The sequence below is a fragment of the Brassica napus genome, chromosome C5 (assembly GCF_020379485.1).
Source record: "Brassica napus cultivar Da-Ae chromosome C5, Da-Ae, whole genome shotgun sequence".
NCBI lineage: Eukaryota > Viridiplantae > Streptophyta > Magnoliopsida > Brassicales > Brassicaceae > Brassica > Brassica napus.
The window spans coordinates 10,509,035-10,574,262 of NC_063448.1; the positions used below are offsets into that span (position 1 = coordinate 10,509,035).

The window sequence follows — 65,228 nt, forward strand, 5'->3', positions numbered from 1 at the left end:
CTTCTCGGAGGAGTTCGTCGATCCAAGATTCGACCGAACCAAGTGCAAGAGAACAGGACCAGTTGTTGATAAATTCTGGATAGATCTTGATGAGGCTTTTGTGAATGCGACACTTAGAGCTGTTAAAAAAGGAGGCTTTGGCGCAGCTTCGGTGAGTCCAGCTGGTGGGAGCCCCGGGGTTTACGCTTTGGCTCAGTGTTGGCAAAGACTTGATGGTAACTCGTGTAGAGATTGTTTGGTTAATGCTAGGTCGAGCTTGAGAGCTTGTGAAAGTAGTGAAGCTAGAGCTTTCTTTACAGGATGCTACTTGAAGTATTCTACACGCAAGTTTTTTGACGATGCTGCTGTACTTAAACTTGACGATGGTATGTAACGTTATTATGAATGTTGTTGAGATCATTACAGTTTTGGTTACTCATTAGACTTTGTGTTTTTTCTTTCTTGTCCAGATGAGGGAAGCTTTAGAAATTCATCGTACTTACCAGATTTGAGTGATCAAGATGTTATGAAACTAGCAGTTGCTGCGTTTTCGTTGTCGATTCTTACTTCTCTTGGTGCCTTCATCAGTTACAAACGGTTTTCAAGGGAGAGAAAAGGTACTTGAGCTAATGTATGAGGTTTTTTTTTTTTTTTTTTTGATTAACCTGGGGATATCTCCGACCTATAAGGTTTCTTGTTTCGTGAAAATGTTTCTGATTTGTGATATTTCTTTTGGTCTAGCTCAAATACCATCGTGTTCTAACTTCAAATATGAGGTGCTTGAGAAGGCGACGGAGTCTTTCCACGACTCGGTGAAACTAGGACAAGGAGGAGCAGGTTCTGTATACAAAGGGATTCTTCCTGATGGCAGAGTCGTTGCGGTTAAGAAGCTATTCTTCAACACTCGTGAATGGGCGGATCAGTTCTTCAACGAAGTGAATCTGATCAGTGGAGTTCAACACAAGAATCTTGTGAGACTACTTGGTTGCAGCATAGAAGGTCCAAAGAGTCTTCTTGTCTATGAATATGTTCAAAATAGAAGCCTCGACCAAATCCTCTTCAGTAAGTTGCAAAGATCTTTCACAAACAAACAATCAATCATGTGAATTAACTTCGTTTTAATATTGCAGTGAAGAACACAGTCCACATATTGAGCTGGAAGCAACGGTTTAACATCATTACAGGAATATCAGAAGGTTTAGAATACCTACACAGAGGATCTGAAGTGAAAATCATCCATAGAGACATCAAAACCAGCAACATTCTCCTTGATCAAAACCTGAGTCCCAAGATAGCTGACTTTGGACTCGCACGTTCATTAGGCACTGACAAAACGCAAACCAATACTGGTATCGCTGGAACACTGTGAGTGTGTGTATACCTCTCGACCAATGCACGTTTCAAAAACTAGTGTAGAATTTGATGTTGTTTTTATTTTGGAACTGTAGGGGTTATTTGGCTCCTGAGTATCTCATCAAAGGCCAACTAACTGAGAAAGCTGACGTCTACGCATATGGAGTTCTTATTATTGAGATAGCAACTGGCAAGAAAAACAATGCATTCTCGCAAGGAACTAGCTCAGCTTTACACTCTGTAAGTAAACTCTGTTTTTTTAAGTTGGATTGGAGATTTAAGAGATCATAAACATTTTTAAGTTAATTTGAATTTAAAAAAAATTGACAATTTGGGGGCTACCCGACGAATGTATAATAGCTCTTAAAAGTTTAGAGGTCAAAGACGAATGTTTCATCCGGTTGTACCAATAATCGGCCTTGATAAAAACACTCACAATCATATTTAAGCTTTGTATATGCTCTAATTGGATGTTGTGTGGGATAGGTATGGGAACATTTCAAAGCAGACACTCTAAAAAGCTCGGTAGATCCACGGTTAAAAGGGATGTTCACAGAGGAAGAGGCCTTGAAGGTTCTTGAAATCGGATTGCTGTGTGTTCAGTCTTCAGTAGAATTGAGACCGTCGATGTCTGAGATAGTCTACATGTTAAAGAACAATGATTGTAAGTTTGACTCTCCAAGACAGCCTCCATTCTTGAGTGCCAGTGTTCTCATGGCTGATGAGGAGACTAGAGACTAGAGTCTGGTAGTGTCATTTTCTTAGGATTTTAAATGTTCTTGTGTTGTGATTATAAAATGCTCAACAAACAGTGATACTGAAGATGAATAGCTCACCTTCTTCGTTACATAATTACGTATTTATAATCTCGTAATATTACACAAAACAAAGGCTCTGACTAATATCTCTTGTAAGGAGTGGTAACTGGTAAGGAACTAAGGATTGTGCTGCTTATTCTGTAACCAATCGTTAGGGTGGTACATGTAAATAATATAAAGCAACTCAAGAAACATAAAAAGCCAGTGAAATGGATGTATAACCGTATAATGTTAATGCAGTCAGGTCAGAGTGAATAAAGTGCATAAAGTAAAGTAGACACAAGTTTTTCTTTTCGAATTCACTAGAACAAGAAAGTCTTACACCAATCTTTTCTATTACAAGAATCCTTTAGGATTACTCTAATTCTAAGCTAAAACTCACCCTAGAGTCTAGACTTTTGTTTATCAGAATCACCCCGATCCTGAGCTAAACTCTCCCTGAATCTAGACTTCAATCTTCCAATACTCGGAAGTACTTCAACAACTACTCCAGCACCTAATACAGAGCAGTGACACTAAAGGCTTGCTCACACAAACCCCAAACAATGATCTCTCGACTTTTCTTCTTTTAGCAGAGACAAATCTCTTCATAGAGGCACGTCTTCCATGTATACATAACCAGAATTTGCTCCTCAAGTTCTTCCAAAAGCAACTTAAGCAACTTTCATTTTTCTCTTAAGGAATAACTGTCTTGCTTTTTTCTCTTCAAGTAATATTTTTTACACTTAATGTAAATCTCCCAATTAATATATTGCTTATTCTCCAATCTTAACAAGCCCACGGACATCACACAACACGAACTCCAACCAAGCTCATCTTCATGACACACGCATGTACTACCTCTTGTAGTACTTCACGAACCGATACGAAATATACATCATTAATCTCCCCCTTTTTGACTATGCATGTGAAGTCATCACCTCTGAATAGAAAATCACGTCTTCAATCTCCCCCTATGAGTCACATCATGGTCAAAAACTAATATGAAAATCCATATCCTCCAAAGTGAGAAGGAAATCCCATTCCACCATCTCCATAGTGATGAAATCTCCTAGACCACATATTCTTGAGCCCAAATCCTCCATGATTAGCTCCTTGAACAGACCTGAAACAGTCACGTTGCATATGCCCTTGAACTCCACAAGAATAACATATATGACCATGATACCTCATACCATAAGCTTGCTCCATCTGATTCTTCTCCCTCAATAACTTGAAACACCTTGGCCTAGTATGTCCAACAACACCATGGTGATGACAAACAGGCCTAAACTTTTGTTGAGATCCACTCTTCAATCCATAAACTTTCTCTGGAGCAGTCGCCGTACCAGTTGCCGTAGCAGTACTTGTAGCAATACGCGTAACAGTCACATTCTTCACATCAGTTGCATGCTTCATTGCAGTCTTTCCATTTGTTGCATTCCCAGCAAACTTCTTAACCTCTGGCTTTGTATCAGACGTAACTACATCCTTAGTTTTTTCCTGTTGATACAAACACACCTTCAACTTTAAAACATTCTCCTTGATATCCAAGGCCACATCTATCACTTTGCGCAAACTTGAGAAGATGATCTAGCTGATTCGTCCCATTATTCATCATCCTCAAATTCTTTTGAGTCTCTGCAAATTGAGCACCAGCCTGTCGTGCTATTTCTTCTTTCTCTGAAACATACTTAAGTGCTTCAGCAACTTGAGCTTCTAGCTTGGCTTTCTCCGTAGCCAAATCCGAGTTCGCCTCAACCAGCTTGAGCCAATGCTCATATAGCTTTTCATAATTTCCAGCAAGATCAAAGCTTCCACCAACATAATCATCACTTCCAGCATCATCATCACCTCCACATGAAGACCCTGACACAGCCGCTGAAGCAAATCCCGTCGCAGATTCTGTCTTAGAACCAGACACAAAAGTTGTGAACGCCACAAAGTTCTTTAGCTTCTCACCATCATCTGAATCATAATCAGAATCATTCTTGTCGTCCTTCTTTTTTTTTTTCCAGTAAATTCGCACACTCCTTCCGAACATGCCCAAATCCATTGCACTCAAAACCAGGGGCGAAGGCAGTAAGGGACTTATGTGTGCCCGTGCACCCACAGTTTTGTCAATATTTACAATTTTGCAGGTAAGTTACAAATCTTCCTGCTGGCTTAAATGCTTACATTCTTATTGTGCACCCCTAGACATTGAAGGTTCGACATCACATATGTCACATATTTTTTCCTTTATGAATTATGCACCATTAAAAAAAACTCCTAGCTTCGCCCCTGCTCAAAACATTGTACCTTTGATGATGATCTGCCCAAATCACTTCTTCTTCCATTCTTTATTTTGTTTTCTCTTTCCTTCAGATAGCTAGCAAAGTTTCTTGACAGCATCGACATATGATCTTCAGAAGTTGAACCCTTGAAAGCAATTCCGTGTGGATCTTCTTTCTTTTTCTCTTTTTTTCCATATGATTTGCTTAGCTCAAAAGCTTGAAGAATCCCAACAAACTCATCAAAAGCTATCTCATCTAGATTGTGAGCTTCTTCTACAGCAGAGATCTTTGACTCAAACTTGGATGGCAACAATCTCTTTAGCTTCTTCACCAGCTTCTTGTCCTTGTACTGCTTTCCAAGTGCAAAGCATTCATTCGAAATTTCACACAACTTAGCATTAAACTGAGCCACAGTTTCCTCTTCATCCATCCTCAGGTTTTCAAATCTTGATGCTAACATATCCAACTTGGTACGCTTGACACTTGTAGTACCTTCAAACATGTTCTCCAATGTCTTCCATGCCTTCTGAGCTGAAGCACATTGAGAAATCAACTTGAAGTAACTTGCATCAATAGAATTGTAGATCACAGTCTTGGCCTTAGAGTTGCAACTTGAAGCCTTATTCTCTGCAGCAGTCCACTGATCTCTTGGTTTAAGAACTTCAACCTTCTCCTTATCAAGCATCACATGATGAATCCAACCAGCTTCAATAGAACTCCAACAATCCTCATCAAAACCACTGATAAAAGCTTGCATACGCACCTTCCAATATCCATAATTGGATGAATCAAGACGCGTGGGTTTTGTCATAGGCATTCCCTCTTGATATGACGCCATCAAAAACTTTGTCCTTCTTCCTGAACCAGTTTCTGTCCTCACCCTTCAAAATCACACCAGTAACTTAGGTGCCCCGTTCTGATACCAATTGTTAATGCAGTGAGGTCAGAGTGAGTAAAGTGCAGAAAGTAAAAGACACAAGTTTTTCTTTTCGAATTCACTAGAACAAGAAAGTCTTACACCAATCTTTTCTATTACAAGAATCCTTTAGGATTACCCCAATCCTAAGCTAAAACTCACCCTAGAGTCTAGACTTTTGTTTATCATAATCACCCCGATCCCGAGCTAAACTCGGAAGTACTTCAACAACTACTTCAGCACTTAATGCAGAGCAGTGACACCAATGGCTTGATCACACAAGTAACTTAATCAACTTTCCTTTTTTACCAGAGACAACTCTCTTCATAGAGGCACGTCCTCTATGTATACATAACCAGAACTTGCTCCTCAAATTCTTCAGAAAGAAACTTAATCAACTTTCCTTTTTCTCCTAAGGAATAATTCTCTTGCTTTTTTCTCTTCAAATAATATCTTTTACACTTAATGTAAATCTCCCAATGTTTGATAAAAAAAAATCTAAATCTCTCAATTAATATATTGCTTCTTCTCCAAGCTTTAACAAACTCACAGACATCACACAACAGAAAATCCAACCAAGCTCATATTCATGACACACACATGTAGTACCTCTTATCTTCACGAACTGATACAAAATATACATCTTCGTACAAGTCGTCCCTCGACCTATAAAACTTGCATCATGGTGCATAAGCATTTATTTGCAAAAAAGAAGAAGAAAGATTATTGTATGTAAAAAGAAACATTCAAAATAATGTCAAATATAAACTACAAAGTTAGAATACATAATTTTCACAAAGCAAATTATTATATACTCACATATGTATTTCGTGTATGGATGATTTTGCACATAAAACTTAGGAGTATAAATTAAAACTTATGTATGAACTTAATTATCAAATATTGTTAGGTAACTAATGTATGAACTTGTGTATGAAATATATGAGCTAGGTTCATGTGATCACAATATATTGTGTATAAGAAAGATTTCACAATAATTTTAACTAACTACACAAAACACTCAATAGATTTTTCTAAACGAAGAAGTAATATTTCTACCCCAGCAAATCTATTATCATATTGCCACCTCAGTGGTATGAATCAAACGTGCTTTTGACTAAGATATATGCAACAAATGTATTTGTTGTGGCCAAATAAAAGACAAGTGTAGGAACATTGCTCTAAACATGCATCAAAACCTGCTCTTTTTCTTTAATTCCATGAAGATATTATTTGTTTACTTCTCTGCTTTTATTCAGGGGTTGTTCAACATTTTTAATAGGTTTTAGTACAGAAACAAATTTTAAATTTTAAAATTTACTCTGATTAAATAAATATTTCAGTTATATATGTAAATCAATAAATGAGATTACCCTACTCTGCTTAGTTTTCTTCCATTGTATAAACTAACAAACCATATGGTTAAACTTTTTATTTATATTTTCTTCAAATATATAAAATCTAGATTTATTAACTACCCACTCTGTTTCGAACAGATCTATATTTTATAAAAATTTATTTTTAAAAGGTATTTTTTATATTTTCAATGTATTGGCAAATTTTAAATTTCATAAAATATAATTGTGTTTATTAAAATTTATTGATTAAAATATATAAGGAATACTTAGTTACAAAAACTAATGCATTGGTAAGACAAATTATACTCTCTCCGTTTTATATTAATTGTTGTTTTAGATTTGTACACACAGATTAAGATATTTTTTTTTAAAAAAAAACATAATTATCCATACACCTAAGTTACCTAACAATATTTCAATCAATAGAAAAATAAATTAGAAAATAATATTGTTAATAAATTTTGCATTAAAATTCTAAAACGATACTTATTTTGTAACGTAAATTTTACCTACAATTACAACTAAACTGAAACAGAAGGAATGTTTTTTTAATATGTGTAAAAGAATAAAAAAAATCTATTTTTGAAACAGAGAAAGTATTAAATTTTTGTTATAAATGCATTAATTTTTATAATTAACTATTTCCCATAAATTTTAACCCGTAAAAGCTCAATAAACACAATTAGTTTTATTGTAATTTACAATTTACCATTATTTCATATTCTCTCTGTTTCATAATAAGTGTCATCCTAGCTTTTTTTCTTGTTACACAAAAAGTGTCACTTTACAATTTCAATGCAAATTATACTTATTTTCAGCTGAAAATTAACTGTAAACTGTATTGGTTTTATAAATAATTTTATTTATCTCAATTACTATTGGTCAGAAAGATGTAATTAATAATAACTTACATATATTTCCGCTACTTTATTAGTCTGTGTGAAAAATGTCATTATGACACTTATTCAGAAACGGAAAGAATAATTAAAATGTATTTATTTACAAAAAAAAAATTCTTGAACATAAATTTTTGTAGTATTAAATTACGGAGAACATGAATGTGAGCGTGGGATGCTCACATTGTTTGTCCCTCCTCTTGTTATCCATCAATATTTTTATTAATCTTATTTTTAATCACGAGAATATATAAAATTTAGTAATTTATATTTTAAAAGATATTTTTTATTAGTTTAATAACAATAAACAATAAATTTAGAATAAGTTAATTATGAATTTGATACTCTCTCCGTTTTATAATAGTTGATGTTTTAGAAGAAATTTGTTGTTTCAAAATAGATGAAGTTTTGATATATTTATATCATTTTTAATTTTACTGAAAACGGTGTAACCAATTAGATTTTACAGTCATTTTTTTAATTGGTTGAATGATTTTTAAATTATATTTGTAAAGTTATTTTTTAGAGAAAAATAGATTTTTTAATCTTTGTGCAATGAGTCAAACATCATCGTGAAACAAAAAGAGTATTAACTCAAGTGATTGGTAATTTTAATCAAAAATTATATTTTTGATTAATTTTATGTTTTTGGTCAACTTTATTTTAATTTTGTAGGTGTAGAGTTGGGTTAAACCCGGGTCTATTAAAGACACAGACCTAACCCCGGATGGGAGGTGCAGCCCACGGATAGACCCTCTCCCGGGTATTCAAATGAGCCGAAATGCAATAGACCATATCCGTGTAGGTGACCAGGAAAATATGACTTAGTTTCGCATGGTAGGTGGATCGAACTTGAAATGCGGTGACATCCCAAGCCCTTTCCCTTACCAGTTGACCGCAAGCTCCCGGTCTTGTAGGTGTAGAGTTGAAACAATAACAGAACGAAAAACATAATAGCTGGCTGGCTCTACATATTTTTCCCCGTCCAAGAGCAGCTTCCCTAGAAGTCTCAAACCCTGCCCTCCCCCCCCCCCCCCCCCCCCCCCCCCCAAATTCCCAGTCTCCCTTCTCAAGAAGCTTTCCTCCTCCGCGTCTGATTCGACTCCTTCTCTCTCTCTCTCGCTCAGTCGCAGATTTCAATTTATTTAATTCTCTCTCCGTATCGCGGCCTTGTTTTGACGGGAGCAATTTTCCGGGATAACTAACTCCTCAACTGTCTGGGTTTCATCGCCTTTCGTTCTCTCAACGCCGTGAAAATAAAATTCCTCAAGAAGTTCCTAGGTCAAAGCGACGCCGGAGTGGTATTCACTATACACCGGTTCGATTTCCATCGTTATTTGATTATCTTCTCTCCTGCTTTATACACGGTGTGGTCGCGAAGGAAAGTAACAGTCGATTTGTATGAGAATTATTGTCAGGTAAACTCAAATCCTTCTTAGCTAATATCATCTCTCTCTCACGCACACACAAAAGCCTTTGTGATTTGCTATTCCCCTAAATTTTAATTTTCTAGGTCATTCTTCTAATACATGAAGGAAAATAGAGAGTTTCTGAGTGATTTGTTAGGTCTCAGGCTCATGTCTATCATCTGTGATTGTGATATGACTGTCATACTATGAAATTCGTTTGTTGCAGTTAAAGGAGATGAGCAACAACACAAGCATAAACGTTTCTCATGATGCTCTGGTTGTTAAACCCGAGCACCCTTATGGTTCCAAAGGGAATCATGCTCTCCCTCAAGATTCAGAAGAGAACAGAGGATCACTAGGTGCGCAGAGTAGCACTAGTGTGGTTGATCAGGTCCGGACGCCACCTGATGATTCCGGTGTCACTTCTTCAGCGTCTACCATATGCCCTGCACCTGTTTGTAGGCAATTCTGGAAAGCTGGGAGCTATAATGATGAATTGAGTTCCAAGTCTCAGCAACCAAGTATGCAATACTTCTCAGTTTTCACTTACTTTGTCTTATTTGCTTTATTGTTTTGGTCTTTACTCTCTGGAGGTTACGTATAATGTTTTTGAGTGATACACGCTTGAGAAACATTGTTTCAGTTACCTTGAATCTAGCCTTTTTCTCTCTCTCTTTTTTGTGTGTGCAAGGCTTTTACATATTGTTCTTGATATATGTTTCACAGCTGGAAAAAATTATCTTCATGTGCACCCTATGTTCCTTCACTCCAATGCTACTTCACATAAATGGGCTTTTGGTGGTATGTAATCATGATTTCCCCCTTTTTTGGTATGTGGCAACCAAGCATTATTCAAACGTTTTAACAAGACTTATCTGGTTTTCTCTACCTGCAGCTGTTGCAGAACTGCTTGACAATGCTGTTGATGAGGTACGTCTTTTCTTTTGATGCGCTTCAAATGTTTGAATAAGATTCTCTGGAACGTTTGTTTACTATGCATCTTAATGTCTTGGCAAAATCGAAATTGTTGCGAAAATTAAAGTACTTGATATAGTCGTAGTATAAGAATATCCTCGATAGTGAAGCTGTCCTTCCGGAACCCGGGCGCTTCACTTTCTGACGATTGTTTCTTTTGTTTCATCGAGGTGGAAGCGTGCCCCTGAATATTAGTTAATAATTTTGAAAGTTCTGGATGACAATGTATTAATATGGTTTGTTCTCTGTATCTTTATCACCCTATAGATCCAAAATGGGGCCACTTTTGTCATTGTAGATAAAACCACAAATCCAAGGGATGGTACACCAGCATTGCTAGTTCAAGGTAATTGTTCATGTTTTTTTCTTGGTTAAGTTCAGCCCCATTTCGCAAAGAAGCATGTCTGATCATATTTGCATTAAATTTTCAGATGATGGTGGTGGGATGGATCCTCAGGCAATGCGGCAGTGCATGGGTTTCGGATTCTCAGATAAGAAATCGGATTCAGCCATTGGAAGATGTATGAATCTTTAGTTATGATTCTGCAGCACATCTCTCTATTTATGATTTTGTAGCAAAATCTTTAGATATGATTATATTTCTCATTCTTAGTTATGATTCTTTTTAGATGGTAATGGTTTCAAGACCAGCACAATGAGACTTGGAGCAGATGCCATTGTTTTCAGCCGCCATTTCAAGAACCAGTAAGTGGCAATTGTTTGTTAATATCTATTAATCGTTTATTTTTCAGTTTGCTGAAATGTTTTATTTTCCATCTGGCTAGAACATGGACACAAAGTATAGGGCTCCTTTCTTATACCTACCTGACACGTACTGGCCATGATAGAATAGTTGTTCCCATTGTGAGTCTTCTTCTCTCGCATATACAAAATTTACCTTGTTTTCTGTAATCTTAACTGCTTAGCCTTATGGATAATCAGTTGGATTTCGAGTATAAGGCATCAACTAGCGAATTTGTGACATTGCAAGACCGGGAACGTTATATATCCAGTCTCTCCATTCTACTAGAATGGTCTCCATTTTCAACCGAGGCAGAACTTTTGCAGCAGGCAAGTCTTCTTTTAAAAAGTTTTCCAACCCATGCTGTTTACAATCTGTACAGTAATGGGTGACTTGGTTAAAAGTTTGAGATTCGTGAGTCGGATATTTCACTGTTTTGATATTTACTCTTTAAGCTTTTCTTGAGCTTTAAGTTACACTTATAACTTCATGCCTTTAACTTTGAAGACATAAACGATTGTTCTCCATTTCCATACCATAACTCCATATTTCTTGGATATTAGTAGTATTTGAAATCTCCACCCACTCCTTGAAAATATGGATGAATGGTGCAGAGTTAAGTGGAGTGAGCTATTTAATGGGGATTTTAGTGTGCGGTCAAGTTAGGTTCCTTCGCGTTGGCCTATTCTCTGTTTGTGCCCTGCAGCGATGAAAGACTTTTCTTTTATCTGATATGTTTATACGTTTCCCTTCTCGGTGATAATTTGCTTCTTTTTTTTTTTCCTTCTGGCAGTTTGACGACATTGGATCACATGGAACAAAGGTTATTATCTATAATTTGTGGCTCAACAGTGATGCTAAATTGGAATTAGACTTTGACTCGGCTGTAGAGGTTAATATTATTTATCTATCTTGTCTCTGATCTTCTTTTCGTTGCCAAGTGTTATCATTTAATTGAGAACTTGTTTTGTTCCTTGCTTATTACAGGATATTCTCATTGAAGGAAACATTAAAAAAACTGGATGTAAGATTACAAATTATCATATTGCAACACGGTTTTCCTACTCTCTTCGTGTAAGGTTCTATTTCTTTTGGTCAGTAGTGTTGGGAACAGTTGATGCTTATGTTAATGTGCAAGGGTGCATACACTATAATATTGAACCACACCTGTATGCATGAATGTACTCATGAATACTCGTGAGAAATACGTAATACACATAGACATAGATTAAGGGAAACTGTGTTCATATATTCCGCTGCTGATACCTTTTTACAGGTTTACCTATCCATACTATACTTGCGGATTCCTGAGGCTTTCAAGATTGTGTTGCGTGGTAAGGTTGTCCAACAGCATAACGTTGCTGATGATCTCAAGCATCCGCAGTACATCTTGTATAAGCCTCATGTTGCTGGACATGAAGAGGTGCGGAAAATATCAGGACTTCTTTTAGTACTTCGTAATTGTTATTTCCCTTCACCATGATTCCAATCTCGGTGTTCAATGAGCAGGGTGAAGTTGTAACGACGATTGGATTTCTGAAAGAAGCTCCCAAAATAAACCTTAATGGGTTCTGCGTTTATCACAAAAACCGCCTAATAATGGTGAGTTTTGAAATGTTAAATATGCTAGCTCACATTCACTTGAAGAAAGAATTATCATATACCGGGATAATATTTTAATAATTTGTTGCATCCTTTTTTGCACGGCTGTGCCATATATAACCCAGGGAAGAAGTGTCTAAAAGTCGCTGGACCTCCCTATACTGATACTATCATGCATATATAATCTACTTAACATATTTAAATTCAAAATTGCTACACATTATCCTGTCAAGTTAATCACAAATCCTGCACACAATCTTGTATATTACTGTGACCTTGTGTGTTTTCTTTTGCTCCTTTCAGCCATTTTGGCAGGTCGTGAGCAACTCAAACAGCAGAGGAAGAGGAATTGTTGGTAAGAAGCTGCAAAACGGATCAATCAATAAAACAGTAGAGTTCCTACTTTGCTGTTGTTTTTGGCACAGTTCTCTCTGGTGGATGATTTTATGGTAAGTTTTATGTTTTTGCAGGTGCTCTAGAAGCTAATTTTGTTGAGCCAACCCACAACAAGCAGGATTTTGAGAAAACGGTCCTTCTTCAGAAGCTTGAAAACCGTTTAAAGGAGATGACAATGGAGTATTGGTAATTTCTTAAGCCTTATCTTTTTGGTGGCTGTTGTGTTACTACTTTTATCTGTTTCGTCCCAAAGTAGATAAGGAGAATATCATATAAGATATCTTGTTTTCTTTCTGAGCATGTGATGTTACTCCTCCGTTTTGCCTCTAAAAGTTTCCCAATTACTTCTGGCTTGTATAACTTGCCAGCGTTTCTTACTGTTTCAAATGTTTGGTAATCTTTAATAGGAATTGCCATTATGTGTTGATTGGATATCAAGATGTTAATAAGCCTCGACCTAAGGTGCCTCAAAATGTACAACCTGGCGGTAGGCCAAATGCCAACATGCTCCGGAAGAATTCTGCTGGATATAGTGGCAGACAAACAATGAGCCCTCCTCCAGGCTTCCCAGCAGTTTTTAATAACACAAACTTGGCATCTCTCCCTAGAGTTTCAGCTGAGCCAGGTAATGCTTAGAAGAGTTAAACTGTGAAGAAAGTGGATCGTACTCGGTCTTTGACTACACCAAAACTATAGCTCTAAATAATCGACTGCTCCAACCCCTGGATTGGTCCAGGATTATGCCATTTTAGGAAACGGCAAAGTGATAGTGCTGCATAGGCTCTATATAGACTTTGCAACAATTTCATTTCCCATACCAAAAAAAAAGAACAAAACAATTCAATACGCAATATCTTACTGGAAAACTTACTCTTTTTCTAAAGTTATTACAAATGCTTCTACTATTATTGTAAATTCGTAGTTTTGTACTGTATATTTCCTGTTCCATTATTCCTGAACTCCCGTTGATACTGACACGTTTACATATTGTTGCAGTGGTGTTAGAAAAGAGGAAAGAACATCCTGATCTTGTTGCAAGTGCTGCGTCAAGAAGAAAGGTGGGAAGTGATGGCTTCACTGTCCCGGGGCATATTCGTGTTGAACAGGTACCTAACATATGTTTCTCTTCCCTCTACTTTTACTTGATTGTATTGAAAATGTATACAAAAAGTGTGAATATTGGGTTTCATCTGATCACTTTTTATATTATAGTAGATATTGCATTTCCCATATGTGAATGATATATCCCATGCACTGATGCACACGTGCCCCACACAGAAACATGATAGTAAAATTAGGTTGTATCCACTTCTTCCCATTCCGTTTCTCTAATTTCATTGATTTTGCACATGCTCTGAAGTTCATTCAAGGATCTGCTAATCAGTCACAAGATAGTGAAATTGTCAAGTTGATGGAGAAAAACAAGAAGCTCCGAGCAAAGTAAGTTAATATGCAAACCATATATTTTGTCAATTTCTGCTATAAATTGATAAAATTTTATGATACTCAGATGGTTGGACCACAAGGTGCGAAGTCAAACTCTTGAAGTCAAGGTACGTTCTTAGGACATAAACAACCTTTTTCTTATTACTTGTCTCTTTTTGATTTACTTCAGTGGTTTTAATTTGCCCCTTTTCCTTCTAAATCCCAACCTCTAAAGGCATATCAAAATATATGGAGCTAATATAGCATCTCTCCTTGAGTCTTGTCCTCTGTTTTTTTAAATTAAACTATTTACTAATCAGTGATTGAGTTGGTTTAGTGGCAATTCCATCCATCGATGGACTATCTCGCCATGAGGTTCCTCCATATTTTGCAGAATAGGATATACGATAATGAGTTCGAATCAAATGATTGTAAAGGCGATCTGGATTTTCATCGTGATACAATTTGGGTCTTTTGTGTGTGCAGGCCATGAATCTAAGCAGTGAGCTGGAGAAGGTTAAAAGTGAGTATGAAAGGCTAATGGAAGAGCTACAAGCTTTGAGTGTGGTGAAAGAGGAGCGCAGTAGACATGTAAATACGTAGAAGGTTTTCTCTGACACACCTTTTGGCTCGCCATAACATATCCTTCTTCTTCTAGGTGGAAACTAAAAGTCCTTAGTTTTCTCTCTGCTACGCAAGGATAACTTGGGCCCTAGGGAAACACAAAACAAACTGTGAAGGGAAAAAAAGGATCCATGTTTATGAAACTAAGATATCATTTTATCTAACAGTCGGAAAAAGTTTTTGAACACAGTAATGTATAAATATTGCAAATTTCAAAATTTTAATCAGAGCATCAATCAGTCTTTAACTCCACCGACTATTTGTTATCGTTTTTGTAATGCCAGCAATTACTGATGAATCATAACTCCACAGTAGTATCCGTTAATCACAACATCTAATAATATAATCATGATTCCCCACAAAACGTATTGTGGTTATAAAGTTTTGATTTGTTTATAGACCATATCACCAAAAATACCATGCCAGGAGACAATCCAGCCAATTAAAAAAATACAACTAATAGTGTGATATACGTCACACGATCCCACCAACGCATTATACGCGCAATGGATAGCCCATGAGCCAACGACTAGGCCCCTCTGCACGTGAGTGCGCACAAGCATCCATGAGATGTTACCGTTGAAGAACGTTACTAAAGCCTAGAATCCGATGCTTCAGCAACATTTATACTTCCCTGTAGGTCCACCATATCCTCTTGAAGCGATTCCTTGACAAAAATAAATCCGGATATAGCTGATTCGCCCATCTTGTCGGCATACTTAACAGAGCTCTCAACCGTTGGATCTTCAAAAAAAGAAAGGACATTTCCGTTATAAACCGAAAAAGGCAAGGGTACTTTAGTAATACACATAATTCGTATAAATTAAATAAAATGTTAGTGAAAAAATATAATGCGCGGCTCAACTCAGAAGAAACAAAACCGAAACGATTCAACTCAACGATTCGATTCGTCTTCTCAAATTGTTAGTTATCTGGAAACGAAAGAGAGAAGCAACCAAAGCCTAAGACAGCGTCTCTCTCTTCGGTAAAAGATGGCGGAGGATTTCGCGAGGGCGGTGGAGGACGGTCTCAAACTCGCGAAACGGATTTATTTCGGAAACGACCGAGCCGTCGCGGCGCCGAGGCTAGCGTCCCCGATGGAGAGAGCCGCCTCCGCGGCGCATGCTCACCTCCCTACGGCGCCAATGGTTTACGCCGTGATACACGAGCCGGGAATCGTGGATAACCCGGACCTGCCTAGCTACCAGCCTCACGTGCACGGCAGGTGCGACCCTCCGGCTCTGATTCCTCTCCAGTTGAACGCGATTGAGCTCGACGTCGACTGCTATCTCGACACGGCTCTCGTCACCGTCACCGGATCGTGGCGTGTGCATTGCGTTATGGGAAGCAAGCGATGCGATTGCCGTATCGCTATTCCCATGGGTGAACAGGTTAGGGTTTTTCTTATTGGGATTTTCCCGGGAAAATGTGAGATCTTCCGTTGTGAAAATTAGCTCACTGTTAGGGTTTCATTAGTCCTTTAGCTCAAACTCTGAGCATTGATGGATCTCAAGCTAATATTTGTGTGGCTAACAGGGCTCAATTCTAGGTGTTGAGGTTGAGATTCCTAGAAAATCTTACACAACACAGTTGATCACTGCTGAAGATGGACATGAGTTGGAGAAGACGGCACAACCTCAAAGTGGAGGTTTCTTGAAACCAAACATATTCACCATCACAATACCACAGGTGATGTCGGAAGTGTCAGCTCAAAGGGGTTTTTTTTTTTTTAATCCTGTTTGCTTGTTCATCTTTCTGAATATTGGGTATTGTCTTGTTTTTCAGGTTGATGGAGGCACCAACCTCTCTATCAAGATGTCTTGGTCCCAGAAGTTGACGTATAACGAAGGAGAGTTTTTCCTCGATATTCCTTTTCACTTTCCTGAGTATGTGACTCCTGCTGTGAAGAAAATCTCCAAGAGAGAGAAGATTTACTTGAGTGTTAACGCCGGTACTGGAACGGAAGTTCTCTGCAAAGGATGCAGTCACCCGCTAAAGGTGTGGTTTCATATATCTTTCTGAACACGGTCCATGATATTTCAGGGGGTCTATTAACTTATCTTCTTCCTTCTTGTATTACAGGAAAAGATGAGGAACGCAGGGAAGTTGAGGTTTTCATATGAAGCTGATGTTTTGAAGTGGTCGAACACAGATTTTAGCTTTTCTTATACGGTATGAAGTCTCACTGGTGCTTTGAATAACCTCTGTTTGTGCTCCATTTTAGATTGCTTATCTCTTTATTTATTTTTCGTAGGCCTCTTCAAGTAGTATAGTTGGTGGACTTTTCCTTCAATCTGCGCCTGTTCAAGATGTTGATCAGAGAGAGATATTTTCTTTCTATCTTTTTCCAGGAAAGCAACAAAGAACTAAGGTTTGATGATTTTACACCTCTTTTTCTGTGTAGTAAATGCTATCTTAAGTACAATCTTTAAGTTTCCTTTTGTTTTACTTCAGGCGTTCAAGCGGGAGGTAGTATTTGTTGTTGATATAAGTAAAAGCATGACTGGAAAACCTCTCGAGAATGTAAACAATGCGATATCGGCAGCTCTATCTAAGCTTAATCCGGGAGATTCCTTCAATATTATGACTTTCAGCGATGATACTTCTCTGTTTTCGACATCAATGGAGCCGGCTACTCCAGATACTGTTGAAAGAGGCATTGAGTGGATGAACAAGAACTTTGTTGTCGCAGATGGTACAAACGTGCTTCCTCCCCTAGAGACGGTACTTACGCTGCTCACTTGTAGTTTAAAAAGCTTAACAGATTGGTGGTTATAGTCCCTCAGATCAAGTCCTGGCATTAATTTGGCCAACTTCTTTTAATACTTTCAGGCTGTGGAAATGCTATCGAATACTCGTGGCTCCCTTCCTATGATCTTCTTCGTAACAGATGGGTCTGTTGAAGATGAGAGACACATTTGTGATGCAATGAAGAAACGTCTTGCTAGTGCTGGATCAGTGTGTCCACGGATACACACTTTTGGGTTAGGTAATTATTCTCTCCAAGGTTTTAATGTGAGAGGACCAGGATTATCTTTTTACCTACCTTCTCATATGTGGACTCTTTAAAATATTGCAGGTATATTCTGTAACCACTACTTCGTGCAGATGCTTGCAAATCTATCCAGGGGACAGCACGAATCAGTTTATAATACTGGTAAAACTTTTGACTCCGTATTGTGAATTAAAGGGAAAAGGTTATATCTTATGTATATTTTCTTAAACATTTTTCATCTATCTGATGTACAGATCACATCGAGGAACGATTAGACAAATTGTTTACAAGGGCTTTGTCCACTGTTCTTTTGAATATAACAATTGAGCCCCTTCAGAATCTTGATGAAATTGAGGTGTGCCTCTCTATCCCAAGATTGCTTGCTTATCTTTTCTGGCAAATCGTTTTTGTTTCCTTCAACTATATGAAGTTAATGCCTGGAAACTGAAAGTGGAACCTGTGATTACTAATAGGTATACCCTTCAAATATTCCGGATCTGACGTCTGCAAGTCCATTGATGATATATGGGAGATACCGAGGAAAGTTCCCTGAGAATGTGAAAGCCAATGGTCTGCTAGGAGACATGAGCAGCTTTTCTGCAGACTTGACTGTACAAAGTGCAAAAGACATACCTCTTGATAAGGTAAGATCACCTTCCTTCTCATTATCATATTCTTAAGGCGCTTTCTTCTAAAGACACTCAGGTTTAACATAAACTGTCATTCCCTTAATATTTTCAGGTGTTTGCAAAGAATGTGATTGACTTGCTAACTGCTAAGGCATGGTTCTCGGAAGACAAACAGCTAATAGAAAAGGTTTGTTTGCAATTCAGTAACTCTAGTTTGTCTTCATGATTATCTTCTTCATTCTGCTTTATTGTTACTGCGTTTCAGATTACTAAACTAAGCATCCAAACCGGCGTACCATCTGAGTATACTCGAATGATCCAGTTGGAGAACACAGAAGAAGCACTGAAACCCAGTGACACTGGCGGAAAGAAACAGGTATTTTATCCATATCTAGAAGTTATGAACTAAGTCATTCGACCAAGTCAGACTTGTTTTTAACTCATATGTTCACCAAATACTTTAACAGACGGGACGCAATGGCGAGAAACAGAAGCTGATATCAAGAACAATCCCACTACAAAACTTTGGGATAGGCTTTGGTGATACAACAGTTACCAGAGAGAATGTTCCACCAGGATTTGGAGAACAGAGAGCGCCTGACGCTGCTGAGAAGTTCGTGAAGGCTGCCTCGAGCTGCTGTGTCTCCTTATGCAACAAATGTTGCTGCATGTGTTGTGTCCAGTGCTGCACTAAGCTCAATGATCAATGTGTCCTTGTCTTCACACAGCTCTTCACAGCGCTTGCTTGCATCGCCTGCTTTGAATGTTGCTCAAATGTCTGCTGTGCATGTGGTGGAGACGAATAGTTATTAAAAAAAAAAAGATTTTGAATTCTGAGTTTAAAAGCTTTTAAGCTTCAAAGTAAGTTTGTACATTTACCTTACACACTAAATGTAATTTCTGTACGGCCTGATCCAATATAAAAGCTTTACTTAAATTTTCTATAGTTGCTTCAGGTGAGGAAGTGTAAAGAACCGACAAATCCATGTGTACTAGTTACTCGATTTCGATATCATAAACCATGTTTTATATAGAATGTTATTAAGGTGAACCGACATTCAACAAATTCCACAAAGATGGGATCAAGTACTAGAGAGGTGGTGACTTGAAGTCATAAGAAACTGATTTCGAGGGTTTATAGCGACTTGAGCCCAATTTTCGATGTGCTGGCGTTTCGCTGGCTTCAGGAATTTGTGTTTACTGTGTCTTTAAAAACATGGGACCAATATGATCATCTTTATCTTCTAAAAGCTATTCAGGTAAATATCTCACTGCAGTTAATACAGATGTTACTATCGGAAAAAAGAAATCGCTCTCTTTTCTTCTCAAGAAGATGTTTGTTTGCACAAGTGGCTTCAAAACTCCACCTCCTCTTCTTGATTTGTCTAGAGGAGATTCATTCCCAAATACACGAATGGAAAAGGTATATTATGTCTACATATATATTATCAAATGATTCAGCCTATACTTTTAATTGTAAAGACGAGTGAATTCAAGTATATTTATGTAAAACTACAAACATCTTTCTTATGCTGTGTATGTGTGCAGATGCTAAGGACAATCCTCAACAAGAAGATACATCCACAAAGTTCAAATAATACTGCAAAAAAGTATTTGGAGAATCATAAAATTATAGATGAAGCATGTAAGTAAGTTCCACTCGTAGCGATTCATCCACGGCGGAAAGAGGGACGGCGCACGGAACAGACTTCTAAAACCCTTTCCCCTTGCGCAAGGTAGACTATCGACACTTCGTGACGGCGGGAGTAGGGTTTTAAGGAATATATATACGTACCATAGCATCTAGTACTCTACTAAGCCTCACGGAAACCCTAATACAAAGCTCTCGGTTTTTGGATCTCTTCTGTGTGAGCATCCCCTCTCTGATTCTCTCCAGCTAGTGCTAGGTACTGATACCAAAGCTTACTCCATCTCATCCCTGAAAGAATGGTTTCCCAGAGTAACCTAATCCAACAAGGCGGCCCGTCGTCGGTGACAAAACGTCGCTTGGATCTAGAAGCAGAAGATGAAATCATTCGAATTCCAGCCTGTGATCTGACCACAGTTGCTGAGCGTTTCAAGAGAACTTTGATTGGCAGAGTCCTTCACAAAGGGGGACGCAGCGTTGAAGCGATGATTGCCCTCCTCTCTAGGGCTCGAATCTGGAACGTGGAAGGCAGAGTCCGAGGTGTTAATTTGGGCAACGGACGCTTCCAGGTCGATTTCGATAAGGAGGAAGACCTAATCATGGTGCTCAATAAACGACCTTGCCACTTTAACCACTGGATCTTCGCCTTAGAACGTTGGGAGCCATCTACAAGTGATAACTTCCCCAATACGGTACCTTTCTGGGTAAAAGTTACGGGAGTCCCAGTACATTACTGGAATGACCAGACCTTCGACGAGATAGCAAAGGCTCTGGGAAAGCGTTTAACTCTTGATGCAACGAACGCACGTCTACAAGTCTCCATTGATGCGGAAAGACCACTACAGTTTGAGAGAAGAGTCGGCTTCCCAAACGGAGACATAGGGAAAGTCTCTCTGGAGTATGAAGGTCTGTCCCGTCACTGTTTTGGCTGCAGAAGAATCACTCATGATATTTACTCATGCCCGGAGTTGTCTACAGAGGAACGCGAACAGAAGATTAAGGAGTTCCGGGAACTCAACCAAAATGATACTTTACCTCTCCAGTTTAAAAACCGGGCTACGCTGAGCATCCGCAGTAACAACACAAGTAATAAAAGGCCCCGGTCCCCCTCTGATGATGATCTCAGGAGATCTTCGGGTCGTACACAGTATCCTGGAAATTCCAGAGATGAAAAGAGAAGGAAGGACATAGGAAGCTACTGGTCCTCCAGGAATCATGGAGACGACCGTGAAGACAGGAAACACACCGATCGGAGAAGAGATGACAAACTTGCTCGCCTCCCTGTGAGGAACGCAACAGTCTGGAATCGTCTGGAGAATCGACAGGAGGACATATTGAGGGAGGTATCTGCCTCTCAGAATAGAAGGTATGACAGACCAAGAGAGCTTTCAAAAGACAGATCAAATGACCGTTACCAAGCGCCTTATTCTCGACATTCCCAACAAGTTTGGAGACCTAGAAGTCAAGCGAATGACTCCAGAAGCAATAACCAGACAAGATCCATTGCGGTCTCCAGAAACCGGGCTCAGGATGTACGTGAAGTGACTGACTCCCAGAGGACAATCTCAGAAGTGTTCCCGAGACGTGGGACTAGAGAGATACAAGGAAATGGTGTCATGGTGGTCCACCGAGATGAAACCCCGGAGGAAAGAATGAGACGTTTAAAATGGAAAGGCCCAATGTTCGACGAGGCTGTGGAAAATACTCCAATATCAGCTGAGAAAAGACTACCAGCCGGTCTTCTCACAAGAGATAGAGGCGTCATCAGGATCAGAGACGAGGAGAACCCGGTGCAGACAGAAGAGACAAGGTATGTTTCACCATTAGATAGGTCTAGTTCGGATCATGAGGTAGACAATCTGGAGCTAGATCGGCTGATGGAATCAAAGAAAATAGATGATATGGTGATGACTAAGGAAGACGAGGCTGAGGTTGATAGATTAGTCGAGGATTTTGGTGATGTGGTTATGGATGATGATATGATGCAAAATGATGATCTCCTTGTGGATGAGCCTGGTTTTGATGCAGAGAAAATAGATGCAATCTCACAGCTATCTCCAGCTAATGCTGCGCGTAAGGATAAGGGGAGAGAAGAATTCCAAAGGGTTCAAGACAACACTGTCTCCACACAGGATCATGTTCGTGGAGCATCAAAATCAGTCACTGCAAAGGATGTTCTTATGACTGGTGCCCAAAGTCCGGAGGGGAATGAACCGAGCAAGCACAACAGCTTAGGAAGGACTGTGATCAAGAAGCGACAACCGCACAACAGCTTAGGAAGGACTGTGATCAAGAAGCGACAACCGCACAGCCCGCTGGTGAAAGGAGCTCGAGCATCCAAGAAACTGAATCTTCCAAGGGGCCGACCGTCCTCCAAACTACCCAAAGTTCAGGTTACTTCTAAGAAAACTCAAACACATGAGGTCCCTCGTACTGAGGCGTTTCTTTCTACTAAACGTATGAACTCTTCTGCTACTTCAGGTTCGGTGGTGTCCCAGAAACCACCCAGTAAGAAGATATGAACACCATCTCCTGGAATTGTCAAGGGGCCGGAGCCTACATGACCAAGAAGCATCTCCGGGAACTTTATCGTTTTTTTGCACCTTCTTTTCTTTTTTTATCTGAAACAAAAAACAATCGTTCTTTTCTGCAAGAGTTTCAAGTTTCTTTTGGTTATAATAAATTGTTCACCGTGGAACCGGAAGGCAAAAGCGGTGGACTAGCACTTTTTTATATGGATTCGTATGATGTGTCGATCCTTTACTTTGATAAGCACATGATTGATATAGAAGCCACCATGGAAGGACACAAAGTCTACATGACTTTTATATATGGTGATCCGGTCGTAGAGTACCGCGGATATGTCTGGGAGCGTTTGACGCGCATGAGTACAACTAGAGTGGGAGCATGGTTCATGAGCGGGGATTTTAATGAGATTGTTGGCAACCATGAAAAGAAAGGAGGAAGAAAGAGACCTGAGACTTCATTTCTACCCTTCCGCACGATGTTAGCAGATTGTGGTATGATAGAATTTCCCTATAAGGGTAACTGTTTGTCTTGGGTGGGATATCGTAGTTCCGGAAAAGTTCGATGTAGGTTGGATAGAGCTGTAGGCAATGAGGAGTGGCATCATCTTTTTTCCCACACTAATGTGGAGTATTTGAAGCTATGGGGCTCCGACCATCGACCGGTCTTAACACGCATTCAGTCTCGAGAGGTGAGATTACGCAATTCCTTCAAGTTTGATCGACGCTGGCTACTAAAAGATGGTTTGAAAGAAGCAATTGAAGAGGGCTGGGGAAGGCAGGATGACACAGATTCTCGACCTATATTTGTGAAACTTGGTGAGGTGCGTCGTACCATAGCCCGATGGAGACGAGAGAACCCTTCGAATTCGGAAAAAAAGATCGAGACTATCAAAGAGCAACTGGAAAAAACACAATCGGATCCAAGTATCCCGAGTGGAGAAATTTTAAATCTGAAATGGAACCTGTGTGCAGCCTTTCGGGAAGAGGAGTTATACTGGCGCCAAAAGAGCCGAGCTCTATGGCTAAAAGATAGAGATCGGAATACAAAGTTCTTTCATGCAATCACTAAACAGAGGAGAGCTAGGAATCGGATCGTTAAGCTTAAAACCCCAAACGGGGGGTGGGCGGAGAGCGAGACAGGGATTGAGCAAGTGGCTTCAAATTACTTCCAAGGCATTTTTACCACATCAAACCCGAGTGACTTTGAGGAAGCACTTCGATATGTAAATCCCAGAGTTACTCCGTCTATGAACGCGAACCTAGTGAGACCTCCATCGGACTTGGAAATCAAGAAAGCTGTTGAAGAGATAAATCCCGACAAAGCACCAGGACCGGATGGCATGACAGGACTTTTCTATCAGAGGTTCTGGGAGATCACAGCCCGTGACGTAATCTCGATGGTGAAAAGTTTCTTCAGATCAGATTCCTTTGACCCTAGGCTGAATCAAACAAACATATGTCTGATCCCTAAGACAGAGCGGCCCATGGAGATGACCGAGTTTCGCCCTATCAGCTTATGCAATGTTAGTTATAAGATCATTTCCAAAATCATATGCTCTCGTCTTAAGAAGGTCCTACCAAAACTAGTGTCAGAAACACAATCCGCTTTTGTGGCGAGGCGTCTTATATCTGATAATATACTTTTGGCACAAGAAGCTTTCCATGCCTTACGCACGAACCCGATGTGCAAAACTAAGTATATGGCGATCAAGACTGACATGAGTAAGGCATACGACAGAGTAGAGTGGAGCTTCTTAGAAGCTCTCCTCCGCAAGATGGGCTTTGAAGGAAAATGGGTATCATGGATACACCGGTGTATTTCTACGGTCTCATACCAAATCCTGCTCAACGGAGAACCCAAAGGCAATATTCAGCCAACAAGGGGACTTCGACAAGGCGATCCTCTATCCCCATTCCTCTTCATCCTGATGACGGAAGCTCTAATTTCTCAACTTAAAGGTGCAGAGGAGGAAGGTAGGCTGACAGGTTTAAAGATAGCACGAGCTAGTCCAGCAATTTCTCATCTCCTTTTTGCCGATGATAGCCTTTTCTTCTGTAAATCAGATGTCCAGCAGGGTGCTGAGTTGATAAGGATCATCAATCTATATGGGAGAGCTTCGGGACAGTTGCTAAACCCATCGAAATCATCTATTTTGTTTGGCAACAAAGTAGGACAGGAGGTCAAGATAGCGATGAAACAAATACTGGGTATCAATAGAGAGGGTGGAATGGGCATGTACTTAGGACTCCCGGAAAAAATCTGTGGCTCCAAAAGACAGGTTTTTGCCTTCATCAGAGAACGACTCAATGATCATATCAATTCATGGTCGGCCAAGCTCCTGTCTAAAGGAGGCAAGGAAGTACTGTTAAAGTCAGTAGCACAAGCGCTGCCCACCTATGTGATGTCCTGTTTCCTTTTACCGAAAGATATCATAAACAAACTACAAGGAGCAATAGCAAAATTCTGGTGGAGCACGAAAGGAAATAATCGGGGACTGCATTGGATTGCTTGGGAGAAAATCTGTGTTCCATTGGAGAAAGGAGGTTTAGGATTTAAAGATCTCCTAAACTTTAATCTTGCACTCTTAGCAAAGCAACTATGGAGGCTGCTTCATCATCCCAATTCTCTACTTGCCCGGGTACTTAAAGGTCGATACTACAGACATATTAGCCCAATGGAGGTTAAAACGTCTAACTCCCCGTCGTATGGGTGGAGAAGCATTCTAGCGGCTCAGAATTTACTCAGAGAGGGACTGCGGAAAACAATTGGATCAGGGTACAATACCCGTGTCTGGATTGACCCATGGATTCCGACCATACCCGCCCGTCCGGCAACGGACGCTGGTGTGTATCGAGATAGGGATATGTTTGTAAACCAGCTTATTGATCAAGCTACCAAGCAATGGAGGCTGGAGATGCTGGAGGCTTTGATAGACCCGAGAGACATCCCTCTGATCCAGAGCATTCGACCCAGCCATATATTTAGAGATGATGGGTACTGTTGGAGTTACACAAAGACCGGTTTGTACACTGTGAAGTCGGGATACAAGCTTGCATCCCAGATGAAGGAGGCGAATATCGAAAGTGCAGTCATGGAGCCGAGCATCAACCACTTAAAAGAGATGATCTGGAAGCTAAAAGCACCAAGGAAGATTCAACACTTCTTGTGGCAAGTTTTGTCGGATAGTATCGCGTCTTGCAGCCGGCTTGCTGATAGACATTGTGGGACCGACAAATCATGTCCCAGATGTGGACATGAAGAAGAATCACTTAATCATCTCTTGTTTCTTTGTCCCCCGGCGCTGCAAACGTGGGCACTCTCAGATATACCAACTCTTCCAGGGTTATTCCCGAGCGAATCCCTATACGAAAACTTTGACTACTTACTTCTTCGTGCAACAAAGAATGGAGCCCCGAGGAACGTTCTTGCTAGGTTTCCGTGGATCGCATGGTTCATATGGAAAGCGAGGAATGAAAAGATCTTCAACAACACACAAATCCTACCTCCGGAAACTGTACTTCACGCTACCCAAGAGGAGGAGAACTGGAGAGTGGCACAAATTTTAGCGAGTCAAGAAGTGACTGGAGGAAACCAACACACAACTAACGGGAATATGGAGAATGAGTCACCATATCCAAGATGCCAAGTGGATGCATCCTGGGTGACAAATTCGCCATTTTCTGGTGGAGGTTTTGTTCTCGAGCTGGCGCCTGGAACCGTTACGTATGGCTCCATTGGTATGGACCAGACCCTGTCTCCTATGCATGCGGAGTTCACCATCTTGCTTTACGCAATGAAAAATTTCCTACTGCTAGGAGTTACATCGATGTCCTTTGAATCGGACTGTCTTCAGCTTGTCAAGCTGATTAACGATGAAGAAGATTGGCCAGCTATGGCTTCGGAATGGAATGAATTCATTCATCTATTATCTCTTTTTACTGTGTTTTCAATTTCTTTTATCGCAAGAGAGCGGAATGTAAGAGCGGACCTTCTTGCAAAAGGAGCTCGTTCAAAAAACTCTATTTTCTCCCATGTAGACTCTGTAATTCCGGGATGGTTAGCCCACAAAACTAACATTTTCATTCTGAATTAATAAAGCATGGAGTTCGATGTCAAAAAAAAAAAAATTATAGATGAAGCTCGTTCAAGTGTAACGCCAACAAATGGAACAAGACTGATTCTGAATGTGAGATTTTCTAAACAGATATGTTTATTTATTTATGTCATAAATTTAAAAGTTTATCTCATCATATATTTTATAAATGTAAGTATGTAACAAAGTTTATATGGCTGGCTTTACTGCAATATTTAGTTAGATCAAATTCAAAAGCATATAATATATACATCATAAGGACAAATAAAAATACGAAAAGATGAAAAGTGTAAGAATTTTAAAAATAAATAAATAAATGAATGACAGAAGGATATAAACAAAAAATGGAATAGCAAATCTAAATTCAATTTCTTTGATGATTACAGATATTGTCTTGGAGATGTAGATATCAACCAATAATCTAAACAGACCTGATTGATTGTCATGGTAATAATAGAATGGAAACATCCTACCAAAAAAAAATAATAGAATGAAAACAAAACTCTTTTTTTATTATTATTAATAGATGATTCATTTCTATTATAGAATATGGAATTGGGTAAACATGGTTACAATTTTTGAAAACAACCAAATTTCTTGGGTTTCAGGTATCAAATGACCGGTGTAAACTTAACTATTCAAGATATAAAGAATAACACGAAGATGATGGGTTATGAAATATCTCTTTGATAATTACAGTTTACATATATATATTTATTTGTTTACTTCCAAATTTTTTTTTTTTTGTTCTTCATCTTTTATTTTTTTAGATTTTAATATGGCGAAGAAATCTGTTTGTTCTCGTGTGCTATTGTTGTATCTACAAATATTCATCTTATATACATAATCTGAGTGCTTACCATATCAGTATGCAAAAGGAAAAAAGAGTTCTATTCAACTTAAAATGATTGGATAATGACTGGATGTGATTTTGAGCTTAATGCAATTATTAATAACATATAATAATAATAATTTGTTTATGAAATTGATATGTGAAAGTGAAATGATCTAGTCCCAATACAAAGTAAATGAAAGAACCCCAAAATGCACTATTGATGTGCTTTTATGAAAGACTAGAGGTTGGCCCGCCCTACGGGCGGGTAAATTTATATTAAAATGTATTTAAATTTTATAAAATATTTGAATAATTACTTTTAATTGAATACAATAAATATTTTTTTTCCGATTAGATTATATACATTTATTTTGTTAAAATTTGAATTTTATGTTTATAATTCTTACATGTTTGGATTTTTATTTGCTATCAACTAAATTGTATGACATTGTATTATTTTATTTTCAGTATTCATTTCAGCTATATTTTTAATGAAAATACGTCCTTTTTTGTATTTGCATGAGATTATATGTATAGTATATTAATATATTTTTTTAATTGTGTGTTAAAGCTTTATGTTTGATTTTGGTAAATCTGAATGTATTCTCTCCATGATTATGAGTGTGTCTGACTTTAACAATGTTTTTATTCAAAAAAAATCCTTAACCAAATACTAAAATTACATTGTCTTTGGCTGCATTTTTTATCTTCTAAGTTTTTTTGTTTAGTGTTAATTGGAAAAAAGTATTCTTTTTTTTGCCAGCATAAGGGAAAAGGTATTGTAGAACATAATTTATTTTAATTCACTTAAATAATGAAAGTAAATTTTGTCATTTACTTATAGTAATAACATGTGTCACATCGATTATTTATGTTGGGTCTGTGGCATATTATTGTTGCTCTTGTGCATCTATAATTGGTAAAATAGCATTCTAGTCAGGTGACTCTCACTCCATGAATAAATTTTGTGCATCTATTATCTGACTCTCACTCCATGAATAAATTTTGTGCATCTATTATCGTTTATCTGTTTTCCATTCAAGTGCATCCAATATTTCAAGCATAGAAAGAACCAGAGAGGAGGAGACATTGTATTTTTTTTTTTTTTTGCAAAATTAGAACATGAATAGTACTTGATATCTTAAGTGCACTATGATAAAGTTATGCTTTTAGATGGGCTGATTTCTAGTGGTCTGTCCTCGCGGAATATTACCTATTTGTTATCTCTGTTAAACTATCTTTTCAAAGTGATTGACGTTTTTGGCGAGGGTATGCATTTGGAAGTATTGATTGTTAGAATATAGTTTACTTTCCAATTGATTTCAATGGTATGATGTAATGGGGAAGTTTTAGAAGCCAATTGTTTGGAATTTAATTCACTAAATTGTTGGTTAGTTTTCAATGTGTGAATTGGTGTTTAGTGTGCATTTTTGTTTGGTATTTGGTCGTGGTCGTTGCCAAAGTGAAAGCATATGTAACCTATTTATACATATATTATGTAGTTATTTGAGTAGTTAATATAATTTATTCAATTTGTTGGATATTAAGTGCGGTCGTTTGGATTAGTGTTCCCTATTTCATTTTTTTTTTACATTAAGAACTTATAATGCAGAGAATATGATGCTGTTTCTCGTTGTCAATAAAGAAAGGCCTATCTAGTATCTAGGTATTATTATTTTCACTTCTTTTTATTGGGAAAGTTGAACCATAGAGTAGTAAAAGATTAAGCATATATTTTTTTGAATATTAAAGTATATTACGGGGTATTGTGTATGAACCAAAAATATAAACTGTATAAAAGGGATGGGTAAAATGAGAACTCCGAGGGATTATACGAATAAGTAATCTCTTATCAAACAAATGTCAAGTGACTGACTGTTTAAGTCTGAAGCTGCAAAAGAGCTTGAAGAAATAGAAGTAAACACACGCAAGAAGAAGTACACACAAGCAAGAGTTTCAAGCCCTCAAAAAAAAAGAAACTCCAGTTTTGTTACTTTTGATTCATGCGCAAACCACCTCATCAGGTCAAACAATTTTTTTTAAAAAAAATCATATCTCAAATTCTCGAGACCAGTAAAATCCGAGTTTGTGTACTATAGCTCGTTATCACAGAGACAGGATCATTATTTCAGAGACTATTCTTCGCGCAAATGGAATATAACTGAGGTTGTACCTGCCATTATTACCATCGTTTAAATTAAGAAGGTGTTGGATCCGAAAAGGCTCTAAGAATAATCTTCAGAACATTGTAGAAACAAATAAGTGCGTGCAGTGAACTTACCACATAAGTGCACAAGTCTTGCATAGGATCGCAATCACTGTCAAAATCTTGCTGTGGATCTACATGAGACAAGAAATGATGAAGTTTCAAGCTGAGAAATATTTGGGGAAATAACAAAGTTGCAGACTTTGGAGATTTTACTAAGATTAGATCTAGCTTTGGATAATAAACATTGTATGAAAGAGATGGAGAGAAAGAAGCTACCAAGAGAGCGCAAAATGAGTGCAAGAAGGATGCATCTAACATAGATAGAGGTAGCGTAGATAGGAACATCATATTTATCTGTTGCTCAGGTCCCACGAGGAAGGCTGTGCTGCCAAAGAAAAAAACAACGTCAAGGTCATCTAACTGGTTATTGTGATCTCCCAGTGAACATGTAGTCGTAACTCATCCAAGAAAACACAATAAAGGAACGATTTTGAGAGAAATGACCACATGAACCATTCAAAACCTATTGAACTCAAGAACTAAATCTCAACAAAAATGTTTATAAGACAAAAAACAGCAAGTTCTTGTCGGCTACCAGGCAAAACATACCTTCTCATTTGCAAATGTGAAGAGCAGCGCAAACTTGATGGGGATGACAAATACGATCACAGACTGCAGAAGAAGAAAGGAACATGAATTACTTATTACAGATTGGCCACAGGATCATTCCAATTCAATTCATGGTAAGGCACTGGATATGTGAAATTGATCATTACCAGAAACATGAGCAGCAAACCAGCGGCCAAAGACGCGGCGAATCCGTACATTCTCTTAAAATGAAGTGCCATCAATGGCGAGGGGAGCATCAGACAATCGAAAATTGTTGTTACTGAAACGCTTCCTGAAGAAGCTGAGAGGGTTCACACTCACGGATCCCTACATAAGCGTTGACTGTTACAGACAAGCAAATGAAAAAAAAAATCAGATATTTAAAACTGGCATCGTGAAAGCTTTAACAAAAATTGGGAGTGATTAACTTCTCGTCGATGAGTAGCATATCAACACCCATCAAATCCTAAGAAGACAGAAACTTGGCTGTGGTTGAACATCGTCCGGCTTTCAAATCAGCAAGCACTGTGAAGGAATTCGCCATTGTTGGAGCTGATAATTAGAAGAGATGATACTTGTAGTTCTCGTAGATTTGGCGTTTTCATCTATGCAACGATGCCAATTTATATGAAAGTTTTGGCTGTTTCCATATGAAGAGTCCAAGCTTGATTTAATGCTGCGTAGTGGGGAGGATGGGAATTAATGGAAATCTAAGGCGTTTCAGATGTTTATCAGAGGCGGCTTCTACAAAGGCGATAATGAAAACCTCACTTTCTGGTATCACACATGATATATGGGCCTGGAAATTAAGAAGCCCCAATTAAAGAATGCAAAAGAAACAAAACAGAAGCCCAATTCAATAATGCAAAGGATACGACAAATTGGTTTCGTAGAGTGTTTGTTTAGGCGACAGGTGGCACGAAAAGCCCTTACCTCCTTGATGACGTGGCAGCAGGAGGTGAGAGAAAACTCCCCTTTATATAGATAGATAGCTTTAACCTTTTATGACACAAAGGTGGTACCATATTGTGCTATTGAAGAAGCTTATTTTCCTCGCCCTCCATCTGGAAAGTACTACTTAGTCGACTAAGGTTATCCAACCAGAGATGGTTGCTTAGGTTCTCATCGCAGAACTAGGTATCATATAGATCAGTTTAGTAGAGGAGATCCACCATCAAACAGTAGCAAATTGTTTAACTGTACGAATTCTGGTTTGAGATCAGTAATTGAGGACTTTTGGTGTATGGAAATCTAAATGGAGGATCCTAGACAGAAAACACCCCAAGTATGAGCTTAGGAAATGGGTTAAGATTGTGACAACAACAATGGCTTTCCATAACTTCATTCGAGATTCACAGCATGAAGTATGTGGCTTTTCACATTGGGAACCAATGAAATCATATGAACAACATGGTGATGAACAACATGGTGATGAACAACAGGATGAGCATATTCAATACATACCAGCAGGTGATAGAGTGATGAAGGGTACGCATGAGTTTATTATTCTACAGATGGCAAGAGGAACTAGACTTCCATATTAGCATCATACATATATACGTTGTTGCTTGTGCTTCCTTGTGCTAGTTCTCTTGAGTTTAATGGTCGATCTTCAGTTCAGTTCAACTGGTTCCTTCAAATTGATCTTCTCTTAGTGTTCATATTATGTGTTTATGAATTAAGACAATAGACAGTAGCACATTCTCTCTCTAGCACATTCTCTTTATGTTTCTTGCAAAGTCGTGATCAATTACTGTGATTTAGCTTTGTGGCACTAAGAAAAATCCAGCCTTAGATTGAGATTGGTGTTTAGTGGTTAGTCGGATAGTGAGTTCTTCTTGTTTAGTGGTAATAGTATCGAGCTTATAAGCTGAAAATGATGAAAGGAAATGTTTAATGGATGTTTTTTTTGTGATTTGGTGCACGGTTATATGGGATTAGCTTTTAAAAATTGAATTCGATTCTTTTTGACATCGAGTTTGATTTTCTTTAGGGAAAGTCTTTGCTCGAAAGCCATCTTATGATTCTGAATCTTCTTCCCTAGCTACCACTGCGTCTGATAAGCTCGTAGAACCTCCAGAACCTGTCTCTGAAGTTACTCAGGTTTGTTGTTTATGCCTGTTAACTCGGTTATGTAACTATGTATTAAAGCTATGTTGTGTGGTTTATGTGTAATTGTGCTATCCTTCTGTTTTTTATGAATAAACCATTTGTGATCGCTTGAAAGTTCTATTTCATGTTCCGGTTTATGGCATTTTAGTGAGAGAAATAAAACATTTCTCCTGGCTTTGTTGTGAATGTCTTTGATTGTCCCATTGTTGATTGACTGACCAAGACCTTTTTATATGGCAAGGTTGTTTCTCTTTTTGGGTTGTCTTGATAGTAATGGAGCAGATGAGTGAAGAGGGTGAAGATTCAAGATGATTATTTGTTGAAAACATTTTGATTTAGCAATGAAAACTTGTTTTAATATAGCAATGAGTACATGATTCTCTTACAATTGCCTTTTTTATCTTTTCAATTTCATTTTATAAAATTTAAGTTTCTACTTTGAGTTGTTTGGAAGTTTATTCAAATTTGAGTTTCTACTTTGAGTTTTATTAGAATCTATAGTTATAGTTAAGTTTTAATGCAATTTAAATAAAAAATTATAAATTTATATGAAATGAAAATTTATAAATGTCAAAATTTACATTTAGAATAATTTCAGTGTAAATATATTTTAGGCTAAATAATAAAAATTAGTATAGTTAAAATTAATATAAAACAGTAGTATATTTTTAATTTATTTATTAAATAGAAAAAAAAAAAAAAAACGAACATAAATCCACTATATACATGGAAAAAACGAATAGCCCCTTAAAATCTAGATGAATACATAGATGGAACAGCTAGAAAGAAATAACAGACGAGAAAACGAACGACCCGGTAATGTCTTTCAGCAGAAACCAAAACCATTAAGGCATCTCTTCTTGGTCCTTTCAGTCCCGGGTAAGAGAGCATAGTGATTCGCGACTCGTGTTGAATAAAAGTTTATACACTTCAAGTCATACATACTAATATCATTATTAGAGCACATCTCAAACTCAAAATACTAGATAATCATAAAAGGATAAAGCAAATTTATTGTGTGAAGGTGACATATTTCTTCAAAACGCAGAGCTACGACCACCCCTTGTGGACATGGTCTGCATAACTCCATTCATGAGTCCTTGAAACGATTTCCCAACTCCAGCTCCTATGTCTTGTGCAAAATACTTGGCCTGCCACACAATAAGTGAATTTAAATCCCTTTCAATTTCAAGCGTAGCGAGAAAGGTTTTATATTACCTCTTGTATGCTCTTCTTCAGATCAAAAGCATCTTTGACTCTGTCATCCAAGAATGCCCATGTATCACGATACTCTGCTCAACATGAAACGATGATTATGTTATATTTCTTCAAACACATAACAAGGTATCCAAAAGAGGACTTGAGGACCTGGGGAGTCATCTGTAAGCATGTAAATCTCGGTGGTCGAGTAAACTCCTCCAAGAACAGTGCGCTTGACATACCAATCCAAATCCGAGGCTCCATCACCAACAGTGTGCCATATCTCATCAACCAACATCGCCCGCTGCTTAAAACTCGTCGGAACATTCACCGGATGGGCCTGTTTTTTTTTTGCCAAATAAAATCCATTCAAACATCAGGACTTGCTTAAAAAAAGACTTTATCACAAAAAGAAACTTACTTGAATACTAAGAGCTTGAGGCCATTTGGACATGTAAGGAATCTGCATCTCTAAGCGAATACTGACGAGCTTCGAAACACGTTCACTTGGAATCAGGTTTTGCAAATCCAACCCAGAGTCTACTCTATCGATAAGGAGTTGCAAGCAATCATCCATGAAGTACTGAGCAAGAACGAAAGTCAACAACAAGAGTCAAAAAGTTTAAAACTTTTCATGATTCTCTAGAAAGTGAGATTTAACCTCAACAAGAGCAGCTTCTTTCCTGGAGAAAGAGCCAACAATGGAAGGAGACACACCAACGTCTCTGGAACCAGCAATCATGGCTTCCTCCGTCCAACCTAACCTCGGCTGCACCAAACTCACAAAAAAAAAAAAAAAAACACATTAAAGATTGAAAAAGAAGAATTTGGAGAAGAATACCACACACACCACGTGGCGAAGAGACGCGGCGAGGACACGAGCCTGCTCTTCCTCAAACTCAGCTCTCGGTTTCCTGCTGCTCTCATCTCGACGATGCCCTTCCTCTCTAGCCGTATCCGATTGATTAGGGTTTACGGATTGATTACCAATCGGCGATTCGGTGGAGGAAGTGCAGTAAGAGTAAGGGATGATGGTGGTGGGCCTGGGCTTGGGTAATCGGAGGAGGCGGCTGGTTGTGAAACCAGCTCCGAGAAGACGTCTCGCCGCCGTTCGGAACATTGCCGGAGTGAGGGGTTTGAGTTTTGGTGACACGTGGATGAGATCGTTGCCACGCAGAAACTAAAAGAGCTTCTTCCTTTGATTGATCCCTGCTTGTCAGTAGTGATCGATGCTGATTGAATAAATCGAATTGGGCCTTTATTTAATTTATTATTGATATTTTTGCCAACTATTTATGCTTATTTGCGTAAACGATGAAATCAATATGGAAATATACTAAATAACCCATTTCGAGGATTTACAATTAGCATGTTTAATGTTATTGTTGGTTATAGTCCAACAAAGGAAGTGAATACCGAGAATCTGAGATCATTGATCATTCATACAGCTTTGAATGGTTTCCATTTATCATGTTATAATTTCATTTAGAATTTCTCATGGTACGACGCAGTGTCTCGCGAGTGTTTTACGGATTCCACTACACTGTTCTTGGCTCAATTATTTTTAATGGGCTGGGCTGAAGGTACACGTTGGGCTGACTTTATTAAACCGGGGTCGGGACATACACGTTGGGCTCTTTACCTAAACCGGATGTTTGTTACCCAGGAGGGGTATGGTTCTATCCGATGATGTGGGGGGAGAAGTTCTCTTGAACCGGTTAGGTTATGAGGACTAAAGAGATTAAAAAACGGACGGTTCGCGATGCTTTCTTTCGTAGGGTTATGTTACCAAGCTAACTACTAAAGTGCTAGTCAAGATCCAGTTGGGAATCTCATGGCTTATATATCATCTTCCTGATCCTGGTCATTGCAACGTCTTCTAGGTAAGCCCATGTTTTGATCAGATGATTATGATGATAATATGTGTATTATTATTAATCGACTTTCATTGCTACTTCTTTTGTAAGCATTTTACATCACGTTTATGGGGATTAGTTTGCATGCAGCGAATATAATATATATGTTGATGTTGAACTTTTGTATATTGCATTTTATTGTAATGGAAGATTAGTTATTTTCCCGTTTAACCAAAACGAAACTGCAGAAATTGTTCGATAATTTCTAGAAATTTCATGTGCGTATACTGTTTTCTAATCATTTTTTTTAAAAAGTTATTCGTATCATTGTATATTACGTATGAATCTACGATTAGGTAAGTCAACCATGTAAAGTTTTTAAAGTGATAATTCACATACTTATCAAAAAAAAAAAAAAGAAGTTTTTAAAGTGTTCTCTTGCTCTTAGAAAACAAAACCCTAAACGAATATACAGGCTTGCATTTATTTTTATATAGATGATATTAAGTTTATAAAATTTCGTTTTTTTTTTTGATAATCCGGTATCCGGACCTTATTCCGACTATCCCACCGCGTCCAACCGGAACTGGAGAGTCCTGGCGGCCAAACGGAAACCATGTTAAATCCGCTGTGGCCGGGACTCGAACTCGTGATGGCGGGCACCTCAGCTGAGGTTTCTATACCACCAGACCACGAGGCCCGGTTATAAAATTTCGTTTTTTTATCAACAAGTACTGCAAGTCTACGACCCTATATATACAACGACAGAATACAAATAAATAAGAGTCGCAAATTAAAGGTAAGCAGATGTTTTTTTTTTCTTTTTTAAAAAAGAGCATTCAAATAAAAGACAGAGAAGCATACAATGTATGGTTTTGAAACTATAAAATTTGCATGGATAAATGTTAAAAACAAATATAATTGGACATGTTACTCAACTTGCCTTTGCAGATCTGTATTCCTTCCCCAACGACTACACGCATTTCCCACGAGTTTTTTTTTTTTTTAACTGGCTTTCATATTTAAAACAAAGAAACAGAGTTTACAGAGAAAGAACAAAGCAACAAACTAAACAGAAACAGAGCAAGGGAATTTAAAGAGAAAGTAAAGAGATGGTCACAATGTCGTTGAAGACCATGAAAGTGAAAGGAAAAAGCACAGCAGTAGAGATGCTGCACTTTTTAAAACGTAGACCAGAACGCCACCAAACTAAAGCCAAGATCAGATCCACAGTTTCTCATAGCTGAAGACTTGTCCTTTGCATGTTTGATGACATCTTGAGATAACATCCAATGAGATTTCGTAAGACCGTTATGGTATCGAGCATTGCGCTCTTGCCATATAACATATATAGAACCGTGCCAGAGTTGAAGCACCGCAGCAAGTTGAATCCGATTAAAAGAAGCAGAAACAAACCACTCAAAAACATAATCCCACTGCAGTGGAGGGTTAGTGAAACCAAGCACCCCAATAACAGCTTTCCAAATAAAAGAGGAATAGGGGCAGACAAAAAACAAGTGATCCCTAGATTCAGGGGCGCTTCCACAAAGCAAACAACAATTCTCCAAATCAAGTCCCCAAGAGATCATACGATCCATAGTCGGATTACGATTGAGGGTGAACAACCAAGAGGTAATCCTATACTTTGGTATAATTGCCTGATTCCATATGAATCTCGCCCAAGAAACAGAAGGCTTAGCCATCCTAATAGACTTCCAAACATCCTTAGTAGAGAATTTAGTACAAATTCTGTCTCCAACTTTCCAAATAGCAGCATCTGATCCAGGAGAAGGAGAGAATTGATGATCTTTTTCGTTCAATCTAATCATATCTACTTGTTTATAGTCTCATATATAGCCCACGTTTCATTTCCTTAATAAACTCAAAATTATATGAGTTTTATATTAGTGAAAAAAATCTTGAGTTTTATATTAGTGAAAAAATATCATGAGTTTTATATCAGTGAACAATAAATTGAATTTTCTATCTAATCTTAAAATAAAGTTTCCATCAATTATGTAAAAGAAAGACTATTGCATTGGACGACTTTTCATACTCATACTTTTACATACCATTATAATATTAATTTGTCGCGTAATCAGCAAACTTGGATCTAATCCGTGATCAATTCGTTTTTAGATGATTAATTTAATATGCTGAGTATGTGATTTGTGATTTCAATTTGGTTCGACTTAGATCAGCTCGGTTGATAGAACTCAGATATTACATACATGCATATCAACAAATCAAAAACTAAGGTTGATGAGTGGGAAAGGCTTCTGGATTTTAACACAGCTGATACACCGTTTGTATTTGCCGAGAATATATAAGCATCTTCGTGCGTAGTTTAAGAGCATGATTAATGAGAGTTTTTAGGGATGGAGTTCTTACCGTAGTTTAAAAAAATGTTCTTAACTTTAACAAAAAAAATAATTAAGAGCATATACAAGCATCTTCACGCATAGTTTAAGAGTATGATAAATGAAAGTTCTTAGGGGTGGAGCTCACTGTAATTTAAGAAACAGTTTTTAATTTTAATAAAAAAAAAGATTAAGAACTGATTCTTAAATTACGGTAAGAAACCCGTCTCTCGAAACCACATTAATCATGGTCCGACCAACAACAGTTGGATACTCTTCACGTTAGATTGGCACAGAGAACGTGCAAGCCCCCTTCTTTCTGGTTTCCTCCTTGTTTTGTAATAAGTATTTCTTTGCTTTTCTTTTTGAGTTCTTTATTTTCCATTTTTAACTTTATTAGTACTGTTTTTTTTCTTTACTTTAAAACGCATAACAACAAAAACGTGGTCGACGGAACAGTGTGGATTGTGGAGCTGTCTTTGACTGAGACCCACTCACAGTTTATTAACGCCGTGAAGATTTCCTTCGTTCTATTCAAAAAAAGAGATTTCATTCATTAACGTTTTTCTCAGTTGGACGATAGTATCCTTGGACATATGCATATACAATAAGGTCATTTTTGTTTGTTGGATGAGGATCTGATTAGGTCTCAAATCAACCTGTAATATTGATTTTATGGACGACAACGCCAAATTCATTTTCGCTTCCTTCATTGTATTGTTATTCTTCGTTACGTTCTGTTATATTTTTGTTCTTGTCAAGATTGTTGAATTCAATTATAATATGATTCATGGCAATTATCAATTCTGACGGTCGACATGTGAATTGACTTCAACCTTCAGCTTCTGCCGCATTTAATTACTAACCGACGGCTTACAGACCTTAATAGACAAACATTTAGTAGCATCTCTGCATGAATCACGAGTTAATAACAATTATAATAATTAGTTTAAAAATGTTTCGAGTATTATTCAAATTCTAAGACTATGTCATTTACTATCAAGAGCACTTACAAACTGCCAAAGAGGCTTGACTCTGACTTGTAACGCGTTTTGCTTGATTCTATCTTATTTCACCTGATTTGTTTTCAATTTATATAAATATATATATTTTCCCCACATTTGAGAAAAAAAAATATATTTTTTGAATTCATTCAAAAAAAAAGAATATATATTTTGGACGTATGGTCGATTTCTTGTTAGCATAAGATACCAAAGAAATTTCACCACCGGAACCATGAGGAAAAAAATACTTCATTACAACTTTGATTACTTGATACGTACTTATATCACACTATGATTCAACTTGCAGAGGAGGATTCGAGTTTTAGTCTTAACCAACATGAAATATATATCATAATTTAATTATGAAACTCACTGTAATTTTTGTATATGGACTTCATTTGTTTTTAACGAATTTTAAACTGTTTCTACTGATGTCGTATACATTATAAAGGGTTTCTTCAAATGTATATAGAATACATACCAACCATATATGTTTTATATTATTTTAGTTTTATTTTTCTATGTTTTATATTATTAGAAAAAAAAAGAATGTTATTATTTGAGTTTGAACAAAATATTTGTTACAAAATGTCTACTTACAGGATGTCATATTTTGCAACGGCTAGTTCAAGCTGCTAGGAATGTTCCTTCTCCATACTTATCAAAAAGTTACATTGTTTGATAACAATGACTTCGAGAAGAAAAAAAACAATTGTAAACAGACTGTCTAATTAATCCATTTTAAAAGGACAACTACATACAATTTAATCTGCAATAAAACTGAACTTAAAAAGAAAACGTACATAATACCATCTGTTAAAGAAACAAAACCTACCCTTTATTTTTGAGTAAACACCGGTTCATGCAAACACCAAAATAGAACAACTGGTATCTTTTTGACTTGCAAGTTACCATACTACGTAGGGCAAAACGGTAAATTCACGATGGCTGGTGTTTTGTTTGAATTCGTCTTCCTAACCAGCGCACAACCAATAACTAACTAGCATCGTGAAGAGGGGATAAGAGCATCTTTATCCAAGGATATTAGATGGTTTCTTAGCGCGTGGATCCCGCGTATGACCCACTTTTTTTTTAAGAAATCGGTTACAAAAACTATTAAATAGTAGTCGATTCTTAAGGGTTTCTTACACTGTTTGCGGACCCCACTAATACGTGACGGCTTATAATTGATTCGTTTTTTTTTTTTCTAAATTCGAAAAAGTAAAAAAAAAAAAAAAAAAATTAAGAAGCGATAATGTTGCTCTAAAATCACAATTTGACTAAAAAGCGTTGAACGTGAAGAACAGTGAACCGAGACGCATTTCCCGACTTTGATTAAAAGAAACAATAAATAGAACACGTGGGTTATTAAAGGACGCATAATTAGATAAAAATTATAATTTATTTTATTTTTGTGATTGGAGGAAAAGAAAGTTTTATTTAAGAGGCCACCCCATTTCTCCCTCGTGACAAACTCGAATTTGCAAGAAGAAGAAGAAGAAGAAGAGAGAAACTGAAACTCAGAGAAATAAAGATAAAGCAAACTGAAGAAGAAGAAGATTATAAACGTTTTCTAGTGGTTTTGATTCGTTTCTTCCAAGTCGCTTAACGATGTCGAGTTCTATGGAGTGCTCTGCTACTCGGAGATCTTCCTCAGGGAAGCCGAGCTTCTCGCTGACGTGTAGTCGATTGAGTCAGTATCTGAAGGAGAACGGTAGCTTTGGAGATCTCAGCTTAGGGATGTCATGCAAGCCTGAAACCAACGGTAAGGAGCCTTCTCTTTCTTCTGCATCCAGATTTTTTTTATTTCATTTTTTTAGTTCCCTGAAATCATACTAAAAAGTTAATCCATTGACCCGAACTAGTAACACAAACCGGTTCTTAGAGTTATTTCATCTGGAATTAATAGCTATAATTTTAGGTAGGAATTAGACACGTTTGTTGACTTACATCTCTATGCGTATGAGTGTGTAAGTTAGGCTTGCGTGTCTGATTCGTTTGATAGTGGTTAGCCTTTTGTTTTCTACCTAAAGTTTGCTAAAAGTGTCAATGAAAGCTATGGAACAGAGAGAGATCTAACTTGTTTGGATCATACTTGCAGGCATGTCACGTAAGCCTACAACAACCATGAGTTTATTCCCTTGTGAAGCTACCAACGTGGGTTCCATGGCCGCTGCTCAAGATGTTAAACCCAAGAATCTGTTTCCTAGGCAGCCAAGCTTTTCTTCCTCATCTTCCTCTATCCCCAAGGATGATGTCCTCAAAATGACACATGCTACTAGTAGTAGTAGGTATGTTTGGTTGTTAAAACATAATCTCTTGTACTAAAGCTAAGATTTTTTTTCCTGATCACTTGACTAAATTATGGTGCTTTATTGGAGCAGATCTGTGAAACCAGAGCCTCAAACTGCACCGTTGACTATATTCTACGGCGGGCAAGTGATTGTGTTCAATGACTTCTCTGCTGAGAAAGCCAAAGAAGTTATGAACTTGGCTAACAAAGGAACCGCTAACACCTTCACCGGTTTCACATCTACTCTTAACAACAGCATCGCTCCTACCCCAAACCAAGTTCCTCATCTCATGAAAGCAGCAACTCAAGACCCAAAGCAAACCTCCTCAGCTGCAATGGCATGTGGTAATCTTTCTCACCCTCTTTTTGGTTTCCATCTACTTTTAGCTACTTTTTTTTGTTGTCATACAGCTTCTAACAAAGAATTATTCATTTTTATATTACAGAACTTCCGATTGCTAGAAGAGCTTCACTTCATCGGTTCTTGGCGAAGAGAAAGGATAGGGTTACGTCAAAGGCACCATACCAGTTGAGCGATCCAGCCAAAGCGTATTCAAAGCCTCAAACCGGAAACACCACCACCTCTTGGCTTGGTTTAGCAGCTGATATGTGACGTGATATCGCAAAATAACCACAAACCGCACCGGGCTATTCTTTTGACGTTGCATCAATAAAACAAGAAGAACAAAACTCCTTTGTCCATGGTTCTTAATTATATTTTTTTCACAACTATTCAATTAGTAGGAAACTTCATATATTTGTATGTATTTGATTATGATTAGCGATCAATTCTTGTTAGCGTCTGTCTTTTCTAGGTATTGTATCATGGTGTCTAAACCCCATCTCTGGGTTATTTCAAAAATAGTCTCGTATGTTACTGAATTTGTAAGAACAACAAATTTTGTTGACGACTACTATACTTTAGTTTCGTTTAAATATTTCTTTATTAATCTATTTACAAAGAACTGCTCTTATAGCTCAAATGAAGATAAAATCATATTCCGATGAAAATAAAAAGACATGTATGTATGTCCTTAATTTCGTGTGTTCTTTACGTCCGTGGCGTGTCTTGATTGCTGAGGAAAAAAAACATTTAGTATTAAGAAAATCGTTAAATTGGTTCTCATTTGCTTAATTTTCCAACCTACTACGTACTCTAGTTCAATTTATTTAATCGCATTTTGTCATCTGCACCAATGAATCAGCACGAGTTTAGTAGGTGTAACAACAAGGAAAAAAAGAAACGTGGATCAATCAACCAAGCCTCTAGAAAGTAGACCATTTACATATAAATCAGCTAATCCATCTTCTTCTTCTTCTAGCACTGGTAACATTTTCATCCAACGACCGATGGATTCAGATTCCGAAATCGCATACGACTATCCGAGGTATAGAGTCTACAAGAATGGCCGTATCGAACGCCTCGTGGCCGACACCTTCGTCCCACCTTCGCTAAACCCTGAAAACGGTGTCGTTTCCAAAGACGCCCTCTATTCACCGGAGAAAAACCTCTCTCTCCGGCTTTACCTATCTCATAAAGCCGGTGAAGACAAGAATAAGAAGAAGCTCCCGCTCCTCGTCTACTTTCACGGCGGGGGTTTCATCATGGAAACCGCTTTCTCTCCTATTTACCACACTTTCCTCACGTCGGCTGTCTCAGCCGCGGACTGCATCGCCGTATCGGTGGATTACCGGCGTGCCCCTGAGCATCCGATCCCCATCCCGTACGAAGACTCGTGGGACGCGTTGAAATGGGTGTTCACTCATGTCTCCGGGTCTGGTCCGGAGCGCTGGGTGAACGACCACGCCGACTTCAGCAGAGTGTTCCTCGCCGGAGACAGCGCCGGAGCAAACATAGCTCATCACATGGCTATGAGAGCCGGAGAGGAGAAGGGAAGTTTCGAAATCTCGGGGATGGCTCTGTTTCACCCCTTCTTCTTTTCGAAAGCTCCGTTGGAGGAGGAGCACGAAGCTGCGGCGGCGATGAGATACATGCAAGGGATGTGGGAGATCGCGAGTCCGAACAGCGAGATGGGAGTGGAGGAGGATCCGTGGGTTAACGTGGTCGGGTCGGATATGTCCGGGTTGGGTTGCGGGCGTGTTTTGGTGATGGTGGCGGGGAACGATGTGCTGGCGAGGGAAGGTTGGGGTTACGCGGCAAAGCTTGAGAAGAGTAGTGGATGGGAAGGGAGAGTTGGAGTGATAGAGACTGAGGACGAAGATCACATCTTCCATATCAAGAATCCTGATTCTGTTAGTACTCGTCTTCTTGTACAGAGATTTGCAGAGTTTCTTAAAGATGACATAAGTTGTCGACTTTGAGCTTAGACTAAACACACACACTTGTTGTAAAATTTGAATAAACTTGTGATACAATGTGATTCCAATACGTTTTTGCTTTTATTTTCGTTTTATCCCCCTTTAAACCGGAAAATTTGGTATTATTCGTAAGGCATATTTTGTTTGATACTCTGAGGATTGTGTTCAATGACTTTTCTACCGAGAAAGCCAAAGAAGTTATGAACTTGGCAAGCAAAGGAACCGCTAGTATGTGACGGCATATCACGTCATATATCAGCTGCAAAGGCACCATACCAGTTTAGCGATCCAGCCAAAGCGTCTACAAAGCCTGAAACTGAAGATAACACCACCTCTTGGCTCGGTTTAGCAGCTGATATGTGACGTGATATCGCTAAATAACCACAAATCGTACCGGTTATTCCTTTGACGTTGCATCAATATTCAATAAGACAAGAAGAACAAAAGTCAAACCGAAAATAAAATCGAAATTACTAACTCATTTAGAGGTTTTTTCTCCCAGACACTTGTTTCGAGGAAGGTTGTTAGAGCAACATTATCGGTGGAACAAAGAGAGAGAGAAAGAGACTCCCTTGTTTTGTTTTGTTTTTGTTTTTTTTTTTTTTTCTGGTCGTTGGAGAGTAAGGGACATCTTTTAATTAGGGGCTTTTCCCTTCTCTTTCTTCCTCGGTTCTCACCCCCCCTCCTCTAAGGGATGTCTTAAGGGACTCCCAATAATGTTGCTCTTACCATGCGGTCCTAATGCTTCGTCCTCCTTTCTGGTGTCAGTTTTTTCACAGTTTTGTGGAACATCTCTGAAAATCCCTGCAAAACTTTCAAATTCCTTCCAACTTTACCAGTAGCCAAAGGATAATACAGAGCTTTGGTCTTTACCCACCGAGTTCTTGCCCCCGACTCGGGTCGGAGGGTCCGCCGGTCACCGTAAGCTCTGCTCCTCCTCCCCTCAATTCCCAAGTTTCTCATCAAGAAGATGACCACCTGCAAAATCTATTCCGACACACAAGAGGGAGACTTCCCTAGCTGAAACCGTAACTGTGTTTCTCTGGATAAGTATTGGGGAATCCTGGTACTATCCCTCTTCTTCCTCTGCATCGATTTGCTTCCTACATCACTAAGTTTCCTTCACAGTTCAAACACACTACTTCATAAGGCTCAGTTAACTTTCTGTATTGGCTACTTTGGTCTTGGTTTTTTAAGGGGAATCCGCTTAAGAAAGAAACCACAGATCCTCTGTTTTGCTACTGCAACACCATCTACAACTATTAACAAAAACCGAACCGGCAGTTGCAGTCACCACATGGAGCATCGAAGAATCTCCTCTGCAGAGAAAGGAAAGGGTCTTGACCTAGGACAACAACAACCGCTCAGAACTGCGCGAGTCAAGGTCCCACTTCTAGATAACTCAGACTTACTTCGCAAGCACTCGCTGACCCTTATTGGACGAGTCACTAATAAATTTGTGCAGAAGGTATGGTCACTGATTATGTTCTTTACGGAACAATGGAAGACAGGATTCAAACCAGTGGGATCCGATCTGGGGAATTACAGCAGCTAAGTAATAATGAGAGACTCCCGGCGACTCTGAGATTGGGACCTGTGTTAATTCCAGAAGCAAATTTGGAAACAGCAAATGAAACTAGAGAGATGAAGCGTAAACCAGGTCGACCCTCTCGAAAACGTAAGGCTCAAGATACTCAGAGCTCTGTTAGAACAAGAAAGGTCTCTCAAAAGCCTTCTCCTGTCTGTCGTAAATCAGCTCCTCAGACAGCTACTGATAAAGCAAGGACGACGACTGGTTCTTCCCGAGGCAGAAAACAAACTTCTTCTACTACAAGCTCTGATAATCACCCAATCTGCAACATGATCCCTGCAACGATAAGGAAGAGGATGGATTTTCGGATCCAATCCACTCCCGGTCCTTAAAGATAACAAGCTGGAACTGTCAGGGGTTAGGGAATCCCCAGACAGTTCGTCGTCTAAAGGAGATGAATAAGTCCATATCTCCAGACATCTTATTCCTCATGGAATCCAAAAATCCCGATCAATTTGTCATTGATAAAACTCAGGCTCTAGGATATGAGCATCATCATCTCATCTCGCCCACGAGACATGGCGCAGGAGGTTTAACTATTCTATGGAAACAATAGATCAAGCTTCATGTCCTTAGCTCAAACTCTAACTTCATTGATTCTTGTATTGAATTTGAAGGCAAAACTTTCTTCGCAGCCTTTGTGTATGGGGACACTGATTTTATAAAAAGAAGACTATTTTGGAATCAAATGGTTTCTCTAATGAACGGTAGGGACGCACCGTGGTTTATAACTGGTGACTTCAATGACATTCTTAGCAATGATGAAAAACACGGAGGACCGGTGCGGGTTGAAGGGTCTTTCTCTGACCTCCGATCTTTCTACTCCGAGGGAGACTTATATGACCTGCCTCATTCGGGTGATCTGCCCTCATGGAGAGGACAAAGGGGCAATCACTTAGTTCGATGTCGACTAGATAGAGCGGCGGCAACAAGCTCATGGGAAGAACCGTTTCCATCAGAACGCAGACAATACCTAGCCTTCGAAGTCTCAGACCACATGCATTTGGTCACAGTGCTGGAAACAGGGATAAAGAAGAGGAAAGGAATGTTCCGCTACGATAGGCGACTTAAAGATAATAAAGAGGTCAAGGATCTGGTTCAGGCAGTTTGGATAAACGTTGGTGACTGTCCCATTAGAGATAAAATCTCCCTGACTAAAAGTGCTATAGTGGAATGGAGCAAACAACAAAACTGCAATAGCCGCCTGACTATCGAGCTAAAGAAACAGGAACTCGAGGAAGCCCTCTCTAGCCGGGTAAATGACCTGACGCTCATTCATCAAATTAACTCAGACCTCAACGATGCTTACCAGGCTGAGGAAGAACATTGGAGACAACGAAGCCGACTGCTATGGTTGAGACTTGGAGATAGAAATACCGGATTCTTTCATGTTGTCTCTAGAAACAGAAAAAGAGCTAACGCTTTCTCGATCATCGAGGATCTAAATGGGAATGTTGTCTACAAGGAGGATGATATAGCTTGGGCTATAGTGCAGTATTATGATGCTCTCTTCACTTCTGTTGAATGAAACAAGACATAGACAGTTAATGCGGCTTTGCGCAGAATGGTGTCTGATGAAGATAATGTTGAGCTGATCAGGCGTCCATCAGCCCAAGAGATTAGAGATGCAGTCTTTTCCATCCACGCCGACAAAGCCCCCGGCCCATATGGTTTTTCAGCTAGTTTTTTCCAATCAAATTGGGAAACAGTTGGTCCGGATATGATTAAAGAAGTGCAGAAGTTCTTTGAAACGGGAGTCTTCCCGCCTCAGACTAATGAGACAAATGTACGGCTAATACCGAAGATCCTGAACCCGCAAGTGGTAGCTGACTACAGGCCAATCGCCTTGTGCAACGTCTTCTATAAGACAATATCCAAGCTTCTGTCCCGACGAATGCAGCTGCTGTTAGCTAGTATTATATCTGAAACGCAGTCTACGTTTGTACCGGGCCGAGCTATATCTAATAATGTGCTCATTACTCACGAAGTCCTCCACTTCCTCAAAACATCTAGAGCGGAAAAGCGATGCTCCATGGCGGTTAAAACTGACATGAGTAAAGCGTATGACAGATTGGAGTGGGAGTTTATTGAGCTAGTTTTTCAGCTAGGTTTTCATGAGACATGGATCAAAATGATCATGCAATGTGTATCCACTGTTACATATTCCTTCCTCATCAACGGTTCGCCTAGAGGAAGGGTTCAACCGAGTAGAGGCATCCGTCAAGGAGACCCTCTTTCACCATACATCTGTAGTGAAGTACTTTCGGGTTTATGTAACAGAGCCAGCGAGGAGGGTTCTCTAAAAGGAATACGGGTGGCAAGGGCCTGCCCCCGATTCAATCACTTACTCTTCGCCGATGACACTATGTTTTTCATTAGAGCCAACAAAGAAAGTACCCAGTGTCTCAGCAAAATCCTGAAACCATACGAAGAAGCCTCGGGTCAATCGATCAACACCATCAAATCTTCAATCTCGTTCTCTAGGAAAGCCCCTCTAGAACTAAGGGAAAAGATCAAAGACGACCTCAACATTCAGAGAGAAGGAGGAGTAGGGAAGTACTTGGGGTTACCGGAACATTTTGGAAGAAGGAAGAAAGATCTTTTAACCTCCATTGTTGATAGAATCGTTCAAAAGGGTCGTAGTTGGTCTAATAGGTTTTTATCCAAGGCGGGTAAACTGACAATGATTAAGAGTGTCCTCTCCCCTATACCCTCACATGATATGACTTGTTTTAAGTTTACCCTTATCTCTGTGTAAGAGGATTCAAGCAGCGGTAACGAGATTTTGGTGGGACGATAAAAAAGGTACTAAGAAGATGGCTTGGGTGTCTTGGGACAAAATGACTCTGCCTAAAGAAGTGGGGGGACTTGGTGTTAGAGATTTCCAAGCTTTTAATGATGCATTCTTAGGGAAATTGAGCTGGAGGATTCTTAATAATCCCGATATACTTCTCTCGCGGGTGCTCTTAAGGAAGTACAGCTTTACGAAAAGTTTTCTAGATGTCACGAAAAAATCAGCTATATCCCATGGCTGGCGCGGAGTTCTTATAGGCCGAGATTTACTTAAAGAAAACCTTGGATGGATAGTAGGGAATGGAACCTCCATTAGCATCTGGAATGAACCGTGGCTAAGTCTCTCGCAGCAACTATCCCCAACTGGCCCAGCCACGGAAGAAACAAGTAACTTCATTGTCTCTGATCTCTTCAATGAACATGAAAGAACGTGGAATGTGACTACGATCAAACGAGTCCTACCTCAGTGGGAGCAAAGCATTGTCAATATTAAGCCTAGTCTATCGGAGGCGCCAGACAAGCGAATATGGCTAGGTACAAATAATGGCATTTACATTACAAATTCTGGCTATCACATAGCGCTCAAGAGGAGAAGGGAATTGGATGGAATACAAACCAGGAGCGATCAGATTCAATGGTCTAAAGAAGTGTGGAATCTACAAATTGCCCCTAAGGTTAAATTTTTTCTGTGGAAGACTTTCCAACAAGTGTTACCTGTAGGAGAGGTGTTGTGCACTGCCACATCTTGAGTGATAATCTATGTAAGAGATGCGGCACACCAGAATCTATTAATCATCTTTTCCTCCACTGCAACTTCGCTCGTGAAGTATGGAGAGCAGCTCCGTTTGCGGGTGCTGTGGATATAAGCGGATTGATAGATTTAAAGGATGTGTGGCTGAATCTGTGCGGAAAAACTTGCTTACCTCCTACAGGTTTAACAGAAGGCTCGCTAGCCCCATGGATATTGTGGCAAATCTGGAGTGCACGAAACCAGATAATTTTCAACGGAAAGAACTGGACGGCTGAAGAATCACTAATGAATAATAATATTTGAAATCTCCATTTATAAATATTTGAAAGTCAACGTACACGCTGGAATTCCTGTAAATAAAATAAACGTCTGAAATATAAATAACATAAACGATATATAGAAGCCCAAAGGCCCAAAAACGATAAAACGATAAAAGTGATAGAAGTCCAAAGCCCGATAGTAGTAAAAACCCAAAAGCCCAAAAGCCCAAAAGCACCGGTCCGATATAATCACTCCTGCTCATCGGTCTCACCTGGGAAAGAAGGAGGGGTGAGCGATAGGGGAATCGCCCAGTGAGGTATGGGATGCTAAACCGCAAACCACAAACCACTGACTCAGTTCATAGCACTACAATTATGTAGGCCTAGCTCTAGCATGAGACAATCACGGTACCTATTACACCACACAGAACAATCAATATATGTCCAGTGGACTAGACATGCTACAACCAATGTGATGATAGCATACCGCATTTCCTCATAAGGATATAAATATATATAACTCTACAAGCGTCGTAAGTACAGTAGTCCACTCTGTACCCCCGCAATCTCCACAAACAAGTGGCCTAGTACAAACGTCTCTGTACCCCGCTAAACATACGGCCTAGTACAGATATCTCCGTACCCTGTGATCTCTCAAACAGGCGGCCTAGTACAAACGTCTATGTACCCCGCAAATCCCGCGGCTAGTGCAGACACCTCTGCACCCCGCAATCTCAACACATGGACTCACATATATACATATATATATATATATATATAACAGTTCTTAACATCAAATCATTTCAATCAATCGTTGAATCCTCTATTATCATATTTCCGGTTTAACAATCAATATCAATAATGAACAACTAAGACTCTCAAACAGACTCGATTCACAGAGACGGATCATGTTTCGAAACTAAACTTTCCATAATGGTAGTACTAAACTAGCTCGGGATTTAAACGAAGAAGCCCTCACTTTAGCAATGAAGAGAAGTGGTATCTATAAACTCCAACTGCTTAAATAGACTCCAAATCTGAAACCATGGCGAAAAATCGAGTGAGAACGCTCTTCAAACGGTTTAAAACGGGTCCGGTCGAAGTCTGCGGAAAAATCAACTCGCTGGTCAAATGTCAACCCTGTCAACCCGGTCAATCCTTGACCAGAAATCAATTTAACCTAACCGGCCGGTTAACCCTAACCGATTTTGAATTTAATTTAAACCGGTCAACGAGTTGACTCACCGAGTCACCGGCGAGTCACGGCGGCCGGCGGCGTTCCCGCGGCGAGTCACGGTCAGCGACGGCGAGTCACGGCGGTCCGCCGGTGGTCTGGCGGCGGAGGAAGGTGGCGAATGCGGTGGTGACGACTTCCGGCGGCGGCGCGTGAACTCACGCGCCCGCAGAGACGAAACTTCTGGAGGCTCTAGCGGCTTCGTCCGGACTCCAATTGTGGCGTGTTCGGTGGCTAAGGCTTCGTCTCGACGAGGGGAACACGATGGTGTCTTTGCATGCGCGAGATTCTCAACGGTTAGAGAGATATGCCCGATTTACTGAACGGGCGAAAACAAAGCTCAAGAAGGTGGCGGTTTCCGGCGATTCTCAAGCTTGGCGAAGTCTCGGCGTATGGTGGCTCCGACGATCTTTGGTGGCTCCACTTCAAAGGTTTCCCATCTTTTCTTGTTCTTGAACTCTCTCTCTTTTTCTCTTTTTTTTTTTTTTTTTTTTTTTTTTTTCTAACTTCTGATTTTTCTCTTGCAGGAGGATAAAACAATGAGGATGGAGTATTTATAGACAAAAAATTTTAGGCCTTGATGTATTGCTCGGATCTTAGCCGGCTAACGAGTTCCGAGACCGGAATCGGGTCGTTAGAGAAACATTTTTAATTTCCAGAACCTTAACGCAACAACAGCTACAGTGTTCGTAACAGACCGTGCGCATATACATGATCCAGACACTTTCTGGTGGATTTGATGGTTGGAGTGTCGGAATCAAAGAAGAAGGTCGTGTGGATGTCATTCGACGTGTAGGACGATTCTATCATTTCAAACCTCGCCAAGTGAACGTTGAGGGTATATCTCTTAACGACGGGACCAGAGATTCAGAAGGCTGTCGCGTGGCAGCTGGTTTGGCTCAGGAATCGCGGGTAGCTGGTTTCTGTCAGTCTGACTCGTGAAGGGTCATCGATGGCCAGCTTCGAGGATGGAAGAACTGCTCTTCAGTTCGGACAAGCGAAGCTACATTAATATCACCAAGTAGGTCAATTTCAGGGGAAGTTGTTCTCTGGTTCTCGGAGACAGAGAATGAGGAGGTTTGAGCTTTGTCATCTGGTCAACGTAGGAGTTCGTTTCTCAGCGATTCATGTGTTGAAGTGAAGCATTCGCAGTACCGGATAAGTGCCTTATCTGGTAGCTCATTTTGTCTTATCTTGGAGGAGGAGCTGGAGTTGGAGCGTTAACTGGAAGCTAAAATCTCAACTAGACTTTTCATGAGATGGTCGGAAGTTCAAGGATTCCTTTAACCTCTGGTTTCAGATCCTATTGAGTTGTGCATCAATCCCTTGCAAGGCTAAACAGCCTTAGTTCCTGGTAAGTTTGAATCTTCTGAGGTGGAAACGCACCCCTTTATATTATAGCGGTTGGTCTTGCACGAAACTCCAACCTGTCGGTACCAACGGCTCCACTCCAGACTGTTAATAGAATTTGAGGATTTTGAGCTGGTTATAGGATAGTTTTGTAGTCTTGTATTGTAATACAGTAATAGAACTAGGTGTTAAAAGGTCGGTTCATCATGTGTCTTAGGGTGAATTTGTCCCGAGTGAACAAAAGTACAATGGAGGTTTGATTAGTAGCATAAGATGATACTAGATCACTCCATTGTTTTGCTGTTGAATCTTGTTTGAAGTCTAATCACGTTAACAATTCTTTAGTGAATGATAAGTTTGAAGTTCAGCCAAAAAGAAATCTGGGAAATTTGGTATGTTCTTTAGGCATTTTTTGTTTGAGACTCGAGGAGCTTCCTTGTACTTGCTGTACTACACATGTACATCATCATGTACGCAACCCTTGAAGTTTCTTCTTACACAAGCAACATGAATCCTGAACAGACTACTTCCTAGGCCATACCCCATATATAATATCTTCTTTTACGACAAATTAAATTCATAATATCAAACAAACTGATAATATCATTTTTTTATTAGTGTTTCAAAACACTAACAAAATTATTGTTGTCTGTTTTATCAAGATTATCTATATTTTGTTTTGTCTACTTATAGAAAAACTCACAAGCCTACTAATATAATATGGCTTTATGAAAAAATAATACGAACAAACAAACAAGAAAAAAAAAAAGAAAAATTTGGGTTATAATCTAGGGTTGGGCATAAAATCCGTAACCCGAAATCCGAACTGAACCCGAACCGAAAAACCCGATCCGTACCCGATCCGAAATGTAAAAAATACCTCAATGGATCTTGTAAGGTGTTATAAAACATATCCGAACCCGAAGTGTTATTAACCGAACCCGAACGGATAACCCAAAAATTCGAAAAACCCGAAAAAATATCCGAAGAAACCGATCCGAATGTCTAAATTAATATACAATATAAATATTTGAAACATAAATATGTACTTCAAATATTCAATTTCATATTTATTTGGATATGATACCTAACAATAAGTATTTAAAATTTAAATAAATACCTTAAATACTCCATTATATACAAAGAAATATATATTTCTTATGTTTTATTTTTGAATTTTAGATTTTACTTTGGATATATCTGAACCGATCCGATATAACCCGAATCCGAATGATATATGGTTACTTTGGATATATCTGAACCGATCCGAAACAGTAGTGTTATATCCGAATCTGATCCGTACTTGTAAATTTATTAGAATGAGACCTAGAGAGTGTTACAAAATAGAACCGAAATCCGGAGGACCCGATCCGAACCCGAACGCGCAGGCCTAGTATAATCAATCAACCGCTGATCACAATTCTAAATTAGTAAATCCTTTATATTACGAATATTCCAGCTGGAGAAACTTGTCCTCCGGTACACCGAGAGCTCAAAACCTCAATGCTTGTCGATTTATGTTGCGCGTCTATATATTATCCTCCATTATTCTCACCGATCTACACTCTTTACTACAAAACCCTCTAACTCCTCTGCACATTCAATAACAGAAACATCAGTGAATCAATCCTCACTTTTTTTTTTTTTGACAAATCAATCCTCACTTAATATGGAGTACTAATGTAAAGTTGTGTCTCAAGTTTAACACAAGAAAAAAAGACACGTGGGTAGAGGAGCTTACTTGTACATGTAAATGTCTTTGCCTCGAAGTTTCTTCTTACACAAGCAACACAAACTCAGAAACTCTTGAGAATCTTTCATCAACACATCTCTCTTCTTCGCCGCTGATTCTTCAGCTGTTTCCGTCGATTTGTCCAATCTCCGCTCACGACGATCACCCTCCGATCGATCATCACGAAACTCAAACTTTTCGTCGTTGTAATAAACCTTGCTCACGCCATCACGACGACTCGTGACGCGAGTGTATTCCTCAGAGAGTTCAATCTCCGCCTGAAACTGATTTCTCCGGGGACAATGAACCGGGTTTGATCTGTTCGAACCGGAACCAGAGTAGTAAACCGGGTTTTGTCTCGACGACGAGATCTCTTGCCGGTTGAGCCTCATGATGCTTCCAGATTTCTCAAGCGCAGCGACGATGCCTAACCCCACTCCACCGTCATCGTACCGCTTTGTGCTACCAGGCGACGGCAGCTTCATATCTAAGGGACTTCTCGGACTCGTCGTGAAGTTTCCCGGCGAGATAATGGATCTGTATCCCGGGACAACCATGTGGGAATTGCTTAGAAGCATAATAAAAAGCTTTAAAAGGAGGAAGCTATATGGAGGAAGAAGGGCAATGGAAGAAAGAAAGGTTATAGGATGAGTTTTTGATTGTGAAGAAGGAAAGAAGATAACTTGGAGAACCTAAAGAGTAAAGACGTAAAGCCCCTTCGCATATCCGCATTTTTACGGGTCGGATATTCGCATTTTTCTTGAAAATCTCCTTAAACGGCATCTATGTACGCTTATTATTAAACTCTTATCATCCGTATGCTAATTTATTTTTATTACTGACTCTGTTTCATATTAGTTGGTGTTTAAGGTTTTTGCACAATTATTAAAAAAATTGTTAATTTTCATTCATTTTACATTAATTAAACTTAATCAAACCAATAAAATTGTTTGATAAAATATAATTGATCAAAAACACCAACAACATTACTCCAATTAAAATTTTACATAGAAATCCGAAAACATTATTTAAGCTAAAACTAAAACAAAACCTTAAAACACCAGTTAAAATGAAACATCTAAAGAATTATTTCCATCTATGTCTATATATTTACGACCAGGGTTTAATATTATTATTTTGGTAATTTGAGTTTTAATAGTGGCTACTATGTCCTACATAATCTGGTAACAATATTAGATTACGTGTGTTGAATCATTTTCCAATTCATGTTCGATTAGTCGTTTGTTTTAATTGGTTAATTTAGTATAGTTTTGTAATAGAACGTCTATGCCCAAGAGAAGAAATGTGAAAAGTACGTGATCTTGTTTTTATCTCGTCTCCAAGGGTAGCAACAAAGAAAGAAGTTTAGGATAATTAATTTTATTAGAAAACAAATACGTGTGGTTTTGCAACATTGACTTCATGATCAACAGTTCCAACTTCCAAGACAAAGACTTGTGGATAATTTTTATTTATTTATTTATGAGTTAATGATATTGGAATTCTAAGAACATCATTATCTCAAGCTCTTAAATAAGTCTCTTAGAATAATTGTGATTTAAAAAAAAAATTGTGATATATACAAGAAACGTCTCCTAATTAGATATCACAAGAAGCGTCTCTTCTCTTCATCTAACTCTTCCTCTCCATGTCTCTACCGTTTCCATCTCCTTTCTCTCTTCATATTCAATAGGTTTAATCTTTGAAAGGTTCTGAAACGAAACACAAAATGGCATCTTCTTCTAGATCCCAATCTGGGTTTTGTCCTCTCTCGTCGTGTTTATCTCTCGGTAACTTCGTCGAACGGTGTTGATTATATCTTCAATTGCATGATTAGATTTGATCTAGATTCTTATGTAACTCGATCGTTTGTTTGTGATTGCGAGATCAAGAATCGTAAACAGAGCACACAAGATTTGTTAACCCGGACTTCGTTTCCTACTGTCTGGGGAGAGATCGAAACTCTCAAGCAACTTCACTAGAATCAGTATAAAGTTCTGGTAACAACAATACAAGTCTCGATCTAAACACACCGGAGAAGACGCGCTGTTTGTTACCTCCGAAATACACCACCGGTAATCGGATCCTGTTACAGCGACGTCACCGGAGTTTCTTCTACTCCAGTTCTCCGATCAATCGCTCAGGTGAAACTCTTTCTCCTCGATTCTCTCTTTCTGTGAATCGCCTCTTCTCAGCTGATCTTAGTCTGTTACTGGTTCGCAGTCACACCGAAGAAGATAATGTCGTTAGGCCAATATAACCGTCAAAACGACGTAGCAGCAAGATTGGGCTTTAGTCAGTTTCGGCCCAAACGAAGAAGGCACTGTTGATGGACTTTACGGAAATGACCGGAGTCAAGCCCAAAACCCACAAATCTCCACCTCTTGACTTCGGGCAAGGTTCGTGAAAGCCCCTCAGAAGTCTTCTGTCTCTTCTCTCTCTTGCCGCCGCTTTGCCCCTCCATCTCTATAGACGAGCTCTGACATAAACCACTGAGAAAAACTCACCTTTCTCTGGTGAAACACTTCCCTGTTAACAAGGTAATAACCTCTGACTCTTCTTTCCTGATATTAACCTGAGAAGTCAAAACTGATGATCTATCGGTCTTCACTGAAGACGAAAGACACACCCTGAAAACCTTTTCTTTTACTTTTCATGTTTTCGATCTGGGTTTCCACAGCTTGAAGAACCCAGAAAAAAACACCACCACGTTTTCTTTCTAAGGTAACAACTTTCTCAGGCCCTTTTTATTATTATTCATAACACATTTGATAACTTCAAGGACGTATACTGACCACAGACTTTCCTTTCTCTGTTTCTGAGTTTGCAGACCTGACAAACCAAAACTCAAAACACCCACGACGGAAGAATCTCAGATACTCTACCTGAAGCCACAGAACACTGCTGAACAAAGAAACAATCGTTCACCGACGACTCCACCTCAACCCTCACCACCAGAGATCGATATTGATCTCTCCTTCTGTACGGGTAACTCCCTCTCTATAATCTGAAGTTTACAAATTCTTTTACAGATAGCTCAGATGTCTTACAGAACACGAACCATCTCTCCTCTGTTTCTGTATGTTGAGGCGCTTATAGAGTTACCCGGAGCCGATCATCATCCTTAGCAGATGTTGAGAAGTTCACAGCAGAGCTGTAACTTAGTACCAGGTTCACATTTCGTCAGAAAATCTGCAGTATTCTTAAATGTATGTATCTTCGCTAGGTTGACGATTCGCTTAGATACAATATCCATGATTAAATTGAACTGTGTATCCATGTGCTTAGTTCTCTCATGATGTACTGCATTTTTAGATAGGGCTATTGCACTTTGAGAATCACAGTGTATCCTTACACTGTCTTGTTGGTAACCTATCTCTGTAATGAAATTCCTTAGCCAAATAGCTTCTTTGACTGCCAATGTTAGAGCCATAAACTCTGCTTTGGTGGTGGATAAAGCCACCACTGACTGTAGTCCTGACTTCCAGGACACAATATTTCCCCCAACTTTAAACACAATTCCTGAGACTGATCTTTGCTTATCCAAATCCGCAGAATAGTCTGAGTCTGAATAACCCTCCACCTTGAACTCTGTAGACTTCTTAAATGTCAAACACTGATCGTAGGCTCCAGCTACATATCTTAAAACCCATTTAACTGCTTCCCAGTGTTCCCTGCTAGGATAAGACATAAAACGACTGATGAATCCCACTTCAAAACCCAAATCTGGCCTTGAACCAACCATTGCATACATCAAGCTTCCAACCGCACTTGCATATGGAACATCTTTCATATGCTCATACTCTGCAGCTCTTTCCATAGGATGTAGACTCCTTAGTTTGAAATGAGAAACCGTAGGTGTAACCACTGATCTAGCGTCAGACATTCCAAAAGTGTTTAGAACCTTCAGTAGATACTTCTCTTGTGATAACACTAGAATTCCCTTCTTCATATCTCGAGTGCTCCATTCCAAGAATTATAGAGGCTTTCCCTAAATCTTTCATTTCAAACTCTCCACTCAAACTGTCCTTCAGAGACTGAATCGCAGATTTGTTTCCAGAGGCTATGAGCGTGTCATCAACATAGAGTAGTAAATAAACTACCTTCTTTGTGTTGATGTCATTCATGTACACACATGAGTCAAACTCGCTTCTGATGAACATCTGCTTCTTCATAAAACTATCAAATTTCAGATTCCACTGTCTCGGTGACTGTTTCAGACCGTAGAGATACTTCCTTAGTAGACATACCTTGTCCTCATTTCCTTTTACAATAAATCCCTCAGGATGTTCCATTAGAATCATTTCTTCTAAGTCACCATGTAGAAAGGTTGTCTTAACATCCATCTGCTCTAGCTCCATATCGAAATTTACCACCAGTGATAAGAAGCTACGAATCGAAACATGTTTAACCACTGGTGAGAAAATTTCATTATAGTCTATTCCTTCCTTTTGAGAGTATCCTTTAGCTACAACCCTTCCTTTAAACCGCTTGTCTTCCACTCCTAGAATACCCGGTTTTAGCTTAAAGATCCATCTGCATCCAATCGTCTTTTGATCCTTAGGTCTCTCAATCAAGTCCCATGTTCTATTCTTTTCCAGAGAAACCATTTCTTCCTTAGCTGCATTATCCCAAAACTTCCTTTCTTTAGTCTTCATTGCTTCGGCATAGGACCTTGGCTCATCAATATCTAATTCTTCAGCAACACTGAAGGCATAAGTAACCAAACTCGCATCATCAAATCTCGATGGTGCTTTAACATTTTGTCTTCTTTCCTGGTCTCTGGCTAGAACATAGTTATCCAATGAGACATTTCCAGAGCTTACCACAATACCACCATCTGGTTCTGAATCTGAGTCTCCATCTGATTCTGACCCCTGTGAGCTTTCATTATCATATTCAATCATATTAGACGTCTCTCCAGTTTCAAAATTTCCAGATGAAGGTCCCTGAATCAAATCATCACTAAAACTGACTCGCTTTCCTTCTTTCTTTGACTCTGATCTAACCCTTTCAGTGTTGTTATCATTTGAGCTTTTAGATGTGTCTTTAAACAGTTCTTGCTCATGAAACACAACATTCCGACTGGTGGTACACTTTCCTTCTTCCTGAATCCAAACTCTGTAGCCTTTGACCCTAAACGGATAACCAACAAATACTCCCTTTATAGCTCTAGGACTTGTCTTTTCTTGAACCTTATGTACGTATGCAGAACATCCAAATCTTCTTAGATGAGACAAATCAACCTTGCCTCCTGACCATCTCTCTTCTGGTAATTCAAAATCAATACTTGAGCCTAGTGTTCGGTTGATTAGATAAACCGCTGTAGAAGTAGCCTCACCCCAAAATTCTGAACCCAAACCCGTCTCTGCTAACATGCTCCTAACCTTATCCATAATTGTTCGATTCATTCTTTCAGAAGCCCCATTCTGTTGAGATGTATAGGTGCAGGTGCGGTGTCTTTTAACCCATGTATCCTTGCAGAGTTGATCAAACTTGTGATTTCAGAATTCTAAACCATTGTCGGTTCTGAGACACTTGAGTTTATTTCCTGTTTGATTCTCTACCTCTATTTTCCACTCCTTGAACCTTTCAAAAGCTTCATCCTTGGTTCTTAGAAAATAAACCCAAACCTTCTTAGAGTAATCATCAATGAAACTCACGAAATACTTACAACCACCAAGTCTTTCTGGAGTTGAAGGGGAACCCCAAAGATCTGAATGAACATAGTCAAGAATCCCTTTGGTTGTATGCTTAACCTTCGGAAAACTTTGTTTGTGAGACTTTCCCAAAACACAGCTCTCGCAAAACTTTAAGTCTTCAACGTCCTTGATTTGAAAATAACCTTTGTTGACCAGAGCATTCATGTTTGCTAAACTCATGTGTCCAAGCCTTGAGTGCCACAGATCAGTAACGTTTGGCTCTGCTCTTCCAATATTGGCTTCGGCTTTGGACACATCACCAATCAGATAGTATAGTCCATCTTGATACCTTCCAGAGATAACCTTTTCTCCGTTCTTGTAGAAAATAATCTTATAGTCTTCACCCGTGTAGGAACATCCAGCTTTTTCAAGCATACCATAGGATATTAGGTTTCTGCTTATTCTTGGCATGTATCGAACATCCGTAAGTATAACCTCCCTTCCATCTGAGTTACAAATCTTAATCTTCGCAATACCTTTAACTTCGCAATGAGTGTTGTTAGCCATTAGGACCTTTCCACCATCATGCTCTTTGAAATCAAACAACTCCTCCTTCTGTGGAGTCATGTGAAATGAGCAGCCTGAGTCTAGAACCCACTCGTTCTTGGAGTCTTGAGTGCTCACAGTAAGCACTAGAGGTTGCTTGGGTTCTGACACAGAGTTAGCTGAATCACCATTTCCCTGTTGTTTGTTGTATCTTTGGGGACACTCACGCTTCCAATGGCCATCTTTGCCACATATAAAGCACCCAGTCTTCTGCTCCTTATTATACCTTGGTTTAGATTTGGATCTGTAATCTCTAGACTTTGATCTTCCTTTATTAGGACGGTTGTTGTTCCTATCACCCTTCTTGCTAGACCTCCCTCTTGATTCGACATATAAGCCTTCTGAACTAAACTTTCCTTTGTTCAATAGACCTCTCTGCCTTAACTCAATCTCCTTTGAGTAAGATGAAGCAGTTACTTCTCTAACTGTAAGAGTCTCCTTGCCAGTTCCATATTTTAGAGTATGCACAAGAGCTTCATACTGAGCTGGAAGACTCGTTAGAAGCTGTATAGCTTGGTCTTCATCACTCACATTTATGTTGAGACTGGCTAGATCTCCTACTAGCTTGAGAAACATATCCATATTCTCTTCCATACTTTTACTCTCCTCCATCTCAAAGCTAGCAAACTGTTGCTTTAGATCGATCATGTTAGGTAGAGACTTGGTCTGATAATCTCGTTCAAGAGCTTTCCACATGCCATAAGCAGTACGCTCATGCATGACTTTCCTTAGTATCATATCGCTAAGACACGTTCCAGTGAGATTCTTCACTCTAGTATCTTTAGCAACCTTAACTGGATCCAAGACTGGTTCAGCTCCTTCTTCAAGCTTCTCTGAGTCCTTGTAAAGAGTAGCATTTTCATCAAGAGCCGATGCTAGCCCCTGGATATCAAGCTGACCAAGAAGCTTATACTTCCACATCCCAAAGTCACCTTTTCCATCAAACTTATCCATCTCGAACCGACCTCGAGTAGGATCCAGCTCCGTAGTTATAGTCATCCTCCTTGATTAACCTCAATCAATCCAATCAAGCACCAAACCACAGCTCTGATACAACTTGTTGATTATAGCTTCGATTGCTTGATTAGATTTGATCTAGATTCTTATGTAACTCGATCGTTTGTTTGTGATTGCGAGACCAAGAATCGTAAACAGAGCACACAAGATTTGTTAACCCGGACTTCGTTTCCTACTGTCCAGGGAGAGATCGAAACTCTCAAGCAACTTCACTAGAATCGGTATAAAGTTCCGGTAACAACAATACAAGCCTCTTCTAAACACACCGGAGAAGACAAGCTGTTTGTTACCTCCGAAATACACCACCAGTAATCAGATCCTGTTACAGCGACGTCACCGAAGTTTCTTCTACTCCAGTTCTCCTTCTGTGAATCGCCTTTTCTCAGCTGATCTTAGTCTGTTACTGGTTCGCAGTCACACCAAAGAAGATAAAGCTGTTAGGCCAATATAACCGTCAAAACGACCTAGCAGCAAGATTGGGCTTTAGTCAGCTTTCAGCCCAAACGAAGAAGGCACTGTTGATGGACTTTATGGAAATGACCGGAGTCAAGCCCAAAACCCACAAACGGATCAAAGACGCATGTCGTTTCCTCGTCTCTGCTGTTCTTGGCACAATTCTCTCGGCGATCTTGACCTTCTTCTTCGCTCTAAGTCTGCCTCTCGTCTTCTATGCACATTTCAAAACTTGTTCTTTCCGTCATTGTATCCCAGTTTAGTCACTGTGGGGGTGAAAAGTATATTCCTTTTGGATTGATTTGATCAATTAAAGTCTTGGCTCTTGGGGTTTATGTAAAGCTGATAAAGTTGTTTCCTTTTTGATCTTCTTTTTCAGTGGGAACATTGCTTGGAGCAGAGAGTGGTTTCATCTGAGGAGCTGCGGTTGGAGCCATCTCAGGAGCTGTTTTCTCCATCGAAGTCTTTGAGTCGTCTCTTGTTCTCTGGAAATCTAATGAGTCACGTTTCGGTTGCCTCCTCTGCTTGGTGAGAGCTGAGATCCTTTCTTTAATTCTTTGAAACCACTCCTTTGCCAAATTGGAGTCTCACAAAGTTTGCTCCTTTTTTTATTTCTGCGATAACCCTTTTCAAGTGTCTTGCTTTGTAGCTGTAACTCGAGTATCCTACTGAATGAAGTCTTGTTTCTATTAAAGCTCCAATCTTTTTATACTTGTAGTACAAATTTCACATAATGGTTTCCATTGTCCTGCAGGTTTCACATAAATTGTTTTCCTTAAAGTCTTTGGACAAAAATCTCTTATAGACCAAATGGTCAAAAAAAAATCTAGAGCATCCAAAAATAATCTACATGGACCAATTAAAGGGAAATGACGATTTTGCCATTAATAAAAGAGTAATATGAGCCATTGGATCGTCACATCTATGTTTTAATCTTGGTCATACAACTTCATACATATCTAATTCTCCCTCCTTCTCTTTCTTTAATCTCAGCCACTCACATCCACACAATCTTCGTTATCTCATTCTCTCATTCGAGTTGGTAAAACTAGTATAACTCGTAAAACTAAACATTTTAAAAAATTATATAATTAGTATACAAATGTTATAATTTACACATGAAAAAAAAAAAAATTCTAATTGGTATATGATGACAAAAATGTCATCTAATTCATTTAAGATTTTTCAATTCTTTGTTAAATTATTGCATTACAAATTTAATTTTATATTATGTATTGTATACTTTTAAGGTTATTAACTATATTAGCCATATTTTTATGATAATCAAACATCGAACATATTTTATAAAGCTATGATGTGAAAATATTGGGACAACCCTTATAACTAGACATATAAACAATATATATATATATGTATATAACTTTTATTATATATTAGACGAGTATTACTAGTATAACTAGTACAACTTCGACGTTTCAGAAATTAACAAAACCAATTTGGTATTTCATATGAGAAAAACAATCATATATCCCAGTTGGTATGTACTCATAAAGTTTCTCTTAATTTAATTTGAAGTTTTAAAAAAAATATAAAAACTATTACACAATTCCATAAGTTTACATGATTTACCTTATACTTTTAATGTTTGTTAACTTATTTGTCCACATAATTTTTGGAAAACATACATGAAATGTAGTTTTACAAAATTGATGATTTCATTGTAACCGGGCAAAGACTTGTAAACATAAATAAGTGATACAACTGAGGTAAATGTATTTATTATGTGGTACAACTAATATTTTATGATTTCACTGCCAAAGTACAACTATGCACAAACTGGTACAACTCAAAAACTAGTACAACTATCTACAGTCGGTACAACTAGAAAACTGGTACAACTACTTGTTATTTTATTTAGTATTATTTTAAATATGCATCATGTTGTAACTTAAATATATCATCCCATTTAAATATGTAAAAATATAAATTATTTGCATCATTTCATTTTACACAAAATTAGTATCAATTTTAAGAAGTTATTCAAAAATATGAATCATTTACAACTGCTGATTTATATCATTTACTAATTAAATGCAATTTAAAAAAAATATTTGATTAAAATGATTTATTTTGGTAAGTAATTCTTAATTAATATTTTTACCGATTATTTGTATTATTTGTTGCAATTTTTTTCTTTCTAATAGCTATTATTATCTTGATAAACAAATTAAAATTGTACAATTGTCGATAACAATTGTATTAATACATCACGATTAAAACAATTATTTGCAAAAAAAACAAAAATCATACATCAAACCCAATCTTTTTCTTCTTTCCGGTGATTCGTGTCTTTAGAGCAATGGTTGAAGAATTTTCTGGCTCCGCATCTAGCTTTTTCACCTCGAAACTAAAAAAATAAAGATGATTTTTTTTCCGAAAATCATACAACTAGTATAACTTATAAACGTATCAATTCCAAATCAAATATTATTAAAAATATACTATTCATATATTTGACACATGCAAGCAGAAGAGATTAGACCAGTATGTCTTATTGGTTCTACATCATTCTCTTTTCTAGCATTTTCATATGCTAGAAACAATCAATAAAGGAAATTATACATCTCATAATTAAGTGATGCCATTTTCTTGATGGAGGTATATTACTATTGATAACATTAAAATATTCTCCAAATATGTGTAATGTCTATAGAAAATCATAGTTGATAAATTATTTTAATAAAACTAAAACTATAGTTGAAAGAAAGCAAAATAATAATCTTCTATAGAAATTTTAATAATTAAATAAGTTTTACGATTTTTAAAATAAATAATAAAATAACTTGATAAATTATTTTAGTAAAAACATGAAAATTAATTTAATTGAAGTTGAGAATAAGTTAAACATTTTAAATACATTTATATTATATGTTCATTTGTTTATTACGGGCGGGTCTACATGCATAAGCACCACTTGCACTTGCCCAAAGACGGGCCTGAACCTACTATAACTTTTTCTGGCTTTGCTAGGGTTGGGCAAAAAATCCGAGAACCCGAATAACCGAACCAAATACGATCCAAAAAGTAGTACCGTACCCGAACCGAAATTAGTTAAATATCCGAACGGGTTCAAAATTTTGGTATCTAAAGAACCATAACCGAACCCGATCCAAACTGAAATATTATAGATACCCGAATATATCCAAATTAGAATTATGTACCTGAATATGTTAGCTATTTTTAGATATAATATCCAAAAAAATATCTAAAATGTATAAGATATTTTGAAATTGTCTAAAATATTTAAAAATATATACAAATAGTCAAAAATAAATATCTAAAATAGCTAACTCAAAACACCAAAATACTTAAAATGTCTATTGATTGATTCTCCATCCAAATTTTCAAGCTAAACTAATTTTTAGGTTAAGTATAGGTATTTTAGCATACATTATTCAAAATTTTATGTTATATATTATTTTTATTTATAGATTTTGAGAAATTTAAATTATATATGAATTTAAAATTTATTTGAATAATTTAAACGGAGACAGAATCTTTAAACCCGAAAACACAAAATCCAAATAGATACGAACTGAATCCGAATGGGTACCCGAACGTCCACCCCTAAGCTTTGCAGCCGCCTTCTTTTGCTACTAGAACATAAAGAATGAAGATACATTTTTTTCCTAAATAGTACACTAGTATAACTAGTAAAACAAAGTCATTATCCAAATTAAATATTATCGAAAAAAAATTATTAACATATTTTGACACATATAAGCAGGAGGATTATACCAATATTTTTATTGATTCTGCATTATCATCTTCTATAGCACTGACAACAAAAACCAAATATCATCATATTAATTGCAAAGTTGTACTAGTTATATGCATTGTATTTGTACCAGTTATATTAGTTATACTCAATCTATTTGTACTAGTTATACTTGTTTTAGTTATACTAGTTGTACTAATTTGAGTTGTACTAGTTATACTAGTAATACTCTGCGTTTTTTTTATTTTGAATCTAGTACGTAAAAGATGAAATTTGATTCTGGGTAAGTTATAATTGATTGAATATGATTATGGGTTGATCGATTTGGTATAAGAAAGAGAAAATTAGCGGATAATTGAAATTTTTTTTTGATTTTATTTTTAAAAAATAAAAACTATCGATGGAGAAGAAAGGGGGAAGAAGAAGAAGAAGATTTAGGTTAGTTGGGTCGGGTTTCGGGTGGGTCGGATTCTGGATCGGATAATAATGGCATGGTTAAGTAAATATGTTTAAGTCTTTAGGTTTTTTAGTTATTTTACTTAAATTTCTATTTAAATTTAAATACAAAATGAAAAGAAAAAAGGACGGGTCTAAATGAGATTTTTTGGACCCCAAATGGTC

At 38.3% G+C, this 65,228-nt stretch overlaps 11 protein-coding genes across 13 annotated transcripts in view; 7 read left to right on the plus strand and 4 right to left on the minus strand.

The window, feature by feature from the left end:
* The window catches only part of LOC125586877 (cysteine-rich receptor-like protein kinase 1), a 2,589-nt gene extending 1,276 nt beyond the window's left edge, over positions 1–1,313 (plus strand). The window contains exon 1 of the mRNA XM_048756682.1: positions 1–1,313. This exon is cut by the window's left edge and continues 1,276 nt beyond it. Within this exon, the coding sequence (XP_048612639.1) occupies positions 1–373 (373 nt within the window). The 3' untranslated portion in view covers positions 374–1,313.
* LOC111205275 (cysteine-rich receptor-like protein kinase 1) lies at positions 506–2,073 on the plus strand. Its single transcript, XM_022700863.2, has 5 exons — positions 506–596; positions 721–1,041; positions 1,110–1,344; positions 1,428–1,572; positions 1,819–2,073. The coding sequence occupies exons 1-5, from the start codon at positions 506–508 to the stop codon at positions 2,071–2,073; spliced, it is 1,047 nt and encodes a 348-aa protein (XP_022556584.2).
* Positions 2,074–8,550: 6,477 nt separating this feature from the next.
* Positions 8,551–15,000, plus strand: LOC106402216 (protein MICRORCHIDIA 6-like). The gene is made up of 20 exons (XM_048756683.1): positions 8,551–8,993; positions 9,211–9,505; positions 9,711–9,785; positions 9,880–9,914; positions 10,227–10,305; positions 10,391–10,480; positions 10,589–10,664; positions 10,745–10,823; positions 10,902–11,030; positions 11,495–11,593; positions 11,689–11,775; positions 11,978–12,124; positions 12,211–12,303; positions 12,607–12,658; positions 12,774–12,885; positions 13,107–13,324; positions 13,696–13,805; positions 14,060–14,139; positions 14,210–14,252; positions 14,611–15,000. Exons 2-20 carry the CDS (start codon positions 9,220–9,222, stop codon positions 14,725–14,727), a joined length of 2,007 nt encoding a protein of 668 aa, XP_048612640.1. The 5' UTR covers positions 8,551–8,993; positions 9,211–9,219; the 3' UTR covers positions 14,728–15,000.
* Positions 15,001–15,584: 584 nt separating this feature from the next.
* BNAC05G14770D lies at positions 15,585–19,309 on the plus strand. The gene is made up of 13 exons (XM_013841807.3): positions 15,585–16,139; positions 16,285–16,437; positions 16,534–16,746; positions 16,831–16,920; positions 17,003–17,119; positions 17,203–17,472; positions 17,581–17,737; positions 17,828–17,905; positions 17,998–18,098; positions 18,217–18,387; positions 18,485–18,559; positions 18,638–18,748; positions 18,840–19,309. Exons 1-13 carry the CDS (start codon positions 15,741–15,743, stop codon positions 19,176–19,178), a joined length of 2,274 nt encoding a protein of 757 aa, XP_013697261.1. The 5' UTR covers positions 15,585–15,740; the 3' UTR covers positions 19,179–19,309.
* A 224-nt stretch (positions 19,310–19,533) lies between these two features.
* Positions 19,534–20,025, plus strand: LOC106398571 (protein LAZY 3-like). Its single transcript, XM_048757198.1, has 3 exons — positions 19,534–19,565; positions 19,624–19,795; positions 19,921–20,025. The coding sequence occupies exons 1-3, from the start codon at positions 19,534–19,536 to the stop codon at positions 20,023–20,025; spliced, it is 309 nt and encodes a 102-aa protein (XP_048613155.1).
* A 9,260-nt stretch (positions 20,026–29,285) lies between these two features.
* On the minus strand, positions 29,286–31,083 carry LOC106431914 (vesicle transport protein SFT2B). Of its 3 annotated transcripts, none has more exons than XR_007323399.1 (6): positions 30,724–31,083; positions 30,463–30,637; positions 30,296–30,358; positions 29,963–30,071; positions 29,759–29,817; positions 29,286–29,650 (listed from the first exon to the last, which is right to left on the minus strand). XR_007323399.1 is itself a non-coding variant. In XM_048756684.1 (5 exons), exons 2-5 carry the CDS (start codon positions 30,301–30,303, stop codon positions 29,584–29,586), a joined length of 243 nt encoding a protein of 80 aa, XP_048612641.1. In that variant the 5' UTR covers positions 30,304–30,358; positions 30,463–30,717; the 3' UTR covers positions 29,286–29,583. The 3 variants fall into 3 exon arrangements, 1 of the variants encoding a protein (XP_048612641.1); XR_007323398.1 differs by having other exon boundaries at positions 29,963–30,066; positions 30,724–31,068; XM_048756684.1 differs by lacking the exon at positions 30,724–31,083 and having other exon boundaries at positions 30,463–30,717.
* Positions 31,084–33,208: 2,125 nt separating this feature from the next.
* On the minus strand, positions 33,209–34,840 carry LOC106402103 (ubiquinone biosynthesis protein COQ9, mitochondrial). The gene is made up of 6 exons (XM_013842757.3): positions 34,458–34,840; positions 34,269–34,376; positions 34,029–34,190; positions 33,776–33,947; positions 33,626–33,699; positions 33,209–33,558 (listed from the first exon to the last, which is right to left on the minus strand). Exons 1-6 carry the CDS (start codon positions 34,725–34,727, stop codon positions 33,445–33,447), a joined length of 900 nt encoding a protein of 299 aa, XP_013698211.1. The 5' UTR covers positions 34,728–34,840; the 3' UTR covers positions 33,209–33,444.
* A 5,427-nt stretch (positions 34,841–40,267) lies between these two features.
* On the plus strand, positions 40,268–42,056 carry LOC111205530 (protein TIFY 10A). The gene is made up of 4 exons (XM_022701517.2): positions 40,268–40,592; positions 40,929–41,118; positions 41,212–41,465; positions 41,567–42,056. Exons 1-4 carry the CDS (start codon positions 40,439–40,441, stop codon positions 41,731–41,733), a joined length of 765 nt encoding a protein of 254 aa, XP_022557238.1. The 5' UTR covers positions 40,268–40,438; the 3' UTR covers positions 41,734–42,056.
* A 283-nt stretch (positions 42,057–42,339) lies between these two features.
* Positions 42,340–43,523, plus strand: LOC106397887 (probable carboxylesterase 1). Its single transcript, XM_013838514.3, has one exon. It carries the CDS (start codon positions 42,471–42,473, stop codon positions 43,440–43,442), a length of 972 nt encoding a protein of 323 aa, XP_013693968.1. The 5' UTR covers positions 42,340–42,470; the 3' UTR covers positions 43,443–43,523.
* A 9,188-nt stretch (positions 43,524–52,711) lies between these two features.
* On the minus strand, positions 52,712–54,052 carry LOC106397671 (FCS-Like Zinc finger 12). Its single transcript, XM_013838294.3, has 2 exons — positions 53,160–54,052; positions 52,712–53,010 (listed from the first exon to the last, which is right to left on the minus strand). Exons 1-2 carry the CDS (start codon positions 53,726–53,728, stop codon positions 52,947–52,949), a joined length of 633 nt encoding a protein of 210 aa, XP_013693748.2. The 5' UTR covers positions 53,729–54,052; the 3' UTR covers positions 52,712–52,946.
* Positions 54,053–56,274: 2,222 nt separating this feature from the next.
* On the minus strand, positions 56,275–56,970 carry LOC125587070 (secreted RxLR effector protein 161-like). Its single transcript, XM_048757199.1, has one exon. The coding sequence runs from the start codon at positions 56,968–56,970 to the stop codon at positions 56,275–56,277; it is 696 nt and encodes a 231-aa protein (XP_048613156.1).
* Positions 56,971–65,228: the final 8,258 nt, after the last annotated feature.

Bases quoted from the DNA above. Each gene is read 5' to 3' on its own strand.
- LOC106402216 (XM_048756683.1), top strand. From the start codon at position 9,220: ATGAGCAACAACACAAGCATAAACGTTTCTCATGATGCTCTGGTTGTT. The intron at 11,776-11,977 runs GTAAGGTTCTAT...ACCTTTTTACAG, and splicing joins GGTTTTCCTACTCTCTTCGT to GTTTACCTATCCATACTATA. The intron at 12,659-12,773 runs GTAAGAAGCTGC...ATGTTTTTGCAG, and splicing joins CAGAGGAAGAGGAATTGTTG to GTGCTCTAGAAGCTAATTTT.
- LOC106397887 (XM_013838514.3), top strand. From the start codon at position 42,471: ATGGATTCAGATTCCGAAATCGCATACGACTATCCGAGGTATAGAGTC.
- LOC106398571 (XM_048757198.1), top strand. From the start codon at position 19,534: ATGTGCTGGCGTTTCGCTGGCTTCAGGAATTT. The intron at 19,566-19,623 runs GTGTTTACTGTG...ATCTTCTAAAAG, and splicing joins TTCGCTGGCTTCAGGAATTT to CTATTCAGGTAAATATCTCA. The intron at 19,796-19,920 runs GTATATTATGTC...GTATGTGTGCAG, and splicing joins CAAATACACGAATGGAAAAG to ATGCTAAGGACAATCCTCAA.
- LOC106402103 (XM_013842757.3), bottom strand. From the start codon at position 34,727: ATGTTCCGAACGGCGGCGAGACGTCTTCTCGGAGCTGGTTTCACAACC. The intron at 34,377-34,457 runs GTGTGTGTGGTA...AGTTTGGTGCAG, and splicing joins CCGCGTCTCTTCGCCACGTG to CCGAGGTTAGGTTGGACGGA. The intron at 33,559-33,625 runs GTAATATAAAAC...ATTGTGTGGCAG, and splicing joins TGAAGAAGAGCATACAAGAG to GCCAAGTATTTTGCACAAGA.
- LOC111205530 (XM_022701517.2), top strand. From the start codon at position 40,439: ATGTCGAGTTCTATGGAGTGCTCTGCTACTCGGAGATCTTCCTCAGGG. The intron at 41,119-41,211 runs GTATGTTTGGTT...TTATTGGAGCAG, and splicing joins CATGCTACTAGTAGTAGTAG to ATCTGTGAAACCAGAGCCTC. The intron at 41,466-41,566 runs GTAATCTTTCTC...TTTATATTACAG, and splicing joins CTCAGCTGCAATGGCATGTG to AACTTCCGATTGCTAGAAGA.
- LOC106397671 (XM_013838294.3), bottom strand. From the start codon at position 53,728: ATGCTTCTAAGCAATTCCCACATGGTTGTCCCGGGATACAGATCCATT. The intron at 53,011-53,159 runs GTAAGCTCCTCT...TTGAATGTGCAG, and splicing joins AAAGACATTTACATGTACAA to AGGAGTTAGAGGGTTTTGTA.
- LOC125587070 (XM_048757199.1), bottom strand. From the start codon at position 56,970: ATGGAAAGAGCTGCAGAGTATGAGCATATGAAAGATGTTCCATATGCA.
- BNAC05G14770D (XM_013841807.3), top strand. From the start codon at position 15,741: ATGGCGGAGGATTTCGCGAGGGCGGTGGAGGACGGTCTCAAACTCGCG. The intron at 18,388-18,484 runs GTAAGATCACCT...TAATATTTTCAG, and splicing joins AAGACATACCTCTTGATAAG to GTGTTTGCAAAGAATGTGAT. The intron at 18,749-18,839 runs GTATTTTATCCA...ATACTTTAACAG, and splicing joins ACACTGGCGGAAAGAAACAG to ACGGGACGCAATGGCGAGAA.
- LOC111205275 (XM_022700863.2), top strand. From the start codon at position 506: ATGAAACTAGCAGTTGCTGCGTTTTCGTTGTCGATTCTTACTTCTCTT. The intron at 1,042-1,109 runs GTAAGTTGCAAA...TTAATATTGCAG, and splicing joins CCTCGACCAAATCCTCTTCA to TGAAGAACACAGTCCACATA. The intron at 1,573-1,818 runs GTAAGTAAACTC...TGTGTGGGATAG, and splicing joins CTAGCTCAGCTTTACACTCT to GTATGGGAACATTTCAAAGC.
- LOC106431914 (XM_048756684.1), bottom strand. The intron at 29,818-29,962 runs GTAGCTTCTTTC...TGTCTCATGTAG, and splicing joins ACTCATTTTGCGCTCTCTTG to ATCCACAGCAAGATTTTGAC. The intron at 29,651-29,758 runs GTAAGTTCACTG...TAATAATGGCAG, and splicing joins AAGACTTGTGCACTTATGTG to GTACAACCTCAGTTATATTC.